Source organism: Electrona antarctica (assembly GCF_951216825.1).
Source record: "Electrona antarctica genome assembly, chromosome: 5".
NCBI classification, from domain to species: Eukaryota; Metazoa; Chordata; class Actinopteri; order Myctophiformes; family Myctophidae; genus Electrona; species Electrona antarctica.
Window position 1 is genome coordinate 44,514,276 of NC_136810.1, and position 72,089 is coordinate 44,586,364.

The following is a 72,089-nucleotide window of genomic DNA, read 5'->3' on the forward strand; positions in this document are numbered from 1 at the left end:
TCACCTTATATTATTTATCATCTTATTTATCCGTGTTTTTACAAGATGTCATGTCAGTAGTATTTCTAATACCTGCCCAATAGCCCACATCTTGGCTGCTGATGTGGGGATAGGTTAGCCTGCTATTTCAGACTATTATAGTTGATTGTTATGTTGAGTTTTAAAGTCTAATATAAATATAAATCAATATAATTAAATATTGTGCCCATTTAAAGAACCACTCGGATTCACAATCAGAACTCTTTATGTTGTTATGCTCATTTGGAAAACAAAATTCTACTTCAAAAGTTGTGGATAGCATTAACAATAAGTTGAAGGGAAACTTCAACGTATTGCTTCAACCTATTGCTTCAACCTATTGCTTCAACCTATTGCTTCAACTTATTGCTTCAACCTATTGCTTCAACCTATTGCTTCAACTTATTGCTTCAACTTATTGCTTCAACCTATTGCTTCAACCTATTGCTTCAACTTATTGCTTCAACCTATTGCTTCAATTTATTGCTTCAACCTATTGCCGGCCTTGCCTGGCCGTGGCAGGCGTAAAGAGTGTCCCTTATTTCAAGATCTCAAAGGTGGCAACCCTAGTAGTGGCTCACGAAAATATTAGGAAAAATTAATAAAAAATAAACTAAAATAGGCCACTAATGTGCCTGAAGCCACGGGGCGCCGTTGTCAGAGTAGTGTCAAAATAGGCGATCTACAAGCTCACAACGCGTGGTGGAAGCGATGCGTTGTGAGCTTGCAGATCGGCTATTTTTTGACCCGGGCCAACCCAGGCTGGGCTGAACTCGACGTCACACAGTTTCAACCAATAGGAACGCGGCTTGCTTGAAAGAGAGAGGAGTACAGGGTTGCCAGGTCTGCTCATTATAAGCGACTTTGGGCTTGTTTTTTCTGTAAAGTTGCTTGTATTGGTAGTAAATATTTGGGTTTGTTTCTAAAATGTATGTAGATGCTTATTTGGGGCTTTTTTGTTAATTAAGGGGGGGGGGGGGGGGCAAATTAATAGGCCTATGTATTTGTCTGCGCACTCCCATCTGAAAATATTTTATGCCAGGGACCCCATACAATATTTTTTTAAATGATTTAAAAAAATGTTCCACTTTCTTTCTTTTTTTTCAAGATTTATTTAGAAAATAGCAAATCTACAAACGTTGATTGCTTGTAGTTCTGCTATTTTCAAATTAGCGATGCTAATAGGATTAAAGCAGTGGTTTTCACCCCTTTTCATATGAAGGTCCATTCAGCATTTGAACCACGGACCACCATTTGATGAGATTTAGCCTCTCAGACCCAAGAATTTGAATATTTTGTTATCATTGGATAACATTGTGTCCACAGTTCCATACTGTAGACCCAAGAATTTGAATATTTTGTTATCGTTGGATAACATTGTGTGTGTGATGATGGTACCATAGGAGAGATAACAGGCAAACGACCTAGGATTCCATGCGTGGACAAAATAAGCTGTCTCTTCCATGGAAGTTCAGGTGTGCCCAGGCTGTCAGTCTGTCTCTCATACAGCTTGGGCACACCTGAACTTCCATGCGCGGCCAAAAGAAGCTGTCTGCCGGCGTCTCTTCTGGGTTTTTAGACAGCTGGTGGATGGAAATGAAGCTCCACCCACGCGGCAGAATGCCGCTGGGGAAAGCTTTTCCGGGAATCTGGCCGAGGCGGCAATCTGCTGGAAGAGACGCCGGCAGACAGCTTTTTTTGGCCGTGCATGGAATCTTAGTATCGTATAGGTGTGCTACTGAGAGGAGGGCTGTGGGCAGTTCAGAAAGCCGTCCACCAGTGAAATCATCGTTAGGCAGATTTTTAAACAAGTAAAAAATATATTTTTAGATTTTTATTATCGTGAGAATGATGGCTTCCATTAAATTGTAGGAAGGAATAGAAAGCCTGCAGTTTCTATTAGCTTGGATTCCCCATCGATGATGTCAATGGTGGACGAGTTTCTAATCTGAACTGCCCACAGCCCTCCTATGAGACACCGAGTGGAATAGTAAGAGAGTGACTCCCATTGTAACAATGGAGAAGTGCTCATTCTATCTCAATGGGATTGGGATAGTTCCAATGTTTGGAACTATAGCCCATAAGCACCCGCTAGATCAAAGCTGGTCGCAACTCTCTTACTATTCCACTCGGATGAGACACAGACCAAGTAGGAAAAAATAGTGGCATTTTATCATGAACATTAGTGAGGACCAATTATATGAAGAAAGGTTGAAAAGTGGTCCTTTAAGAGTTAAAGATCTATAAGGGTCCATTTGGTAACCAACTCTCCATAAGAGTTAAAGATCTATAAGGGTCCATTTGGTAACCAACTCTCCATCATTTAGCTAGGTCGGACCACTAGTTGAAAACCACTGATTTAAAAAGTGCTTGTCTTCATAGACCCACGTCGCTTGTTTCTCTCACAACCCCTGGCAACACTGGAGGAGTAGTACATTTGGAATTGCATTTTTTGGGGGTAGAATGAAATGCTAGGCTCGCTGGTGGAGCATTCCTCTCGTACCAATGCTTCGATAAACACGCGTAATTAGCCACCTAGCTCAGCCCTAAAAATACCCATTTGTTTAGGTCATTTTTTAAAATTTTACACTACACGACAACGGTACGTCTTTTTTGGGGGGAGGTGAAGAAGGCTACTGTTCCACATACATCGTTTTTAACCCACGGACAGGACCAGGCAGGGTGGGTGGTGACCGACACACAACACGGTACAACAATGATCGAGCGACCAGAGACCACAGTTCCGGGCATCGCTGTAAGTTCTATCCCTCGTCTCATCATCGTGTGGTATTTATTTATATGCCTGATTAGGCTAATAATGACGAATGATTCATCTAACGAACCCCTGCCGGCAGCAAGCCAAGAGAGGTGCGTTCAAGAAACATTTTTTAGTAGCAATAAACTATTTTCAACGTTTAGGAGGAACCCAAATTGGTTCGGTTAATTCAATATCACAGACTTGAGCTGTCATCCATTTCTGACCATGGATTGGAAACTCCTACCTCTATGTTTAATATTAACTCGTTTCAAAGCATTGTTTTATTTCCTCTCCTCAAATGCACGCAAACACAATGTTAATTGCCGTTGTTGAACGCACCTCAGAAATAGCTGTGTGGATGTGGTTACGGTATATACAAATCCTGCGTTGCTGCTATGATCTGTCTGTCTGTCATTAAGACAAAGAAATGGTTGTCAAAACCCTCCTGTATTCTTAATTCAAATCCCTCTCTGATACTCTTGTGAGCATCCTTCTGTTGGATGTCCGGCTCTGTCTAGTGTCTACCTGCTTTGTTCAGGGCCTGTGTTTTGATGTACGTCTCTAACGTCTGTGTACCTCTCTCTCACACTCACTCACTCACTCACACTCACTGTTCAGGAATGAGTCTCAGGCTGCTCAGCAGTCTCAGTCAGTCTCTCAACAATTCAATTCAAAAGAGATCTGAGAAAACATACTATGCCAAAGCAAGTGTCAAAATTTAATAAAACTGTTGAAAATGTGGAAAGTATATACAGTTGGAATGGGTACAGCTGCTACAGCATTGTGTACTGTAAACGGAGCTATGTCACACATTGCGTCGTTATATACATGACATGTTATTTTGGATATAAAGCTTTTTTTTAAAACAAATGACACCAATCTTTTGCAATCACTTTGGGACAAATGGCAGCATTTTTTCTCAAGACTATAAATGGTATACAAAAAAAAGGACTCAGATTTAAGATGTGTTTAAATTCACACAATCTTGTTTCTCTTTCTCTCCTGGCTGGGCCACATTATTATGCATGTCCACTATCTATCTGTCTCCGGACCGGGCTCAGATTCAATCTCCAGCTGACTGGTTCCGTTCTGAACAGCCATTGATTGCTGCTGCTGCTGCTGCTGCCAATTCATTTGATCTGCCAAAATACTGAAAATAGAGAGCAAGAGGGATAGAAAGAGACTAGAGAGACTGACTGTCTGAATGGGATGGACGCAACAACTCCTCAAGTGCCAAATATAACAGCAATTCCATCCTGTACTACCAGTTTATTTCACTGCTGATCCTTGATTGACCCCAGCCCTCTCTGTCTCTCTCTCTCTCTCTCTCTCTCTCTCTCTCTCTCTCTCTCTCTCTCTCTAGACTCACACTCATTTTCAAAGTGTGTGTGTGTGTGTGTGTGTGTGTGCTTTGGCAATGTAAACGTATGTTTTCTCATGCCAATGAAGTCCTTTGAATTGAATTGAAAATTATGTGTGAGTCTGTGAGAGAGTGTATTCGAAAACGAGGACAGTTAAAAGCATGGTGTGGTGCCAGGATGCCATGCAGTGACAGTGAAGTAGAGTGTCAGAGGGATGGGAATGCAGATGATGTCAGTCAGTGAGTCCACTGGATGGGCTGGGGGGATGGGTTCCACATGAATGCTATGGATGGACTGATACTGATTAGCCTCTTTCTCTCTCTCTTTCTCGCATCATTCTAAACAATCTCCAACCCTCCCCCTGTTTTTCACTCTGCATGTTTTTCAGGTCTGTGCCTAAAGCCTGACATCATTGTGCATCAGTGCTGTGTGCTGAAAATAGCAGATCTACAAGGTGCTGTGAGCTTGTAGAACTGCTATTTCCAGTCAAGCATGAACTTCTTTTGTCTTCACTTTCTAATGTGATGTAAAACATTAAAAACATAGTTGAAATATCCTCGCAGACACTCTAAGTGAGTGACTCCCTCATGATGTGCATATTTCTGTCACACACTCATCCCCTGAATGATTCACTCTGAGACTGTGCTTTCAAGCCACATTTCCTTCACTCTTCATTCCAGGTGAAGGTAGGTAGGTACATGAATTCACTCCTTGTCTCATCATATCCTGCTCGACATATCTGCTGCATGTGCTGCCCTAGGTGACCTACTGGCAGTTGTAGTAGTTTCAGAGCTGGAGCCTTATGTAACGCACGCACTCGTGCACACAAGTCACTGGATTCCAATAGAGAAATGATGGAAAGTGCTTCAGGCTTTTTTAGAACACCACTGCTATGCCTGATGCTGTAGTCAACAGTCGGACAGCTCGGACTCCATATTGGTTTAATTTATCATCCCATTCTCTGCCTTTCTGTTCGGCTAATGCTTGTGCATGTCATATATCCATCACTTACTGTATGTTTGTGTGCAACTAACAATCCTAGAGTTAATGACCTTTGTGAGCATATTGACCTGCATCGATGCGTGTCATTCACAACCATTCAGCTTCGGCCTACATAAACATATATCATTTTCCCCTTTCCTTTGTAGTCCATATGTATTTTCTCCAGTTATTAATCAAATCATGTATCAAACTTAAGGCACCTTTACATTTGAATTTAATTTGTAGATCAAACTTTTCTTCATGAGCTTGTCAATCCACAATCTAAAATTAATTAAAGGGCAACGTATGTGAGATTACATCAGGAAAGTTTCAAGCCACTGCATGTTGGTTTTCATATCGCAACAAATGAAACGAACAGAATCCAATGGCTTCTGCAAAATCAAACTAACCACAGTATGCTTTGGAAAATGGTCGTCAGTAATGTCAAGTATACTCATATAATGAGTTTTCAATGGGCTCAACATGCCATACCACCAGTATGGTAATTTAATCATCACTGAGGAGATGGCTCGTCATTAGTGGAAACAACTTATGTCAGAAATTGGATCCACACATTATGATGATGCACTAATGTAATCTGATGTTAAGAGACCCCTGCTCTGCTGTATTCACTGATATAGTTTATACTCTCTAGTGTATATATAGGAGAGTAACTAGTATATGTAGTAGTATCGATGATGTCACTGGAAGATGTGTTTCTGAACTGCCCAGAGCCCTCTTATGACTCTGAGACACAGACAAAGTAGAAAGAAATTGTGCCATTGTATCCTGAACCTGTATCACCGAAAGACTGCCGCTTTGACAACGCCCATCCCATAAACTGCTGCCGTGGGGAGGGCTTTCAGTCTGAATAATGAAGTGAAACGAGATGAAAATTCAGACTGATTGTCAAGCTAGTGAGGACCAAAAGATAGGTTGAAAAGTGGCGAAGTCGTTCTTTTCATAGAAAATGTAAATGTTTAGAGAAATGTATAGCTGTTTAAATGGATAAATAAGGTAATCTGTCATGTTATGACCTTGATGTATATAACTGTGATAGTGAGTTGGTTTACTCCATAGCACTGATTGGAGTGATGCAAAGTCACTTAGAATTTAAACTTGATAGTGATGAAGCAGCGGGATGATACCAGCTCAAGCCTGACTATAGTACCTCAAGCAAACATCAATATGGACTTCCATGTTGGAAAAAAGTGTGGCAAAGCTCTGCAAGAATTTTCATTTATTTTTCTTTTAGGTTTTATAACCTAAATTACACCCACACAACCTGAACTTTGAACATTCAGTGGATTTCTCTGTGTGTTCTGATGCCTTTTGAGCTGCAATGAAACGGGCAAACAGGTGACAGTTGGGTTAGGGTTAGTGACATCTGCTGGCAAATCGATGTCATATATGGGATTTGTGGACTGTTACATCACAGTCCATAGGAAAATCGGAGCACTTGTTTGAGCCAGAAAACCACAGAAAATCTACTGAATGTTAAAAGTTCAGGGTTTTTTTGGGTGCAATTGAGCTCAGAAAACCTAAACAAAATAAATAAGAAACTTTTTTTTAATGTCACGATCCCTTTTAAAGCAAACTATTTTAAAGCTACATAAACAATCTACATAAACAATTTCAGCTGTTTGCACACAGTTGACCCTCTGGAAGATACAGTAGGCACTGCACTTCCTCTGGATGTTTCATGAGCAGTGAGTGCTCGGCCACAGGAAAGACTACTTGACTAGTTAGGTGAACGGAACACCAAAATAAGAGAATGCTCAGTCATTCTTTATTGTTTGAGTTTCTGCACCAGCCTTCCTCAAAAAGCAAAAAGAAGTTGGCCTAACTCAGAGCAAAAAGAAGTCTTGACCCTCCTTGTTGTAGAATCTAGAAGGAAGTTGTGGTTTGTACTGACTTGCTCTCAAACAGAGACATTATTAATGCCTGAAATTAGCTCAGAACTTTCTTTCCTTTGTCTCTTTGTTACTTTTTTCTTTTTTCAAAACTTTGACACTTTAAAAATATTTCACCCACTCTTTTTAATTTTTGAATGAGTGAGACTGTCTACTATTGTCTCCAAACATCAGTGGTAAATGTTGATGTCCCGGATCCTGTTTTAGTGCATTTTTCAATTTAAACCATATGTGCAGACACACGGCTGACTGGTACCAGTATAAGGCTAGTCTCACATAGACAGAGCATTATCTGGTGACATCTAAAATGTAGCGACAAGAACAGTAGCACGAAACCTATGATATCACCTTCCCAATGTGATGGTCAGGACCACACTAAAGACTTCAAAGTGGTTATGCAATCCACTTTTCTTTTTCTTAAAAAAAAATCTCATTAAATTAATTTAGGTCAGTGTATCGGTAGGCAGAGAGATCCGATCATCTTGCGTGAGATAAAACTTCTTTATTTTCTACAAATTCACCATGACTCAAAGATTCAGCCATAGGTGTAAATTGGTCACCAGGTTGTGTCAATAATGTCTTTGAACCTGGCCTAAACAAAGACAAAAGACAAAGCCCAGCTCCAGCTTAATGCTCTGTGAGGGACCCTAGTCGCTCCCCCCTTCTAAACTGTCTGCGGTTTTCCATTGGACCACCATTGACATAGGTGGAGAGCCAGGCTGACCAGAAATCAAAGTATTTGCCTTGTGTAGAGTACAGGTCAGAACAACATGCAGTTGACCACTGACTGGGGGGGGGGGGGGGGGGGGGAGACATCAATTAATTACCAGCTGCCTTATTATATCTGCAGAATTGTGCTATGAAATGTAAATATCTGTATCTATGTGTATTTGTGTGTGTGTGTGGAAACAAATTGAAGCACTGTACAAAGCCAAAAGTCCTGCTAAAAGCATAGTAAACCTGATTCCAACACCAAATTAATCTGTCTCTGCCATGGTGTGTGTGCAGCTCACAACTCTGTGATATTGTGTGCTCACTATCATCCACGTAGCCCTGTCCATTTGAAACTATAAATCTTTATATTTCCCAGCCTGTTTGTGTGAAACAATTGGGGGAGGAGGGGGACTCACGCACCGCGCCAGCGAGGGCTAGTCAGATACCGTCCAGAAACGACTTAATTTCGGCTCTAAAATAGCAGTATGAATCGGCCCTTACTGTTTATTTTGCAACGAGGAGCCATGTGTGTCTGTGTGCGTCGCCTCGGCTAAAGACAAAGTGAAGCCTGACTTATCAGCTACTTTCAGCATGCAACACGTCGTACGACGAAGTACGACGTGTTGCATGCTGAAAGTAGCTGATCTGCAAGCTCAGAACTCGTCGGCTCCACAACAGGTTGTGAGCTTGCGGATCGGCTATTTCCAGCACGCGGAAAGATGCAGGCACTGAAATACTATCCCATTGGCAGAGAAGTCGGCTAGAGGCAAAAAGTGTGCGGTTGCCTAGAGACGAGGCAGCCAATGAGAGAGAAAAACGGAATGTGACTATTTGATTGGCTGAGCAGCACGGAATGTGATGATGTTGTATGTTGATAGGAGCGGCCCTCACTTACGAGTGTATTTTTATTTTTGAGTGGTGCAAACCACTCCAACAACTGGCTTTGTACCCGTGTACACGTGTTCGTACCAAAAAAACGAGCATGGTTGCTATGGTTAGTATGTGACGTATGTGACGTAGTTGCACCACTCAGTTCACACGGGTGTGATTTTTATATATATCAATGAATGAACGTGATTTAAGAAAATAAATTAAAATTATTGTATCATTTTCCATAAAAATAAAATAAGCGCACTTCAATTATTCAAAATGCTAATCGATAGAATAATCACTAAACCTATGATGGATAATTGCAGCCCTAGAGGTTACTTATCTATGCTGTAGCAGTTGTGAGATAGGATGCTGGGGAGATGAAACCTTGTTTTCCTGCTATCCTCTTTTCTTGGCTTTCTTTAAAGTTATGCTTTGGTTGTGCATACTTGCTTATTGGACTTTACCCAGGATTCCTAAGCTGTCGATTCCACTGTTTCCTCCTTAATTTGACATTTTGGAAACGGGTGTGTTTGTACAGCCTGGAGTGGAGTCGTGGTCTATTGAAAGATTCCTCTCTCTTCTCACCTCTCTCCTAAAAGAGCACATCTTTACTCTTGTATTTATCCCAGCTGCTCTTCACATCAAAGGGGATCTGTCACTGCAAGACAGAGCAATGCTAATTGCAGGTTCACAAAAAGCAAGGTTTTTGCCTGTGGGGGTTTGTGTGTGTCTGCGCGCGACACGCCCGTGTGTGTGTGTGTGTGTAAAATGTGGTGTTGCTTTGAATGTCTGAGCAGAGATGTTTGTGTGTGTGTGTGGCTGTATGATATGCATGTGAAGGCTTTTCTCTTGAGTGGAGATCTGATGTAGAGAACTGTTTGTGTGTGTGTTTGTGTGCGCACGTGCACTTTGCCCTACTGCTGAATGCTGATATAAGTGTATATTGCTGAGTGTACGTGTACTGTCCAACTTTTCACAGTGCTATTTAAGATATTTGTATATCTATCCCACTACACACTGTGTTCACAACATGATACAAGATTCCAGGGTAACCAAGCATTTGGCTGGTGTGTATCTGTGTGTTTATGGCTCCGACGGTGCTGAGGTCTCCTTTCCATTAACAGTCTTTCTCTCCGTGTGTCTTTTCCTAGCAGAGGAATCTGGAGGGCTATGTGGGCTTCGCCAACCTCCCCAACCAAGTCTACAGGAAGTCTGTCAAGCGAGGATTTGAGTTCACGCTCATGGTGGTTGGTGAGTTGCAAAACATCTAGTTCCACCTGTAGTGAATCAGTGTCTGTGTGGATGTGTTTTTGACATGCCACATTTTGGGACACATTTTGGACATCGAATCAGTGAATTGGGGACAAAACTGTTGTCCACAAAATGGGAGCTTATTGAAAGCGGATACACTCAGCGTACACATGTGACATGACTGTGCAATGACGTGCAACAGTTATTCAAACTAAGTGGTTTATCGATTATAAAATAATTTTAACATTTTAAATAACTCAGGGAAAAAATGCTAAGAAGATAATTGATAGTTGCAGCCCTAGTATGTACACCTGTCCATGTGCTTGTGCCCACTTGTCAGGCAGTTTGTTTTTGATGGCTCATTAGGACGGGTTGAATGAAGGTAAAGCATGCACGGCATCCAGAGCTTAGTGGTGGAAAAAGTACTCGTGTGTTTTACTTAAGTAACAATTAAGTATCAATACTGCAATATAGTAATACTCTGTTACAAGTAAAAGTCCCGAAATTCAAAATGTACTGTAAAAAAATGTAAAAAGCAAAAAAAAATTGGCATAAAAATGTACTTGCAGTGCCAAAAGTAGAAAGTACTCATTGTGCAGAATGTCCTGTTTCAAGTTCTCAAATGTATGTCTTTTGAAAATGGCATTGCGACACATTGTGAACTTGTAGATCGGCTATTTTCAATTGGCAGAAATGTATATAGGACTGAAGTGGTTAATAATAATTAACCACTTCTGTAATAATAATCTAAATCTACAAAATTACAAAAAAAGTGGAGTAAAAAGTACAATATTTGGATCAGAGGTGTAGTGGGGTAGAAGTGAAAGTATTGGAAATGCTAATACAAACGCCTCAAAATTGTACTTAAGTACAGTACTTTACAGCACCTTTCTGTGTAGGATGAGCATGACCACACACAATCCGAAAAAGTCTTTAAATAGTTTTCCATTTAGGTTTCTCAGGGAAAACGGTCTTTGTAGTTTGTGACACACAATGACATGTCTGTTATATGTAGACGATTTAATTTGCGTACAGACAGAGTGTGTCAGTGAAGCACACGATGTACACTGTTGGAATACAGTATATGAATGAACCTGGTTGTAAATGTGGCTAACAGGATTATGGAGGGAAAGAACCGAACACGGGAATGAAATGGAGGAAGGGTTGTTTTGGTTGGCGAGTCTAGACACACATGTGTGCAGAGAAAAGGTCAAGAGTGTTGCACTTGACTAGCACATCGATGGCACTCTTTAATAGCTCCCCCAAATTAATGTTGGTGTAAGTGTTGGACAACGGAGATGGATAGATATAATCAATCACCATTATCTTTCCCACTGAATTGCAATTACATTTAAATGGTTCTTCTGTCTAAAATAGTACAGGTGTGCCAGCTATTTAATCCTGTGGTTTTAGAATATGTTGACACCCCCCCCCCCCCCCCCCACACACACACACACACACACACACACACACACACACACACACACACACAAGATACTGCATGATGTCACTAAAAGCCTGAGAACGTTTTTTGGCTACCAGATAATGTAGAGTTGTAGACTGCCATTTACACGTACAACCTTGAAGATAGAACAGCGTAAGGTTTAGATGGACAGACAGTCTGAGGCATTCACTGTCAACTAGATGATCCTGGTGCAGCCCTTTTCACATATGGGCCCCCTCTCACTCTCTTCCTTTCTTTCTTTCTTGGCTCTCAGCCCCGCATACCCCAGCTCAGCCAAACTTCACACATAGCGTTGAATGTGAGGGATAGAACTGTTCATAACTCAACGCAGCAGAAATATAATGTAAGGACAAAAGATGAGCGACGGGCTGTTCAGCAGATGGGGTTTGCTTTTGCAGAGAGCTTTCCAACACATACATAGTTTCAGACACTTATCAATGAATTATGAAAGCCTCGATGTCTTTAAAAAATGCTTTTGAAGGTGGTTACTAATGTAAATAGTAATCTTACACAACTGGTTTGCACTAGGATATAACGTCCCCCGGGTGTGAGAGAGATTTGCATTAATAATGTAGTTGTGCGTCACTTCAGAGAACATTGAAATGTGTTATTTTGGTTATTGGTTATTGTTGTAAGTCTTTATTTGGCTTTCTCATTACTTTATAAATGTAAATGCAACAAGAAGCAAGCCTATATGAATAACATCATTATTTTATACGGCCAGGCCAGTACAATAGCTATATTAGGCCCCTTGACTTGGTACTAATGGTGAAAAGAGTCACATAACCTACTGTAAGTGTGATATAAGAAAGATGATTCATGGATGATGTTTAGTGCATTGGGACAGTGCAGGACAATTTACCATATTCACATGATTGTCACCCCCTCAGGGTGGGGTGCCCTATATACACTACAGTAGATGCACACACACACACACACACACACACACACACACACACACACACAAATAGCTGATCTACAAGCTCGCAACGCCATGTTACATGTAAGTTTATACATTTTTGCTGTTTTGCGTGGCACTATTAAAATAGTAAGCGATGCTAAGAAAATAATCAATACTTGCAGCCCTAATGCAGTGAGGATGCAGTAGGTTGTAAGAGCCTAATTCTGAGAGTGGGGAAAGAGAGAGAGAGACAAGAATGAGAGTCGCTGGAATTGGTGGCCACGCTGTGAACGTGAAGACTGGCTTCAATAGTAATAGTGTAAAAGCCTCAGGCTGACTGACTAAGCAGTACAATGAGCAAGAAACCAGCAATGTTTAGTACATGAGTACTGTTTTGTTTCATTATTACCGGTACTATGTTCAACTTTATGAGTGGTGCAACCAGACAGCTATGTGTGTCCCTGGGTCCGTCCCTGCCTCCTGGCTGGCTGGCTGTGTCCGAACTTCCGGGGACCCCCCGGGGACCCCCACACGGAGTTGCACCACTCACTTCACACGGGTGTGATTTTCTTATTCATTTGAGATTAGAACCTTGTGTAAGCAATAAGCCCCAAATATATAACGATATCGCAGATATTTTTATTTGATTAAATACAGTATACAATGCTTATGATTTTAAGAAACCCAATGTTGTTCTCCATAGAGGAAAAAGGTCCGTGAACCAGGGAATGAACGAGTGAACGAGTTCTGTGCTCTATTTGGTAGCAAATGTGCTGTAGTTGTCTGGCCAAAAATTTGCATTTGAGACTAATTCAATTTAGATATATCTTGGCGACACAAAATCTATGTGTGTCCAAAGCAAAGTTGCCATTGAGTGAAATTTGTAAAACGTTGGGGGTGAAATGGTGAAGCTGGGATGAGGATAACGGCTGAAGCGTAATGAAAGACCTGTGCATTAAAAAAAGAAAAGAAAAAGGTCTGAGTGGCTGTAATATGAGCCCTAGTGTGTCTCTGCTTGTCTTCTCAGATTGACAGTTTGTAATGGCTGGCAGCTGGACCAGAGTTTAGACATAATGTGTAGGTGTGCGACTGTGTGTGGGTCATGCGTGTGTGTGTGTGTCGCTCGCACAAGCGTGTGTCTGTGTGTTTGTGGGGGTTTTTTTGTATGCAAGTGTGCCTGTGAGTTTTGGGGTCGAGAATAGTGAAAACCAGTCCTCCCCGCTCACACGTCGTTGAAGCTCCCGATTCACAGGGAAACGGTTGAGCTGTTCCGCCGTCTGTCTGTCACTCCCTGAAATGGAACGCAGTGGAACACCACCAGAGTCCGTTCCCAGAATCCTTTTTTTGCACTCTCCCTCTCTCTCTCTCTCTCTCTCTTGCAATTCTTCCCTTTGCGAGGGGAAAAGCTGCTTCCTGTCCCCTTTTTTTTTTGTCCAGCTGGCAGCTCGTGTAGAAAAAGCCCTGGAAAGATTTGAGAGATGCCGCGCTAGTGTGCAGAACAGTGCAGCACAGAGCGGAGTGTGAATGAAGTGAGACGAGATGAGATGCGAGGGGGAACCGATGCACGTTTCACACATCCAGTGTTGATTTCGTCGACCAAAACTATGACGAAAAAATGTTCGACTACCTTTTTTCACGGACGAAAACGAAATAAAACGCTTTAAAAAGCTATGATGACTAAAACTATGACTAAATATACTGACAATTTCGTCAACAAATTAAAACTATACTAAAATGTTAGGGAGTGGAGAAGAAGATCTTCTGTTTTCAGCATGCAAGTTACCAAGTGTAAAATCTGCCATTTATATCGAGGCCTGCCAAAAAAAAAATTGGCGACTAAATCAACTAGATTTTGTCGACTGAAACCAGCGAAAACCTTTCAGATGACTAATATATGACTAAAACTAAATGAAATTTTATTTAAAAGAATTGTACTGTCAAAATCAACACCGTTTCACACTGGCCCCGATGTGTACCCACCACCAGGCCAGTAGCTCGACAAACGACCCCGCTTTCCCAAACTGCATCTTTAGGATGCCAACAGGCAGCGGCCTATAGAACTGAACATAATGATGCACACCCACCCTGCAGAACACTAGCTTGCAAAGCAGTTGCCATTTCAGAATGCCACATAGACGCCACCTCTCCCAGGGATTTATTTTCAATACTATTTTTATCGATTTTTACATTTTATGACAAAGATGGAACAGAAAAAGACATAGCTCATCTCAGACACGTAGCAGAACAAAGGGCACAGATATACACATACCTACACCGAACCATGCGATAAAATAATATTAGAGTTGTTCTGATAGACTAATACCGATACCGGTATCAGCTACTCGGGCCGATACCACCCTCAAGTACTCTTACTCGGTACTGGCCCCGATACTTTGACCTGACAGATATACACATACACACCCCCCCCACCCCCACACACACCCATAAACATATTCCATTTTCAACCTCGGTTGAAAATGTGTGCTAATGTGCCCCCCCCCACAGTTTCAACGTGGGTTGAAAGCACGTGCCTCCAGGGCTGTAAGAATGTAAGAGCTACACACTTCTGCAGTCTCCCTGGGGTGACTGCTTCAACAGCTGGAATGTTACCAGAGAACATAGTTGGTACCATCATCCGGTATTCATGTGTCTGTTACTTAAGCAATTCTGAACTCGTGTTGCCGCCTTGCCGGTCATCTGGCTACGCAAGAGCAAGACTGTACTATCGTACTACTTATGTACGTGCTTGCAGACTAGGAGGAGGAGGGTTTAACAGACTGGTCATCTAGACACTCATCATATCCCTACTGGCTTATCCTTTACACTCGCCTATCCTCTATCCTGTTTGTGGTGTTTGTATTTGTGTGAGCTCTGTGTTTGTTTTGTGTGTGACAGTGTGTGTGTCTCCTGATTAAACCGTCTGACAGGCTTAGGGATGACCGCCTTGCCTACTGACCTTGCATGGAGGGGGAAGTGAAGGAAAGCTTTGGTCTGGTTAATCTGTTGGCTTAACCACACACAGACACGCACGCACGCACAGTCGCGCACACTATCTTAGTCTTCCTTCCACTGACTAGCTAGCTTACTGCTCGCATTCTTGATACCATCTACTTTCACTTTTGAAGATTTTGCAGATCATCACAATGTTCTTATCCACCGCTGAAGTGCCCTTGAGCAAGGCATTGAACCACTACCATGAAATGTTCTATGAGCAGGGCCTGGCTGTAAACAAGTATCTGATGCTTAGTCCAGTTACCCTGGGTAAATATAGTAACTTTGCTTTGCTTTGCTTTACCAAAACCCTTTGACTCCATCAAAGTGATTGAAAATGGTTTTGGCAGCCTTTGCACCCGTGTGAATACCCTGGTGTGCCATTTAATTCTGCCTTCAAGTTTGACAAGCAGGTAAATGCAGTAGTAAAAGCCATTTGTTCCAGCTGCGTACCGTTGCCAAAATCAAGCAGTTTCTCTCTTTCCAAAACCTTCCAAGACCTTAATCTCAAGATCAGATGCGTAAGAGGAACCATATGACCCTATCCTGGCCTCTGCCCGCTGGCTGTCATGGTTTAGAATCGATTTGAAGATTCTATTCTAAGTTTGTCTATGAAGCTCTAAATGAGGTTTCCCCCACCGACTTCTGTCGCAGCACTGTTTTTATAGGAAGTAAATATCCAGTTTTGTTTTTGTGCCTTTCCGACAAAAAAAATAATTATTACCTGAAGTAGGCAATTTCTTATTTGTATGTGTATGTATGTATGTATGTATGTATGTGTGTGTATATATATATATATATATATATATATATATATATATATATATATATATATATATATATATATATATATATTGGGAATAGCATTGCTTCCACAGACTGGTTTGGTTTATGCTTAGTTGAATAACCAGGAAATCTTAAGTGGACTTTTGTCATTGAAGAAACATACCACCTGCATTGATTAAAACAGTTTATTTAAATGTGATTTTTACTAGGCCCTCTTCATACCAAGGGTGGCTGTTCTAGTAGGCTGTAAGGCTACATCTACAGTCCAACTACTGTGTGCCGAAGTGTCCCTGAGCAAGACGCTTAACCCCAAACTGCTCCCCAGGAGCATTAATTGCGCCCATCGCTTCCAATAAATACAGAGGACAAACGTCACGTTTGTGCAAATGTACAGTGACAAAAGAAAACGAGTATAATTATTACTCACAGACAGTGCAGGACAGGCCTTGTCATTAAAGAAAAGGAGCCTGTTTACACACCTAGTTTACAATGCTTACACGCGCAGTCGCGCACGCACCCGTGCAGTGTGTGTGTGTGTGTGTGTGTGTGTGTGTGTGTGTGTGTGTGTGTGTGCGCGCAATAGCATGTGCTCACTGCTCATGTGCTCACTGCTCATGCATGTTTCTACATGCTCACTCAGTCTTATCACGCAAGTTGAATAATGTTGATCTCTCCTTTACCCCAACTGTCCTTTTCTTTAGGGCTTTAACTATCAATAATTTTCTTGACGATTATTCTATCGATTTCTCAATCGCATAAAGCACACAAACCCAAAAAACCTGAACTTTGAACATTCAGTGGATTTCTGTGGTCTGGAGTTTTCTCTGGGGGTTGGAAGCCTCAAAAGGCTGCACTGAAAACAGGCAAAACAGTGACATCTGCTGGCAAATCCCATTGACATATATGGGATTTGCTTGCTCTTACATCACAAACGGCATGAAAATCAGAGCACTTGTTTGAGCCAGAAAACCCCAGACCACAGAAAATCTACTGAATGTTAAAAGTTGAAGTTTTTTGGGTGCAATTGAGCTCAGAAAACCAAAAAAAATAATAAGAAAAATTACAAAAACTTTTTTTTAATGTCACAATCCCTTTAACTGTTGCAGCCCCACTGTTTTTAATATCCTCGCATCCGTTCCCCCTTTCTCTGTAGAGTTGTTGTGGTGCACATGTCTGATGATCATTAGTCATCATGTGGCATATGTAACATTTCAGCTTTTAGCCTTAGTTATTCACAGTGGAATCATCTTCTCTGTTTCCTAATAAAAACCTGAGGAAACTGGGCTGCTTCCATCTAAGACTAAGGCTATTTCAAGTCGAGGCTCCCGTAGCTTTTCCATCTGGACAATGAATGTGAGACTGGCTGTCATGTGAACTGATTACTGACTTAATCTATTTTGGATTCCTACATCTCGCATGGTTTGTGGAGTGGGGAGTTGCCTTTTAAATGTGTGTGTTTTAAACCGCACGATCCTTGCTCAAATTTAGAAACGACATTGCCTAGGTGTCTGAATCTAGATCGCAATCGATTAATCGTCCATCACTAAGTACGTACAGTAGGTTATGTACGAATGGCATTTGTAATGACAAATTGCTTGTTTCTACCTCGACAAATTGCTTTTGAACTAGCCATAAGTATAGTATACCAATGCAAACGTGTGAGAGAGAGACTGGGAGGGACAATTGCAGATCTTTATCACTGTGACCTTTGCCCCCTGTTGCTGCTGCGATCCCCTCCACACTGAACAATGGAGCTTATCTTTCTAACGATCTCAGCAAATACGCATGTCTCTGTCTCTCTCCAACACATTCTCTTCATTCTGTGTGTATGTAACTCAGATGTGTAATTAATTGTACTTGTCTGATTCATTCAAGGCCTACATATCTCATACTGTGTAGAGAAGCTCAGCTGGCAGGAAGTCAGTCAAGTACACACTATAACACACAGGCACATGGAGACACTATAACACACAGGCACATGGAGAGGACCAGTGTTTATTTCATCGACTGAAACTATGGCGAAAAATGTTCGTCGACTACCTTTTTTCACTGATGCAAACGAAATAAAAACGTAACTAAAAACTAAGCTATGAGGGCTAAAACTACGACTATGTATTGGTACTGACAATTTTGTCAACAAATAACTAAAATGTTAGGGAGGGACTAGTGGAGAAGAAGAGAGCAATTAGAACTAGAAGACAAGTCATTTTATGCGTGGTTGCAGATAGCAGATCTACAAGCTCACTTGTAGATCGGCTATTTTCAGCATACAGCCAAGTGTAAAACCAGCCATTACGATGCCATCAAGGCCTAAATCAACGATATTTAGTCGACTAACACTAAAACTGTTCAGATGACTAAAATGAGTAAAACTAAATGGGAATGTTTGCAGCGTATCATTAAACGAAATAAAAAATGTCTGTCAAAATCAACACTGAAGAGAGCATATTCATTGAGATGAAAGGTGAGGTGTTTCTCTCTCTCTCTCTCTCTCTCTCTTTCTCTTTCTCTCTCTCTCTCTCTCTCTCTCTCGCTCTCTCTGTATCATTAGCTAGTCTCTCTCTCTCTGTATCATTAGCTAGTCATCAGGATGTGAGGGGGGGCAGCCACACTGCCCCCAGGGCTCATTCTGACCATTACCACACTGACAGGAAGAAAGGACAGAGAGATACTGAATGATGGAGAGAGAGAGAGAAGGAAAGAATGTGAGGAATCTCATCACGGGAAAACCCAGTCTGACTATTTGTGCTTGTCTGTGTGTCTCCTCGTCTTTCAACCTGACCTACTGTTATAGTACTACAGGCAGTACTTCTGTTTTGAAAGTTGAAACGACTACCATTGAAATAATCACATTTTCTTCCATCCACTTCTAGCTATAAACAGAATTTGTGTTATTTGTCTTTTCCCTTTAAGAACAGGAACCCATATTTGCTGTAACTATACCTTTCAAGATAGGAACCCATTTGTGCTATGTACTGACAATTTTGTCAACAAATAACTAAAATGTTAGGGAGTGACTAGAGTAGAAGAAGGGAATAGCAACATTTATGTTTTGTAAAAAAAGAAAAAAGGCTTGTGTGCAGAGCCTCCCTTTATTTTTTTCATATCTAAACTTTGTGACTCCAGACCAGCACCAGATCTCAGTCTATTGGCAGATGAGCGGTTTTTCACGTTTTTGTCTGAATAAATATTTGAAGTTTTTCAGAGAACTTGGGTCAGGATTTTTGACTAGAATCGGCCTCGGGACTAAATGGGTTAATAAAGACTTAAAATAGGTGCCCAACAAAGTGCGGTAATGCACACGTGTGGTATCCACGCTATAGGACAATGGTGGACTTGGTGCCTGGCGGGAACTCCACTTTGAGGTCTTCACCTCTGCTCTGTCCACCAGATTTAAAAATGTGTTGAATTTAATTGAATTACATTTATTTTTCCTCAGCAACTAACGATCCACCTTGGTAGGCCGTTCGATGTAGTTGTGGGGTTTTCTCTTCACTGTGTTTATAAGCCCTTGCCATAACCCAAGCCCTAAAAATAATTATCCCAAAATATGGATGATAAACCGATGGACCATTTTGAAATAAAAATGGTTCCATGGTACTGCGAGAGACTGATTGACGGGTTGCTAATGAGAGGAAGTCAGAGATAGAAAGGTCAGAGACTTGTACACCATTAGTCTATTTGTAGTGTCGTGAGCTGCACCGCGATCCACATGTCACGCTGAACCAATATTTAATTAAAGCCGAGCCGAGGGAGGCTAAATGGGACAGACCTGCCCTCGGGAGGTGCTAACCAACTATTGACAGATAAGAACTCTAGAGAGATGTGGGATTTGGATGCGGTCACCTTAGGACTTAGGAGCCATGGAAGCTGCTTTTTAGTGTGCCATGCTCTATGAAATGAATGATAAGCGGGTGAAAGATGTGATGGATTTTGATGCATTTCAGACACTTTGCGGGTCTTCTTTACTGCTGTGTTTAAAGCCTTAAAGGACAACTTTAGGTTTTTTTCAACCAAGGTTCATGTTTTAGGTCTTTGACCAGCGCAACAAGATCTACCCACCATTGCTGAAAATTGTTTAAAAGTGTACCTGAGGGGGCTTTAGAATAGCAGTGCTGGCATTACATATAAGACAAAGGCACTTGGAATGGGAAATAGAGGGGGAGAAATGGAATAGTTAGGGTTATTTAACTTATTTGTTTTCTTTTTGTAATGCTACCGGCATTTGTGCACAGAAACACTCTTGAAAGCAAAATATTGCATTGTGGGTTTGAGCTGACAGGCTCTTTTTGATGTCAATCAAGAGTCACCTTAATTCAAGTGGCAGATGCCACATTTTTTATATATTTAAATTAAATATTCTTTAGGAGCATGTCATGTGATCTACCTGCACAGCCTTTGTGATCTACTGGTATATCGCGATATACCTTTTGGGCACCCCTGGACTACAGTAAATAAAATAATAATAAAGAAATTGCTATCAAATGTAAAAATACACATTTAGCCACTTGTTCGAATGCCCCACCCCCTGTCAAAAATAGTTAAAACGAAAGAAAGCGGCAAATGAAACAAAATTTACTTTTACTTTCTCTTATAAGAACCTAAAGCATGAACCTTGGTTGAAAAAACCCCCCAAAGCTGTCCTTTAAACGTGATGGTGTTTGCAGTGTCTGTTTGGTTAGGACACCCAGTGTGATGTTTGGTAGAGGTCCAGTGAGATGTTTGGTCACGGCCCACTGGGATGTTTAAGCGGCACCCTGTCCAATGTTTGTTCAGGACGTATGCCTCTGTGGACGGGTAGTTAAGGCTCTTTGAACAGCTGGCTGCTAGGCTGTTGGGAGGACTGTGGCAAGTCATGTATTGCATTTGTTTGAGCACTGGCTGGATAGGTAGGTGGCTGGGGCTCGCTACACAGGATAGACTGGTTCCCAAACACTGGGTCGTGGACTCAATGTTATGGGGTCTCCTTATTTTATGTTTCCTATATTTTGTTTTTAATTTCAAAAATACATTGCCAAAAATAGAAAACATTTTCGTGAATTTTAAAACAGTAATTTTGCGAAGAAATAAACGGAAAAAAACAAATAAATTCCATACATTAGAAATCAAATGGCGTTGTCTAGATTGGATCGGGTGATCGGAAATCGTTCTATACTATAAATACCGGATCGGGAAAAATCGGTATCGGCAGATACTCAAAATCAAATGATCGGAATCGGATCGGGAGCAAAGAAACGTGATCGGGACATCCCTAAAATCAAATGTGAAAATATCCAATCTGCAAGTTCGCAGCGCGGAGGGATGCGTTGTTGTGCGTTTGTAGTTCTGCTATTTTCACTAGTTTGTGTCCCTGGCAGACGTCACCTTTCTCTTTTGGGTCACGGCGCGGCGGGCTAAAAGGTTTGGGAACCACTGGGATGGATAATGCACTCTGTCATGGCAGACCGTCACTAATTCTCATTTGGCCAAATGGCGTGCATGTTCCTGTCCAGTGTTGATTTAGTCAACTAATACTATTGACGAAAAATGTTCGTCGACTACCTTTTTTCACTGATGAAAACTAAATGAAAACTAAGCTATGATGGAAAAAAACTAAGGCTAAATATTATATTGACAATTTCGTCAAACAAATAAAAACTAGACGAAAATGTTAGGAAGGGACTAGTTCGAACCCGGGCTCACCCAGAGTTAGTGTCGAAGTGTCCTTGAGCAAGACACTGAACCCCTAATTGCTCCTGATGTGCTGGTTGGTGCCTTGCATGGTTTCCGCCGCCATCGGTGTATGAATGGGTGAATGTAATGCACAATCTATGTAAAGCGCCTTGGATAAAGGCGCTATATAAATGGACCTTTACCAATTAACTATGACTAAAACTAAAATCAAAATGTGCTGTCAAAATCAACTGTCACGATAGCAGCCGGCTTGTTAATAGTGCAGCCAGCTTTGTCACCCAACAACGCATTACACTAAAAGCAGCTTCATTCACAAACATGGCAACATCACGTTCAACTCTAAAGATTGGATAAGGGAGACCATGATGCCACTTGTTTACCCTTCCTCTCTGTAATGCACGTACATCTTTTAACTCTTCTCCACGCATGCACGTGCGCACACACACACACACACACGCACACGCACACCATGTTTAGATAACCCTCTCTCCCCTGTGGGTCAGCGGGGAGTGTTCATTTACCCAGACGTCAGTGGGAGGGCTTCGTATATACGTCTGTGCCAACCCCTCGTGAAATAGCCTGTGTGTGTGTGCGTGCGCGTGTGTGTGTTTGCGTGCCTCTCCATCAATGCTGATGTGTGTATGCGAGCATGTGTGTGACCCTTGACCCCAAATAGTCCATCAAACAGGGGGTTGGGGGGGGGGGGGGAGCTGTCGTCTGGCTATGGCGGCTGCGAGGGACAAACGGTGTGGTCATAACTCACACAGACATGACATTATTCATAACACTCACACACACACACACAACAGAGAGGATCCCTGTGTAGATCACAACTAGTTGACTGATGTGACCACACTGACTTGGACTGACAGTTCAAACGTTGTGTCAACTGTGATCATTACCAGGAGGTGATTAACAAAGGGGACAGTGTCCTCATTATCAGACCATTGTTTGCGTTTATTTATGTATTTATTTAGCGATTTGTTTATTAATGTATTCGTATTTTAAACTTGTGTTCAAGTTTAAAAGTTTCTGGTCCTACTAGGCAGGGGAAATATTTGAAAATGTATGGTCTGGTGAAATTAGGATATTTGATAAGGAGTGTGATCGGTGTACTGGGGGAGGCTGCAGAGGTCTTTCTAGGACAAGCAGCCATTCTTCCATCCCTGCCTCCTCCTTGCATCCCCTCGTCCACTGGCTTCACAAGCCAGACGTTAACTCATTAGGCATAGTTTACTGCAATTCTGTAAACAAGATGCTGTCTCAGGATATTATAATATCCACAATACCAGATGATATCCAGTCTCGTATCACAATATCTACATTATGTAGTATTTTCCAGTCCTATCTTAACACAACTTGTGCCCAAGACGTCCACAGACGTCCTGGGAAAACCCGCTATGTAGTGCCAAAGACGCTTGTGGACGTCTTAGCAAAAAAGAAGAAAAAAAAAGATTTTACTATACTATTTTGAAAGTGTTGTGTGGGCACACAATGTGTTAATTCTTAAAGGTGAATGTGTTCTTTGTTAAGTGTGCGTGCGCGTGTGGCGTGTGCGGGATGGACTAGTGGAGAAGAGATCCAATACTACTAAGACGATCAATTTTATGCTTTGCTGTGCTCAGGTGTCGAGCTCTGAAAATAGCTGATCTACAAGCTTACAACAGATTGGCTGTTTTCAGCACGCAGCTGAATATAAATCGGGTATTTTGACGTCAATGCCCGTCAAATAATTTCTAGTCTACTAAATCAACCGTAGAATTAGTCTACTAAAATCTTATGATATTTAGTCGTCTAGTTTTAACTAGATTAACATTTCAGATGACTAAAATATGACAAAAACTAAATGAAATTTTATTCAAAAAAGCCTGACAAAAACCGAATTCCTATATATAAAACAATGCTGTCAAAATGTACAGTGAGTGCGCTTGTATTGTGCACAAAATGACTGCCCAGGGAAGCCAGCGGGACAGAGGAAGAGAATGATTAGGAGGGGGAGCGGAAAGCTGTTCTTCCTGGTGGATGAGCTCCTGACCTTTTCATTCGCAGATAATGAATCTACTTTTATTTCCTTTGCTTCTGCCCTTTCCCTTAAGACTCTGTGTATGCGTAATCTGTATGCGCACGTGCTTGCGTCTCACTGTGCATAATAAGCGTATGCGTGTGGTTAACTGTGCCTGTCATCGTGCACATAAAATGTAACCATCGGTTTGTCCTAAGTTTTAAAATGGCATTTGCTGTTACATAGTTTTTACTACAGTTTGAACATGGATGAATGGACGTTAGTTTTATCGCTGCAGCAAAATTATGGATATTTATTGTCTTAACCTATTCAGGACAGGAACCCCTTTTTGTGTTTTAAGCATTATGTTATACTTTAGCTATTGAAAAATAGCTAATGTCATGTGGTCCTTGACATGAGATAGTTTGAGAACCACTGATATAGAAACAATCATGTTTCTATATCACAAACTGTCATGATTTAGAAGACATTTGTAGAATCCGTTCTCAGGTCTCTAAATGGTCTTAATTTGTGTGTCTTTTTTCCTGAACCACAGGTGAGTCCGGTCTGGGCAAATCCACCCTCATCAACTCTCTGTTCCTGACCGACCTCTACTCCAAGGACTACCCTGGCCCTTCCCAACGCATCAAGAAGACTGTTCAGGTGAAACGACACACACAGGACCAACTATCTACCATGCCAGCATGCAGCTATTACACTGTCCAATTTTTGTAACCCATTTTCTCACCCGGTGCCAATAGGCCTATCTCACAGCCCCCTTTCCACGCCCCCTTCCAGTAGCTAGTGGTGTCATTTAACATTAGCATTTACACGTTTTTTTCTCTGGAGAATCTAAGTACATTTCCTAATGTAAAAATGTGACAGACCAATATTATTATGAAGCAAACAAGATGGTAAATCAGCTCGAACAGATAGAACAAACCTTGAGAAAACAAAAGTTGTAGACTTCTTAAATGACCTCTGGTAACATGTAGTGTCTATGGAGTGACGTCACGCTATCACCACTAGCTCCGAAAGGGGGTGTGGAAAGGGGGCGGGGAAATTCTGTGAGATAGGCCTATTGCCCTAAACTGTAATCCTGGGCGCTATACTCTCCCTCTGCCAACCTGGGGAGAGCCGAACTGAGCTCATGCTTCCTTCACTTCAATGCATTAGGAGTGAGAAGGCCGCTTCCTATCACCTGAGGGGGGGTAATTTCCCCGGTAGGACGTAGCGTGTGGAAGGAACACGTTTTTCCGACCAGTTCCTTTCCCCTCCCATCAGGTGCCTCACTTTCACTTGAAAGTTTTAAAATATAAAAAATTGCAAAAATAGCAGATCTGCTATTTGCGCTACTTTTAGTAGTAGTAGTAGAGGTGAGTTTTCAGACTACAGTTGAAGATTGGGAGTGAAAGTGCAGTTCACAGAGAAGATTGTGTGCACATCTCGATGCCTATATTCAGGCCAGGTGCTGGATGTCAAGCATCAAGGCAAACATCAAAGAAGAGGAAGAACATCCGCACACCAGTTTGTAGAGCTTTTGCAACGTTTCGACCGACTAGGTCTTCATCAATTTGCCTGATGAAGTCGGTCGAAACGTTGCAAAATTGTGAAAAGTAAGTCTCGGAGTTCTACAAACTGGTGTGCGGATGTTCTTCCTCTTCAGTGAAAGTGCAGTTCCCATTGCAATCAGAACTGCAGATGTGGTGTTCTTGCTTACTGTAAGTAAGAGCATCTGCTAAATGCCTAAATTGTAGTTGGGCATCCATTTTTGAGGCAGAGAAAAACACATAAAAGGTTGATCTAAGAACACGGAAACTATTTACATTTACTCTCAGACTTACAACTGGATAAATGAGCGATACGCTGGTGATTTTACTGTGCTGTACATGCATTGGACTTGGACTGCACATATTAATAATGGTTGATTGTTATCCATTGTGTTCCACATGTTGTCTCTTCCCCTGCTTTGAGTTTCTCTTTGTTGTCGAGATGAAAACACTGAAATCAAGGTTCATCAGTGTGCAGATGCAGGCATTTATGACCAGCCTTACATTCTCCGTTTGTCATCTCTCTCTCTGTCCCGCTCTTCCGTCGCTCTTTTATGTCTCTTCCCGACATCCCCCACATTGTCATTCCCATGCCATATGTTTGACTGTTTGACACGCGGAGGCCTCGGGAGACCTCCGTACACAGCAATCAGAACCTAAACAAACAAACCTGCAAAATAAACCACTGAGCCGGGGTTGTCGGAGGGTAACAGCCAGGCCAGAGAGTCGGCGGCGAGCGAGCACAGAGCAGAGGGAAAAATGGAAGGAGGGAGGGAAAGAACCAGAGAGAGGCACGGAGATGGAGGAGAGAGAGAGAAGGAGAGAGAGGGGGAGAGCAAGGGCCAAAAGGCCTCTATGGTTTTGTCCTTTTATGGTCATGACAAACAGAGCAGGGACAGAAGAGGAGGGAGGTTGAATCTGAAAGCAGTGGGTTGAAGAGGCGGATAGAGGGAGGGAGGAGAGAGAGAGGGAGGGAGATAGAGGCTAGTAACCCCGTTAATGTCCAAGAGACATGGCTTTAGGGAAGTGGCAGGACGATACTAAAAGAAAGAAGGGGAAGTAAGAAGTCTGCGGGTGGACAGGGCAAATGAGTGAGATGGGGAGGGCCCTCCGTCTCTCACCCCCCCGGAGAGAGACGGAGGAGCGTGTGTGTACGGAACGGGGAGAAGGATGGGTGAAGCTGAAGAGCAACGTGGGATTAACCTCGCGTCACCAGGCTTTCTTTCCACCTCGGATTCTTTCCAAAATCGCCGTGTGAACCGGTCTGGAGCGGACGGTAATTTATGTTGTTGTCACTGATTTGTAGTCATCGGGCAGGAAACCACAAGGCAGAATAAGAAGTTCCCATTCATAGTACTGATTCCGCCTTGTGGTTTCCTGCCGGGTGACTACAAATCATTGACTACAACATGACGAAAGTTACCATCCGGCATCCGCTCCTGACCGGATCATAAACCCGAAATTGAATGCTGCCCAGGCTAACGTGGGATGGATAAGAGGAGGATATGTGCACGCGTGAGGTGGATGACAAGTGTGGGGTAGAGGGAACAACACAGTGTGCTATATCTTCAATCACCCCTTCTCTGTAAACGTGTTGTTATTAAAACATTTTTGAATAGTTAAAATAGCCAATCTACAAGCTCACAACGTGTCGATGTAGATTGGCTATTTTAAAGATGGAGTGCCGTAATTCTTTTCCACCCTAAAACATGATCATCAGGTCTTATTGTTATATAAGGAGGTATCATTCTTTCAAAAAAGTAAAGTAAAATGTTGTTTTTATGTGGGCACACCCACCAGTTCATTAAGTTTGCGTGATGGGTGGTGATCCACCTGAACTGAAGCCGCACCAACAGCTGTAGTTGGATGATAAAGGGGGAGGGGTTAGGGGAGGGGCTGATAGTGTGATGTCACTGTCAAGGGTTCAGCCTCCAGGAAGAAACCCTAAATACAAAGTTAATACACCATTGCACATAAAAACAACTCCAGGGTGTCTAATGAAGTAAGTCACCTCATAGAAAAACTGGAAAAATACCAAAATTGTGGCACTCCATCTTTAACTATTCAAAAATGTTTAGGGATAAGGGGTTTAGCATGGACAAAAATAGAGCCCTATCGGCCGATTTTTATCAGTGCTAAACCCCTTATCCCTAAACATCTTTGCCTTTTTTTTAAACTATTTTGAAAAACATATCAAAATTGTTAAACTAGCCGATCTACATCAACAGGTTGTGAGTTTGTAGATCGGCTATTTGAACTATTCAACTATTAGTTAAAATAGCCGATCTGCAAGCTCACAACATGTCAATGTAGATCGACTATTTGAATTATGTTAAAATGTTTTTCAAAATGGTAACAAAACAACAAAGAAGTTTAGAGATAAGGGGTTAGGCACTGGCAAAGATAGGGCCCTGAAAGTGCTCCTTACAACCAGACCAGCGACGCCCCGAGGCCTTCCTGCTTCTTACAGCGACCCCCTGAGGCCTTCCTGCTCCTTACAACCAGACCAAAGTGCTTTGAACCGACCAACATGGCCATCTCTATTAGGACAGGAAACCACTTTATTAATCCCCCAGGGAGGAATTCAGGGTGTTACAGCAGCAAAAGACAATAAATATGGCAATAACTACATTACTAAACCATTGTAGTGAGATAGTCCGTGATCCAGGCCACCATGTCCTGATCTAGCTTCCGCAGGGTTTAGATTCTGATTGCTGTGTACGGAGGTCTCCCGAGGCCTCCCCGTGTCAAACAGTCAAACATGTGGCATGGGAATGACAATGTGGGGGATGTCCGGGGATGTCCGGTCATAAATGCCCCACAAATATGGAGGTATGTGCATCGGTGTGAGATCTGCACACTGATGAACCTTGATTTCAATGTTTTTATCTCGACAACAAAGAGAAACTCAAAGAGAATCCAATGTGGAACACATGGATAACTAAACAAACATGCATTATTAATATGCGCAGTCCAATGCGTGTAAATGGATGCCCTCGCATTTGACCACCCGGGGACCCCCACACGGTAACTATGTCATTTTTCGACCGTTTCGGATGCGGGCAGCTCGCCGGAACCGGGCCGCCCCCCCTGGGCGTGTTCCTGTGGGTCTGGAAGTTCCGGGGACCCCCACACGGAGTTGCACCACTCACTCACCAGTTCACACGGGTGTGATTTTAAAGCAGAAACACTGTGGAAATATTGGCTTACAGGTGGCGCTAACGGAAAGGCCATGGAGTCCCAAACACAAGTAGCGTTTAACCTACATGTTTAGATTATGAGATACCTTGTGCAAAGTTGACATTTTGGCCTGAGGGAGAAACTAAATGAAAGGTCATGTATGTCACTCAAATTGTTAGGTTTACGTGGGCGGCCCATGAACGAACTAGACAAGTTTTGTGGCAATCCAGCTAGCCAATTTTGAGATATCCAGCTTGGGACCAAAGCAGTAGATATATATGGGCCAAACAACATCGCAATCCCTAGAGAGGGGCGGGGTTCCAGAGCAAGGCATGCTGGGGTGAACACTGGGGGAGGTTTGTGTGGGGTGTGGGAGGACGGTTTAGAGGAGGGACATCCATTTGACGCAAAATCGGTACTCGCGGTAGAGAAGAAGTGTAGAAGAACGTGTGGAGCAAATGGAAAGACAGACCAAATGTGGTGGTGGTGGTGGTGTGGGGGGGGGGGGGGGGTGTTGGGGTCAGAGTAGTAAAGGTCCCCGTTTTCCCCCCAAGGCTCTGAAGGGGTCAGTAGGAGGGTAAGAATGTTCTCATGAAACATAACACGTTCCCAGCATACAGAAGCAGACACGCATCATGAATGACACGCTGACTTTATTAACACTATTCCCACATAGATCGATCACACCATTTAGTGAGAGACCATCCTATAGTTCATGCTTCTAATACTACTTATTCACATGTTTACTTCTTCGACACAGGTTATAGTACTGTTTTTCTCTATTTCCATATATAAACGAGTTGGGGGTCAGGGGTGGGGTGGGAGAAGGGGAGCAAGCTAACTGTACCTGTATGTGTATGTCCTGTGTATTTGTACTGTATGTCATGTTGTGTCTTTAGTACTGCATGTACTTGCACTGCTGTAACGTTGTATTTTGTATGTATAGGACCCCCTCTAAAACGAGATGCCACATCTCAAGTGGCCATCCTCTCAATAAAGTTCAAAGTTTAGTATGTGAAACTTAAAAATCCAGTCAATTCCAGTCAAAGGAATATAACTAAGTAACCGTATGAAATGTCACAGCACGGTTTCTACCAAAATAACGTGGTGTACTATATTTCACAGTATTAATCATGCTAAATGTAATATAGCTCATCAACACCAAACGGGTATTTTGTGCACACGCCTACGCCATCTTCTTTAGACACATTTAATGGATTGGCTGGTGCATTTAGCTCTCAACTGGCCAGGAGGACTGATGAGGTGATGTGGGCTGGTTGTTATGGTAACCAACAGTGACAGAATTTCTACTGAACTAAAATGACCATTGCCTATTTCTTTTATTTGTTTTGTTTGTCTGGAACATATCAATGCATATTTAATTTCTGTTCGTATACACATTCACTGTCTCCCAGACTGCACAATCCATCGGTTTCATATGACCGCGTGGTTTTTGTGCCACTGAGGGGCCCCCAGAAGAGAAGCTTTGTGTTAAAGATAAAAATTAAGCATGAAATTAATGTTTTCTATTTTTTGTTGTTCAACGTTTATTTCTCTGTAAAACATACTATAGGGAGAGCTCATTTGGACTAATTTGGACTAATAATTGTGACAGGCCTATTTGATGGAGGCTTTTTCCTGAATTGTGGTTTAGAGGTGTAAAATTAACTGATTTTTCAGACAGTATGTGAGCTCCGTACTTGCTATTAATATATGTGTCACACAAGGTGAAATCAATTTAGGCCACAGCCTAAAAGCAGTTGTTTTTAAGTAGCTCCAATGCACCATGGTCCCCTGATCAGGTTACCTCTGCTAATCTTACGATGGGCATCCATCCTTTCAAGCAATTGATTGTCTTTGTATATTTGTGCAAGAGAATCGTGATTTAGCTATAGGCTGTGCGTGTGTGCAAATTGTTGCTTTCAGATGGAAGCCTATTTTGTCAAACGGTAACTTTTTATTATTTTAACCTATTGACGTATATATACGCGTTTTAACCCATTCTGGGTGGGAACCCCTTTTGGTGTTTTACCCCCCTAAATATTTGAAGTTTTTCAGAAAACTTAGGTCAGGATTTAGAGGCGTTTTTAGAATCTGCCTCAGACCTAAATGGGTTAATAGCCATCTGTTGTCTGTGATTGACATGTGTTTTATATCGCTTTATATGGATCTGAAACAGCACTGCTAAAATAATAACTTTTTGTGATTTTATATCGCATCGCTCCCGACATGTTAACGTTTCTGGCGAAAGATAAACATCGTGAGCTTCTGCTAACATTAGCCTTTTCTTACAATGGACGTCTGCTAGCGAGCTGCGAGCGGCAAAACGGAAGTACTTGAGTATTAATCTCCCGGCCTTGGCAAGCTATTTCCACTTGTGTGTTAAAGTGTTAAAAATACTGAAAATAATGGCAGATCTGAACTTGTAGTAGAAAATGGCAGACCTGAACTTGTAGATCGGCTATTTTCACTCCTTTTTGTGTGTCACTCTGGTTACTGGTATGACGAGGTAGGGCGTTCATCTGCGAAAAGAAAAGCATAAAGTATCATCTGGAGATAGCAGGTTTCTGTCCGACAGAGGCGCTATGCTGTGGTCGCTGTAGACTGAGAGGGGAAGAGATGGGGTGGCGAGAGTTATTTATATTCCAGAGGCAATCTCTGATATTTTGTCGTACAAACACATTCTCCCATCTTAGATTTCCTTTAAATGATGGTGCGGCGGCTGAAGACATTTTTGAGGTTTTCTCCCAATCTGTTTTTCTTTCGCCGAAACTGGTTCAAATGGCAAATATGGTTTTGCGCAGGGACGTGACACACACGCGGATGCACGCACACACACACACACACACACACATGCACACTGTTAAATTCATACATTTGAAATGACTGCTGCATGATATATATCCCTCACTGTAAAGCAAAACAGATTAAGCGAAGGCTTGTGGAAGCTGAAGAATGTTTTTAGAGAGAGAGAGAGAAGAGAGTCTGTATTTTTTTTTGTGTGAAAGGGGGATCCTAAAATAACTGAGCCGGCCTTGTGAAAGTATGCAGTAGAGCAAGGGAACAGCAGCAGCGCTAACTTTAGGAAATGATGGATCCGTCTCCAGTACACAGGAATCAACCCAGCCGTATGTTTAACCCATTAAGACCTGAGGCCCAATTCTACAAATGCCTTCGTCTACATTGGTAGTTCTCAAAGGTTTTGGTGTGACGAACCGCAGACCGCGCCCCATCTGAAAATGGTTTTGTGCCAGGGAGGGACCCCCAGAAGAGAAGATTTGTGTTAAAAAAAAGATAAAAATGATTAAGCATGAACGTGATGTTTTCTATTTTTTGTTGTTCAACGTGTATTTTTTTTGTAAGACATACTATAGGGAGAGCTCATTTGGACTGAACGGGGCTACAAATGGGGCACAAAGGATTTTCTGACTGTGGCGGTTCTTATGGATATTTATACCGTATATTTCCAAATAGTAGCCCTTCCCTTACTCAAATAGGTATAATAGGCCGGTGCAAAAATAAATAAAAGCCTACTGCAAATAGACGTCTAGTTCCTTTTAAACGCAATCCAAATCGATTTAGCATATTAAACGCCCGGGCTACTATTTGGAAAAATACGGGGTATGATATTTTCTAATACTAAGAATACTGAGATTTTATGCCAAAATCACGTTAAACACAAAATATGAGGAATGGGATTGGTCTGTAATTTTTGTCTTAAATATCATAACCTCAAAATTGCATGCGTAGTAACACATACATATTGTCAGTGATTTTGTTTGCGTGTTTGAGTCTGAGAAATGACCTGGGGGTTATAATTCCATTAAGCACACATGTACAATACGCTGTGATGATGTCTCTTCAGACAGGCCATCTCATTGTGTGTGTGTGTGTGTGTGTGTGGGCTCAAACCATGGGATTACATTAGAGCATGTGGGTGTACACACTCCTCTGAGGGAGAGTGGGTTCATTTATGTCATGTATTCATCGCCTGTCTCTGTCTGTCTGTCTGTCTGTCTGTCTGTCTGTCTGTCTGTCTGTCTGTCTGTCTGACTCTCTAGGTGGAGCAGTCCAAAGTGCTGATAAAGGAAGGAGGTGTCCAGCTCACACTTACAATTGTTGATACACCAGGGTTCGGTGATGCAGTAGACAATAGCAATTGGTGAGGAACTACATTGTGTGTTGGCGTGTGTGTGGGCATGTGTGTGTGGGCATGCGTGCGTGTGTGTGTGGGCGGGCGGGCATGTGTGTGTGTGTGTGTGTGTGTGGGCATGTGTGTGCGGGCATGTTTGTACAAAAATACCAGAACGTTAGCCTCAAAACACAGTCACCTCAGGTGTACAGCCGGTGGAACTGCTCAGCTTGGTATTCCTAAACTCGGTAAACTCTGCCTAAACGGTCAAACCGAACCCTATTCATAACCGTAACCGCAGTAACACGGTGCCAAAAGCTATCCCTATTCCTAAACTTAACCCCAGTAAAACTATGCCTAACCCTAAACTTACTTCAAATTTATTCTCAGTAAAACAAATGCAAGAATACAAGAACCGCCCCACCAAGTGGTCGGCGTGAGGTCGGCGTAAAGAAATGAGGCAAGCGTGTTTTTAAGGCGAGCATTCCGGTTACCGTGTACAAGCATGTGTGTGAGCAAGAGAGACAGAAAAATAGAGAGTTAGTCTGTGTGTTGGCTGATATAATTTGGAGGTTTACCACATAATTATATGCTTCCTTAAATGTTGTGAAGAGTGTTTTCTTTTTTTGTTTGTTTTGTTTTTTTCTTTTTCTTCCTCTCGGTTCTTATTCCCTCTTTTTGTTTTTCATCAACACATCACTTCCTCCTTTGTCCTGCTTACTAATCCATCTTTTTCTCCATCATCTCCTTGTCCCCCTTTGTCCTCCGCTCCTCTCCTCTCCTCTCCTCTCCTCCCCTCCACAACCCCACTCCCTAAACTGCAGTTGGCAGCCAGTCATCAACTACATAGACAGCAAGTGTGAAGACTTCCTGAACGCTGAGTCCAGGGTGAACCGCAGACTGATGCCAGACAACAGGGTCCACTGCTGCCTCTATTTCATCGCCCCCTCTGGACACGGGTAGGTACTGCATACGTATGAGGGAATGTTTGAAAAGAAGGCACACGTGTCCCGGCCGGCCATGTAGAAAGAGTGATCCCATGAGGCAAGACAACTCTGGAGAATTGTTCCCCATGAACAGAAAAGCATACATTTATTGTATTTATTATTTTCTTTGCTATACCTTCACCTCTTAAACCGTCTAGACTTAGTAAACTGCAACTGAGTTAACGTTGTACTTGGACCACCCTTAAACATGTTTGTTGTAAAAACATTATCTAGACCATTACTCCAAGGGGTGTAAGTAGCAGCATGATGGAGTGAGGCCACCACATTGTGATTCCAGCTAAAAGCATTACTAAGCATCTCATAAGTTTAACTCTATATGGGTGGAAAATGCATCAACTGTCCTCGCTTGACATTGCTTGGTCTAAAGAAAACCCAAGTTTTCTAATCTAGGCTATTCCCCTTGCATGGTTTGCACTCTACTGTATTTTTGGCTGTACTGCGACAGCAGGGCCAGCCCTATAAACTCAAATGTCTGACTGAGTCACTGAGTGACGAAGACATACCATTGGTCAAACTAGCCATTGTAGCCAACTGCAGAGCAAGTGTCCCCCCAGGCCATGGGGTGCAATCTCTCCTAACATTTTCTTACATGCATACCATAGCACAGGGCTCTGCAGTGCTAGTATTTCACTCGCATTTCCTTGAAAACTAGACGTGTAGAGGCGTTTTAGAGAATCCTCTAATGTGGGAGTGGACGGGAGCTGTGTTTTTTGCGACCACCAAACGCTGCCCATTTGTGTGGACTTAAATTAGGAGAAGTTTGTGAAGGCGAGTGTTTCTCTGGCACATCTCCATAGAAAACTAGTATGCGTGGGCTCTGCCCAGCCCAGGAACGTGGGCATGATGTGTACCATGCATAGAGCAAGAGATGAGGAGGCTGCCAATGCTTGTGACAAAGGTTATATAACACCCACAATTCTGCTCATGCTCAGTGGAGTTCTGCTCTCCATCACTGAGTCATCCAATGAGAACTCTGCTCACTGAGGGGCACTCATCTCCCTCACACAAATGCATACACACACACTACACACACACACACACACACTACACACACACACACACACTCACACGCTGTCCTCCCTCATCTCATAGTCTCTCGGATGCTTCATGTTCATTCTGCCTCACCAGAATATTCCGTCTTAATATAACCACTGCAGCAGATAAGACCCATATTAACAAGTTATTTTACCTCAAGGCCCCCCATCCCTCGTGATCTGATTTTGCAGTACTCTGGCTCAAGTGAAAATGTTAAGATGTATTCTCTCTAGTAGGTATATGTTGAAAATAATCTATGGTGTTAAGAGAACCAATTAACAAAATAAAAATGAACTGACAGCTCCTATGACAACTTCCAAATTTCTATTATCTACGTTGGTCTAGAGTCTAGACCAACGTAGATAATAGAAATTCTAGACGTTCTGATTGGGACCTAAATGATAAATAGTGCATTTCTATAGTGCTTTTATCCAAACGCTTTACATATAGATTGTGCATTACATACACCCAATCACACACACATTCATACACCGATGGTGGAAGAAACCATGCAAGGCACCAACCTGCTCATCGGGAGCAATTAGGGGTTCAGCGTCTTGCTCAAGGACACTTCGACACTAACTCTGGGGGAGCCTGGGATCGAACTGGGAACCTTGCGATTCCTTTCCGGCCATTCTACTGGCCACTCTACCCCTGAACCACTGCTGCCCCAAAATACGGTATCTCCCCCTGGTACCCAAATTCATAAAAGTACATACAGAACATCCAATTAGACATCAATACTGTGGAATAACATTGAATTGAAATGCCCATAGTTATAGAAATGTATTCATGAATTCACATTTACTGGCACAATTGTTTTTAAAGGGGGCCATGCACATTAGACGGATATGTCTTTGACTGACTGAGTGATCAAGTTACAGCATTGGTCGGCCGGTTGGCCTAACGACAGACTAGCCAATTGCAGAGCAGTCATCTCTCCAGGGCATGGGATGTAGTCTCAACCTTGGTTGGCCTAACTAAACAAACATTAAAGTCCATAGACTTGGCTGGCAAACGATTTACGTCATAAGTGCTCTAAACAAACATTGTCATTCCACTATGTCCTGTGCTTTTGACTGTCATAGTCCTACCTACAGTTGGGTGTCCCTTATCATTTGACCCATTTAGGCCTGACCTCAACATTTTAAAAAATCCTTCTAAATCCTCCAGTTTTCGAAATAAATATTTTCACGATTTTTCAAAAATAGCAGACCTACAAGCTCGTAGCGCGCCACTCGGTGGCGCGCTATGAGCTTGTAGATCTGCTATTTTTCAATAGCTAAATTATAACAATGTTTAAAACACCAAAAGGGGTTCCCGCCCAAAATGGGTTAACTGTCCTTTTGCGCAGATCACGCAAACCTCAGCAAAAATAAAAGGACAATATCGATGGCCTCCAACTGTATACAACTAAGAGAAATGTTCAGCTCTTTCTCTCCGTCTCTCTCTCTGGATTTGTGCGTCTCGTCTCTCTCCCCCCACTTTGCACAGTCCTTCTGTCCAGTGAACAGCTGTTTCGTGGCTCTCGTCTCGTTATAGTATATCTACATTCCTGGAATAGGTAGTCCTGTCGCTACCCCCCTCCAAACACTCACACACTGTCACACTTACTCATTCATACAATGGAAGAACATGTTTTTCCATCATTAATATTTTGGTACACTCTACACATTATACATGTAAATGCACAATTAACGTGCACACGATATATTTCTATCCCTTGATAAAAGTACGAACATATGTTTATATATTAAGAGAACTCCACCAGTGGATCTCCCTCATCCCACATTCACTAACGCATGGCTGGTCGGACAGCGCATGCTGTCTGTAACCATGCAGCCGAACAAGAGCTGCGTTTGTCCTAGACGGAGATGAAGAGAGCTAGTGGGAGCTTTACAAAGACAATGCCTCATCAACCCACCATGACATAATGATCTGTGTGTGTGAACACCACAGAAATACAAAGACAATGCCTTATCAACTCACCATGACATAATGATCTGTGGACGCCACAGAAATACACACAAGAAAGACAACAACACATTCGTCATCATGCCTCTGAGCTCTTTGATTGTTTGCTCTGGTCCTACAAACATGCAGTGAGGTTGTTTGGCCTTTGAGCCCCCTTCTGGTGACCCTGTCAATTACATCAGTCCTGCCAGTGAGAATGCCCTCAGCTAGTATCAGGACTTAAATGATTTCCTTTGAGGTCTGTGCCAGAGTTTGTCTGTTAATTTGGCTCAGTTGAAAGTATGAATATGTTGTTCAATGTCGTTCAACCACTGCACAAAATATGTTCTGAATGGGGAAAATAAAGTACTTGTGTGATTTGATTTGTGGCCTTTAAGTTTCCATCCTAGTATCGAGACTGTTTCCATGTACTAAAATATGTGCTTTGTTGTCTGTGCCAATTCATAACACTTGGGCCTCAAATCTGATTAGTAGTCTAGACGTGGTATCAAGTAAAAGGAAAAGCAAAATAGCAATGACATGGACCCTTCCAATTCCTTGTTTGCTTGGAAGGATGCTAAATGACTACAAACGGAAGATAATGTGACATTCAGTGTAACAACTATATTCTAACGATTACTACGATTAATTATATAATCGGGAAGTACATTTTATTCGGTTGTTTTCTTATTCAAATGCATTATTTATAATAATCTATTTAACGGTTGCATTACAGTGAAGACTGTACTGTGTTGTGATTCCTGACATCTGTCTATGTGCCTCTCCTCCTCCAGTCTGTAGCTGCTGGACATTGAGGTCTGAATATGTTGTAATTGTTGACGTCTGTCTGTCTGTGTCTCCAGTCTGTAGCTGCTGGACATTGAGGTCTGAATATGTTGTAATTGTTGACGTCTGTCTGTCTGTGTCTCCAGTCTGAAGCCTCTGGACATTGAGTTCATGAAGAGACTCCATGACAAAGTCAACGTCATCCCTCTCATCGCCAAGGCTGACACGCTGACCCCTGAGGAGTGTCAGCTGTTTAAGAAACAGGTGTGTAGGCGGCATGCATGTGGGGGCGGCAGTGGCTCGGGGGTAGAGTGGACCGGAGCGGCCGGATGGGAACCACAAGGTTCCCGGTTCGATCCCGGGCTCCCCCAGAGTTGGTGTCGAGTGTCCTTGAGCAAGACTCTGAACCCCTAATTGCTCCCGATGTGCAGGTTGGTGCCTTGCATGGTTTCCTCCGCCATCTGTGTGAGAATAGGTGAATGTAATGCACAATCTAGGTAAAGCATCTTGGATAAAAGAGCTATATCTAAGCTCTTGGGCTTAGATCTATATGGGCATAAAAGGGACACAGACATAATATCTGAGTGGGGCATGCATTTACAACTTGCATCGTTCCAAGTAGGCCAGTGCCCAACGAGGACCGCTGTAGAGGCTCCAATGGGCACCGCTCTAGTACTGTAAATGCACCATTTACCATCTGGTGTGTGTGTGTGTGCGTGTGTATGAATTTATTTATGACGCGTTTCATTCCAAAGCATGTGTATGCTTTACTGTGTTCCTTCTGTTCCTTAGATCATGAAGGAGATTCAGGAACACAAGATAAAGATTTACGAGTTCCCAGACACGGAGGACGATGAAGACAGCAAGCTCATACGCAAGATCAAGGTAATAACTAACTGGAGCAGAAAGAGATGAAAAAGAATGAAAATTGAGTCGATGGAGGGAACTGCCGAACTCATTTCACGGAGTCCATTGTTTTCCAATATCAGCACCTTGTTGGGGGTTAAAGACAAGTTTACATAAAGAGTGAATTAGGCTTGTACCAAGAGACACAAACAGCCTAAAGTCAGTCAATCTACTGTCAATATCCAGCCCTACCCCTCTGTTCCCATTATCCAACTGGACATCAATATTAGATAAAGACCCAATTGAATGAATCCGCCCTTAGCAACAGTCACTGATGGTTACTGATGGTAACTACAAAGAAACATTTGCCCTCAATAACTAAAGCCTGATTTGTACTTGGTTGCGTGACACATGCGCACAACTAAATGTAACTCAGGCTTAAAGGGTTAGTTCAGACTTTTGGGCTTGAAATACTTGCCATTAAAGGTATTAATTGATTGAGTCCCGTGGTGGGAGTTCAGGTCGTGTTTTGGTGAATATTAAGTCATTCCGGTCATTTGGTGAGGGGCACAAATAAATGAATCCACAAAACTAGCAACATTTGTATTGTTGACAATACATTTTCTTTCAACTTTGACCCCTCTGTCACATGTAACTATGTTTTTGTGTGTGCCAAACAATATGTGTGTGCACATAATGTGAACTTCGTCCTCTGCATTTACCCATCCTATGACAATGGCAGCAGATGTTGAACAGTGTGTGAACAGTGGTGTGTTTGGTGTCGTGCTACAGGAGAAGATGCCCCTGGCCGTGGTGGGCAGCAACGTGGTGATCGAGGTCAACGGCAGGAAGGTCCGAGGGCGCCAGTACCCATGGGGCGTGGCAGAAGGTAAGTTTGCCCAGGCCAAGGTCAAGTTGCTGAGACAATACTTTCCTTATGTGGCCTATGTCAACCACTCAATGGTGGCCCATGAGTCAGTGATTCATAAATCATGGAGCTTCAAGCACATGGCTTTGAAGGGTAGCAGATCTACAAGCTCTCAACATATCATGCTGCAATGCATTGTGAGCTTGTAGATCAGCTATTACATTTTTTTGTTTTTTTTATGTTCGAATTTCGTGCCATCGGACGAAGCTTCAAATATTCAAATTCTTTCCCTAGATCTATGAGCTCACAGGGAAGAAAAACAATATACCCTTTCTTTTTTTGTGTTTTTGTTTTGCTGCTGTTGTCAAGTTGAAAGTGGTTAATCATCCCTTGGTATATCACAGAGCGATTCGATTCAGCCATTGATACCCAGGGGGCAAACCACCCTTTTTTTAGGAAACCTGCATTTGTCATAACATACAAAGTTGTCCACCAGAAATAATATCTATGACCCCATAGGATCACAACCTATATGGACAACTCGGTAAATTTTGTTGCGAAAGTCCAATATGGCCACCCACAATATTAGCCCCTATTAGTTATAATGGGGGGTGAATAGGGCAACATTTTAAACTGAGAGATATTTCCACGAAACTTCTCAGGTTGATCAATGATATGGATACGAAAAAAAATTGTATTGCAAGGTTCCATTAAATCCAATATGGCCGCCACAATATGGCCGCCACAATATTAGCACCAAGAAAATAGGTTTTGGCTCTAACTTCTGAACCAGATGAGCTAGAAATGCAAACTCGGTGTCTATTTCATGGTTTCTGACCATGAGAGACTCAATGGAATACCTATTTTTATTATTGGGTGTGTCTGGACCCTTATTGTGCATATTTACAAGATGGTGGCTACCCGAAATAGTGCTTTACCATGATTTCTACCATGATTGTTGACTGTTTTGGCAAACACAAGCAATATTAATCCATTGGCTAAGATTCATGGCACAGAAGGAACATATTTTCTTGAGCTTGCATATTGTCAAAATGGCTGCAAACATGACAAAGAAAAGAGATTACATTTCCTGTCAGATCCTATTACCCAGGGGGGCAAACCACCCCTTTTTGGATACCTGCATTTGCCATAACATCAAAGGTTGTCCACCAGAAATATCTATGACCCAATAGAATCACAACCTATATGGACACACCGGTCAATTTCTTTGCTGGAAATCCAATATGGCCACCACAATATTAGCCCCCATTAGCCTATAATGCGGATGAATAGGGCAACATTTTTAACTGAGGGATATTTCCACGAAACTTCACAGGTTGATCAATGATATGAATACCATAATGGTTTGTATTGGAAGTTTCCATGATATCCAATATGGCCACCACAATACTAGCACCCAGAAAATAGGTTTGGCTCTAAATTCTGAACCAGATGAGCTATAAATACAAACTCATGGTTTCTAACCACGAGAGATATATACTGTAATTATTTTAGCCATAATTTCCCTCTATTAAGTATTATTGTTCTGGGGTGTTTCTTTGCAGAAAGACATCCCTCTGGCTGTATTTTGGTTTTGTTCTACTGTTTCTGTTGGCATTTCCTCTGTTTATGTTGACAATCATCCCTGGCAGGGACGTGCATCGCCACGCCGGACATTCCTTCACTGAGTATGGATGGTCTCTCAGTGATGGTCCCTTGTCCATCTAGAGCCAGCCTGGCCTATGCCAGAAAATCTGTTCATGTGCCATGAGACAAGATGCAGCAGGAGCTTCACTCCATTCCTGACTGGGGATGCATCACCATTATCTTGGACTCTGGCTGGCATCCTGTCATGAAAGGACGCGATGAGAGAGATCAATGTCCCTGGACAGCCAAACTTGCCAGGGATCTGCACAGGCCCTCACGGTTGACTGTGTGAAAGGCCTTGGTGAGGTCGACAAACACCATATAGAGACCCTTCTGCACTTTTCTTGCAGCTGGCAAATGGAAAAGATCATGTTACAGGTACCTCTGCCTCCGTGGAAACCACATTGGGATCCAGGGACAACATTCTCAGCATGGCTGATTAGCCGGTTGAGGATGATTCTTGCTAAGATCTTTACTGTGATGTTCAGGACTCAGGAGGGCTATACCATGATGGTTATCGCAGTATGCCCTGTCCCGTTTCCTCTTGTAAACATGCACTAAGTCTTGAGGGACTTCCCCCTATCCAGATTACCTGGTACAGGTGCCATGCCTCCATTCTTGTAGATGTCTGCGGGCAACCCATCACCTCCTAGTGCCTTTCCAGAAGTGGGTTGTTGGAGTGCTTTCACTGTCTCTGCACTGGTGGGGGGGGGGGTCAGCCAGATCAGCTTTGATTGGTAGCTGGGGTATCGTGGCAATATCCTCTTCGGAAATTGAGGACTCTATGTTTAAGACCTCACTGAAGTGCTCTTCCCAGTGTGCTAGGATGTCACTCTTGTCAGTGAGCAGGACACTTGTCAGAGGAGCGGACTGGAGTTGAGCCAGTGGTTTTGGGCCCATAAAGAGCACACAGAATGATGCATGCATCTGAGACATTCCCAGTCAGGAATGGAGTGAAGCTCCTGCTGCATCTTGTCTCCAGTCCCTGGCACATGAACAGATTTTCTGGCAGCCTTTGATACAGCTACATGATATTGTCTTGTTCATTGACATAGGCCAGGCTGGCTCTGTAGATGGACAGGGGACTGCATTCCCGTCACTGAGAGACCATCCATACTCAGTGAAGAAAGGGATGTCCGGCTTGGCGATGCACGTCCCTGCCAGGGATGATTGTCAACATAAACAGAGGAAATGCCAACAAACAGTAGAACAAAACCAAAATACAGCCAGAGGGATGTCTTTCTGCAAAGAAACACCCCAGAACAATAATATATTTCGTGGTTAGAAACCATGAGTTTGTATTTATAGCTCATCTGGTTCAGAATTTAGAGCCAAACCTATTTTCTGGGTGCTAGTATTGTGGTGGCCATATTGGATATCATGGAAACTTCCAATACAAACCATTATGGTATTCATATCATTGATCAACCTGTGAAGTTTCGTGGAAATATCCCTCAGTTAAAAATGTTGCCCTATTCACCCGCATTATAGGCTAATGGGGGCTAATATTGTGGTGGCCATGTTGGATTTCCAGCAAAGAAATTGACCGGTGTGTACATATAGGTTGTGATTCTATTGGGTCATAGATATTTCTGGTGGACAACCTTTGATGTTATGGCAAATGCAGGTATCCAAAAAGGGGTGGTTTGCCCCCCTGGGTAATAGGATCTGACAGGAAATGTAATCTCTTTTCTTTGTCATGTTTGCAGCCATTTTGACAATATGCAAGCTCAAGAAAATATGTTCCTTCTGTGCCATGAATCTTAGCCAATGGATTAATATTGCTTGTGTTTGCCAAAACAGTCAACAATCATGGTAGAAATCATGGTAAAGCACTATTTCGGGTAGCCACCATCTTGTAAATATGCACAATAAGGGTCCAAACACACCCAATAATAAAAATAGGTATTCCATTGAGTCTCTCATGGTCAGAAACCATGAAATAGACACCGAGTTTGCATTTCTAGCTCATCTGGTTCAGAAGTTAGAGCCAAAACCTACTTTCTTGGTGCTAATATTGTGGCGGCCATATTGTGGCGGCCATATTGGATTTAATGGAAACTTGCAATACAATTTATTTTCGTATTCATATCATTGATCAACCTGAGAAGTTTCGTGGAAATATCTCTCAGTTTAAAATGTTGCCCTATTCACCCCCCATTATAACTTATAGGGGCTAATATTGGGGGCGGCCATATTGGACTTTCGCAACAAAATTGACCGAGTTGTCCATATAGGTTGTGATCTTATGGGGTCATAGATATTATTTCTGGTGGACAACTTTGTATGTTATGACAAATGCAGGTCAACCCCCTTTGCCCCCTGGGTATGAAAGGTTTTTTTGGGGAGATTGTGTTCAGACTATGTATGTTTTACCTTGGCAACATATTGACAGTTGTGAGAAGCAGTTGTTCTTGTTTTGTAAGTTACTGCTATTGAGAGTGTCGGTGAACATTCACTGTTAATATTTCTCCATCAATGCATGGAGTACGGAGTGGGAAACTATAGTGCTGCATGTTCTCAAAGAAGACCACACGCGCACACACACAGCCACACACATGCACGCACACACACGCACATGCACACATTCAGGGAGTGTGGACCTGGATCAAAGGCAATTATGGGAAATGTTGTTCCTATATGGCAGCAAGCACTGACTCATGCCAGTGATGTCATGAGAGAGAGAGAGAGAAAGACAGTGTCACTTTTTTTTCACCATTAGCCACAATTAATTGTTGTCTGTTACTGTACGTGGGTCTCTGTGTTTTTTACCATTAGCCCTGCCGCAGTGAATAGTTGTTTGTGACATTCCACTGTGTTTTCATTTGTTTTTCCTAGATAAGCTATATATATATATTATATATCTTCATAGTTGTATACATTTTTTATTATTTCAAAGCGTTTCTCTGTGGTTGACCCGTTTTATCAGTCTTATCACTTTTTCATTATTCTTTCTTTTTTTCTCTTTTTCCCCCTCTTTTTTTTCTGTCTATTCGTTTCCATGACTGACAGAGGGCATTGTTGGTAAACAAAACCATCTTTCACTTTTTTAAATCCATGGCCCACCTACTCCCCTCAGGGGTCTCACTCTTTCGCAGAGCTTTCGCCCAGGTGGGCGTGGTTTTGAGGTTATCATTCTGTGAGGTTAGGTCTAGGCATTATAACCACGCCCATCAGGTAGAATGCTCTGCGAAATAGGCAGTCCTACTCCCTCCGGCCATCCTCCACAGTTCCTCAATCACCTCTCCGTCCCTCCATCCCTCTCTGCTCCGCTCCTCTGTCTGCTGCGTCTCATCAATTAGGCTGATGGTCAAACCAATGCTCTGATCAGACCTGGGTTAAAAGAAGATTTAGCAATGCTTTATGTGGCCTCAACACAAATATATACAAATATATGACCATCCAAAAAAAAAAGGCTTCTAAGTCCTAACAGTTTTCTGAAAGCCCTGTTTCTATGTCAGTGGTGCTCAACCCTTTTCATGTCAAGGACCCCCGGAATTATCTGAATTTGGCCGCGGACCCCCATCTGAAAATATGTTGTTCCAGGCACCCCCCAGAAGCAAAGATTTGAGTTAGATTTGAGTCACCGTGAAAGAACATATATTCAAAGATTTGCGCCACATTTTCAAGATTTTTCAAAAATTGCAGATCTATACAAGCTTGTAGATCTGCTGTTTTTCAATAGCTAAAGTATAACACAATGCTTAAAACACCAAGAGGGATTCCCGTTAAATTATTACTGCATAGCCTGGGGTTCCAGGGAGATTCAAAAACGAGAATAAATTCCGTAATTTGAACCCTTTTCCTTGTGTATATATATTATATATATGTATTTTTTTTGTCCCAGGTCTGATTGCCGTAACTAGTCATGGGTAGAATTAGAGGCTGGTTGGTGCTGCATAGAAACGTATCACTCTAACTGTGTGGTGGTTCTCCTCCTGGTTCCTCTGTAGTGTGGTGCCTTGCAGTTCTGTCTCGGCTGTCTCAACAATTATCGCAATTATCGTCAATCATTTCCACATTGAAAAATGTCCGTACATTTTTTTTTAATTGCAGAAATGGCAGATCAGCAGCTAAGCTGATCTGCCAAGAAAAGTTAATACAAATATTAAAAGTGTCAGTGACTTCTTTGTATATTTAAGTTATTTGTCATATCTGCCCTGTACAATTTGTGATTACGTAGCCTAAAAAGGCAAATTCTAACGTTCCAATGTTCAATGCAACAAAAAACAAAACACAGTAAAATTGTTAATCGCAATTATTCGTCAGCTTAAATTTGTGATGGTGACAGCCCTAGACCCCAGCTTTGGCCACGCAGGATTCAACTGAATCAGTCTCCTGGGACTGAGTTGAATTGAGTCCGGTGTGTGTTACTGCAGGGTAAGAACCAAGGCTGTGCAGGAAGCCTTAGCACTATCCACTGGACCGAGGAATGGGATCTGCTCTTCTAACTCATTGCTTCTAGGTTCATGAGCAACCTCTGACCAATGCATCATCTCGCTTAGGTTGTCCTTAAGGACGGTCACCACTACTGGGCTTTTCCATATGAGCTCTCCTCACTCACAGCATTCATGGATTCTTAGTGGATTGTCATATCCAATATAGCATATTATTATTCATGTCTGTAAACAAACCCTCATACACACAGTTGTGCATGTTTCAAACGAACAGCTCTGCGTTCTGATTCTGAATTCACACAATAAAGATGAATGCCGTTCATATAGGCATACAAATATAAACATTACTGGTAGCTTAAAAATAATTGGGCTCAAAACACCTGATGAACTAAGTTGGTGTGACATCATTATTTCCCCATCAACAGCCATTTGGCATGGGTTAACAAGTCGCGAGCCACTATTAAAGTAACAATTTTGAGATTTGATAAAACATCAGGTGTTTTCTGCCATCCCATTAGAGTTTGTTGCAACCCTTGATGTGTTTCCTATGATCTTTTCTACCCCTTAGACCCCTACGTTTTGCCCTTTTATTAAGACTAGCGTCCCCAACTACTCATAGAAACCTCATATAACCCACCGCCCCGCTCCCTTACAAATCCACTTCTACTATCTAGTTGGCACACGTGCAGATATATATGGTGTTGATCCAGGACAGGTCTGGGCCGAGTGTGGGCCGATTCTGGGTCAGAACCAGGCCTACTTGCTCCAGACCCAGATTTCGTCCCCGCTGGGCGTGACGGTAACTAAAAAAACAGTGGTGGAAAAAGTACTCAGGCTTTTTACTTAAATGAAAGTATCAATTCTGCAATGTAGAAATACACTAGAATAAGTCCGGAATTCAAAATTGAGTAAAAGTACAAAAGTATTGGCATCAAAATGTACTTAAAAGTACCAAAAGTAAAAGTACTTATTATGCAGAATGTCCCATTTCAAGTTTTCAAATGTTTTAACATCTTTTGAAAATAGCAGATCTACAAGCTCTGAGCTTGTAGATGTGCTATTTTCAAATGGCTGAAATGTACAGTATATAGGGCTGAAGTGGTTACTGTATGTTTTGTAATAATAATCAAAATCTACAAAGTAACTAGTTAACTAAAGTTGTCAAATAAATGTAGTGGACTAAAAGTACAATATTGGATCTGAGATGTAGTGTCGTAGAAATAAAAGTATTTGAAATTGGAAGTAAAGTCCAAATACCTCAAAATTGTACTTAAGTGCAATACTTAAGTAAATGTACTTAGTTACTTTCCACCACTGCGCACCCCTCCCCTCCATCAGAGCTCCCTCAGCTAGAAGAAGCGGCAGGTCATTGGCTGGCTTGGGAGGTCACGGGGCGGCACAACTTAAGTTTCATCAATGGTAAGGTTAGAGAGCTCTTCATAGGTCAAAATAAATAAGGTCCCGAACCTGAAATTTGATCCGATTCCGACCGGAAAATGAAACCCGGGTGGACCCATGATCATTTCGTCTGGGACCGATTATTTCCTAGATTCGATTATTTCCGAGATTCGATTTTGAGAGACCCGACGAGTAATCAATGATTGTACGCCGGTGTTTTCAATTCAAATGAGCCTGGTGCATGGCACTCGCATGCATGCATTAGCGTAGCTCAACTGTTTTCTGTTGCGCTGCAGTAATCTTATCCTAAACCAGCCTAAAACATTGCACAAGTTAAACAACTCTCGCGTTTCTCTTTCACACAGTAGTGCGCCGCACACACAGTAGTACGGGTCTTCTCTTTCACACAGTAGTGCGCCGCACACACAGTAGTACGGGTCTTCTTGGATCCACTCCTATCCACACATAACGATAGACAGACCTGCGTTCCGTGGGACATACGTCCGATACCGACCCGGCTCCGAGTGATTATGAGAAAACACGGATCCGACCCGTGCGGGTCTTGGGTGGTCCTCTCGGGCATTTTCGGAATCGGGGGGGCCCGTGAAGAGCTCTAGTCTACATCCTTATTCGCTCCCACTGATGTTGATTGACAGTGAACGAGACGGAGGCCAGCCAGTACGGAGCAGCGTTGTTTGTTGATGAGGATCACAATCGCTGTGACCTCCACATAAGACCTCCTCGGTAGCAGGCCTCCCACTGCAGCCACCCCAGTTTACCTGCATGCCTTTCCACACAATGGGCTTTGCACCATAGAGTTATAAATAATAAAGAAGGCACCGGAATTTCCCCTCCCATCCACTTGCATGGAGTTGCTCACCCAGCGCATACTCCCTTTTCACCCCTTCTTCCGGGTTGGAACACTAGTGGGCTCCGCCCATTTTGCCCCTATCTACGTCATAGAATTGCATTCATGAGCGTGCCGGGCCGAAAGCATGAACGAGGGCCGCCGCTGTCGAGTACGAGGTTCAACGGAGCAATTCTATGACGTAGAGAGGACCCAGTTCCGCTCGAGCTGCAGTAGGGCAGTAGGGCCAGCCAGGGCTTGCTATGCATGCGATAATACTAATTAAGGCTCTGTTCCATTTAGTGTGCAGAGGTTCTCAAACTTTTTAATTTCAAGGACCCCATAACTCTGAGTGTACAAATGGTTCCATTTGTACACTTAGAGTTACACACCCGTACAGGGCCATTTGGATCTGGGTCTCAAGGACGCTTTGAGACCCACTGGTGTAGCAGTGTTTCCAGTGAGCCAACACGCACAATAGCAGCACCCTGACTCTGTTTGACCAGAATGGAACAGAGCCTTCATTAGTATCATCGGTAACACCTGTGAAGGAAGTAGGAAAGGGCCCCAAGTTCTTTCCAAAATGGCGTGTGACGTGCATAGAGCTCATTCCATCTTAACTTCTAACCATGTCTTTGATATGCAAATAAACTATTGTATGAACTGCTTGCCTCTTAACTGTCTGGCTTTTATGGGGTTTTAAATCTTCAGTGCGTGTGTTTCACTGTCCTACTTACTGTACTAGTATTGCATTAGTATTACTACATGGCACTTGTCCCTCTGGTTGTTGCGGTGTGTGCAGCGCGTGTGTAACGGTAGCTTTCCACATACAGCTTTTTTTTTGTGTGTGACGTCTTCTTAGTTTGATGTGATAACTCTGAAATCGAACATAACTTTGTCTTGGTCGCTCATCAAAAAAACATTAACCTATGTTCGACTATCTCTATGTGATTAAGCAGATGTACCACTCAGTAGCCGCCAATTAACCCCAACTCCGCTTCAATCCCTTCTGTGTCGTGAATTAGACCCTGCAGTCAAATCTACCCGTAGCCTCTAGGCTAGCTATCTGTGTAACCCAGAGCGTCACTGCGTGGAGTTGTTTATGACATTGATTCAGCTTGTAATATTGAGGGAAAATCACGTGAGATGAGAAAAGTGTTGTATGATATTAATCAAATATCTCTCTGTCTCTGTCTCTCTCTCCTTTGTGGTTCAGTGGAGAACGGGGAGCATTGTGACTTCACCGTGCTGCGGAACATGCTCATCAGGTGAAGTACAACTGCGATTGTTTCAGTGTTTATATAAAACCATGACTGGCTAAGACTAAATTAAATCTTATTCAAAAGACTAAAACTAAATCAAAATGTCAACACGGTCTCCCATACCTCCGTAGAACCCACATGCAGGACCTGAAGGATGTGACCAACAACGTCCACTATGAGAACTACCGCAGCAGGAAGCTGGCAGCGGTCACCTGCAACGGGGTGGACAACTCCAAGAGCAGGACAGCAGGACAGCTCTGCAGGTACCACAAATTTACTTAAGTAGAACTACTCTGTAGTTCCAAAGGTACTTGAATAAAAGTATTGGCATAAAATATACTTTTAAGTGCCAAAAGTAGAAAGTACTCATTATGCAGAGTGTCTCATTTCAAGTTTTCAAATTTATAAAATCTTTTGAAAATAGCAGCTCTACAAGCTCTCATTGTGAGCTTGTAGATCTGCTATTTTTCATAGGGCTGAAGTGGTTAATGTTTTGTAGAAATAATCAAAATCAGTGACTAAAGTTGTCAAATAATTGTAGTCGAGTAAAAAGTACAAATGTAGTGGAGTAGTAAAGGTATTGTAAACTTGAAATACTCAAGTAAAGTACAAATGTCTCAAAATTGTACTTTAGTACAGTACTTTAGTACATGTACCTAGTTACTCTCCAGCGCTGGTCACCAGCTTCTAAACTGGTGACGTTGGAGTTTGGAAGCGCTCGTTGAAAAGCACTCAACAGCCCTGCGTACCACCCGTTTCTAAATTGCACATAATGCAGGTGGCAGCAGGACGTTGCGTTATTGAAAAAGAGATAGAAAGAGGATAATTCAAGTACAGTACAGCTGCAATGTCCAGAATGTAGTTTCTTTTGCCACTCGGTAGGTGTTCCCGCATAACTTCCTTCTGGGTACAATGATGTCATACGCATAACCTCTATAAATGGTTTTATTAGTTTAATTGGCAGCATACTGGGTCAGTTTTAATGGATGTCCCTCCCTGTCCAACAGGAGTCCCCTGGCCCAAATGGAGGAAGAGCGGAAGGATCACGTGATGAAGATGAAGAAGATGGAGACGGAGATGGAGCAGGTCTTTGAGATGAAGGTCAAGGAGAAGAAACAGAAACTGAAGGACTCTGAGGCTGAGGTGGGCTTGAGAACTGTGTGTGTGTGTGTGTGTGTGTGTGTGTGTGTGTGTGTGTGTGTGTGTGTGTGTGTGTGTGTGTGTGTGTGTGTGTGTGTGTGTGTGTGTGTGTGTGTGTGTGTGTGTGTGTGTGTGTGTGTGTGTGTGTGTGTGTGTGTGTGTGTGTGTGTGTGTGTGTGTGTGTGGGGACAAATTAATCTGCACAACAACTCATTTGGAGAGAAAAAGGGGGTAAAAAAAATAATTGGCTACTTAAAATGTAGCCTTATTGAAGCTTTTGTGGTGGCCCAACACCTTACTAAGACAATCTATGTCGGTTTGTCCTTTTTTAGTCATCACACATTTGTATATGTATTGTGCATACATACTTATTTATTAAGACATTTGTAGAATCTGGTCTCGGGTCTAAATGGGTTAATATGACTTGACACCTGGTCTCTCCTCCACCCTCAGCTGGAGCGCCGTCACGAGCAGATGAAGAAGAACCTGGAGGCCCAGTACAAGGAGCTGGAGGAGAAGAGGCGTGTGTACGAGGATGAGAAGGCCAACTGGGAGACGCAGCAGAGGATCCTGGAGCAGCAGAAACTGGACGCCTCCAAGTCAGTAACCCAAACTACACTGGGGCGACTGTGGCTCAAGAGGTAGAGCAGGTCGTCCAATGATCCATGGGTCGGCGGTTCGAATCCCAGCTCCTCCTGTCTACATGTCGAAGTGTCCTTGGGCAAGACACTGAACCCCAAATTGCTCCCGATGTGCTGGTTGGTACCTTGCATGGCTTCCGCCGCAATCGGTGTATGAATGTGTGTGTGAATGGGTGAATGTAATGCACAATCTATGTAAAGCGCCTTGGATAAAGGCGCTATATAAATGCACCATTTACCATTTACCAAACTACACGCTTTGCATTGATTGATTTAAAGCAGTGGTTTTCAACCGGTGGACCTGGGACCTACACCACCATTTGGTTTCATTTTACGCTCTCAAGAGTTACATTAATGTTAAACATCTGCATTGCTTAATTTATGAGAAGTCTACTCAATTAGAGAATGTAGAATAATTGTTATTTTGATCAACGTTTGCCAACAGTATTGTGTGTCAATTGTGTGTCAATTGACACACACTAGTGACTATATAGTAGTGTCTATCTGTACGTCTCTAAATGTTTTGATGAATTGAACATGGTGGACCCTCTTGTAAACAAGTGTAATGCTTAATTGGGTCGTCCACTCACAGTTAACAGTCTTTGTATTGAGTTTGTGCTTGAAATGTACTGTAATTCTGCAAACTGTTAATAAATATTTCAATCAATCAATCAAAAGTCAACGACGATAACAGAATATTCTTTATTTTGGGTCTGAGAGGCTAAATCTCATCAAATGGTGGTCCATTTAGCCTGATAACAGACTGTGGACTGAAAGCTTCCGTCTGACATTGCGTCCCCTCTAAGCCGCTGTTTCCCAAACAGTGTTGGGGGCCAATTTGTGGGTCGCGGACACATTTTTATGGGTCCCACATTTTGTTTTTTAATTATTATTATTTCAAAACATTTTCAAAAAACATCCCCAAAGAAATGCAAAAATGTCCATGAATTCAAAACAAATTCAATTTGGTTTTTTTCAGTAGAAAGAAAAAAAATGTAAGAAATTCTATAAATTAGAAAACAAATGTTTAAGAATTAGTGAAAATCGCAAAGTGACGCTTGTAGATTGTCTATTTTGGCTAGTTTGGGTCCCACGCAAACATCTAATTTCTTTTTTGGGCCTTTTTGGGCGATTTGATTGGCCAATCACTAGAGCTCAACGTATCCGTCATCTCGGTAAACTGTGTAGTTTGTCAATTAAATAAACACGTGGCACATTTCGAGTGTGCAACACGAGTGCCTGGAGTCCATAGATTCCATAGCCCAAGGGGACGGGTGTGATGTGAACAACCCCTCTGCGTTTCAGTTCAGTGAGTGACTTCCCGATGCAGGCGGACGTCCAGCCAAGCACTGAACTGAACAGCTGAACAAATCATTTGATGGGAACTTTTTAGCAGTGTTGCATTGGGGATGTTATCTCTGCTGGGTCGCTATTAATCTACTGCCAGAATTGTTTCAGTCCGTGTCCCTTCCCTGCAGACTGGTCTTTTCAGACGATTATCTCATTTTGGAGACCCAACAACTCATTGGCCTAGAACCGGAAGTAAAATTGGCTAAGCTACGTTAGCCGCGATCTTTTTATAAGTCACCCAAAACGTACATTTCGTAACCGCGGTCCGCGACCAGCAACGCTATAGCTATGAGCCGTGAACAACTGAACATCGCTGTTTTGATCCAAAACTCAATCTGGTAAAAAGAATCGGAGATAAAGGTTTTTTAAGTGTGTGTGGCTTGTGAGAATGTTTTAATGCAAACAAACGTGTCCTGCTTTTACATTTTACTCCTAATGTAAAGTACAGTGCTTTGTGGCCAGACATTGTTTAATGTCTTTTTATAATTTCTTAATTTTTCTCTTCCCTCTTGCAGGACAATGGAAAAGAACAAAAAGAAAGGAAAAATATTTTAAGAGACGAAAGCCATCCCATCAGATTTAAGAAACCATAAACTCATTTTTTTTCCAACCCTCTGAAGTTATCTGTGACCCTCCAAACACATCCAGCAACTCGAGGGTACATGCACACTTGACACCTACAAACGTGCGCACACACACACACGCACACATACACACACACACATACACGTGGGCGTGCAACATATAGGCATTATACCAATACATTAAACAAGAATATTCCATGTGCAAGTTTCCCTTACATGTAGCATGTGGGGCAAATTGCACGTTTACACACGCGTATACAAAACACTCTTCATGGGGTTTGATTCGTCTGCCACAACAAGCATTGGATTTTCATTTGGAATGCATGCGTGTTTATAAAAGTCAATATCTTCAGAATTCTTTGACAACGAGGAAAACTGGGTTCCTCTGAACAGTGGAGTCACACATGGCAGGCACCATGCATAGCCCTTTTCTTTATGCCTAGTATTCATATGTTCTCTTAAATGTTTTCCAAATCATTATTACTCACTCTTTCTTTCACGGTTCTTAAAAACACCACAGTGGCGGAGAACACCAAACAAGAAATGATGACATAGTCATATTTGTCAGGTGAAACAAGCGCTGTCTCCATTACAAATGCAATAAAACACCTCAAATACCCCGTGTGAAGGATTGCACACGAAGTAGAATTATTTACAGTGAGTGTTATATTGAATAAAACCTCCTGCTCGTCCTAAGCAGGCTCAGTGTCTCGCTCGAGGAAGCACACTTTAAAACAATGCTAGAAAGTTGAATGAATACGGTACTGTACGTTGAGATAGTGTGGGAGGAGAGAGGGTTATATGTACTATATACTCTGGAGCCGTTTGACCACGTGAACCCCAAGCATCGTTATCCTGGATCCAACATTCTCTGAAAATAGCTCACTGTCTGTCACATTGTGGATTCTAGAGCAGCTATTTTCGGCAGAAAGATTTGGTGTTGAGGTGAAAAAAAGATTGAACCCAAGTACAGAGGCAACTCAGGTAAAAAAACAAATAGATAAGAGGGTTTAATTAAATCACCTGCACGTTTTCATGAACATCAAGAGATCAAAGATTTCTCGTGTGTGTGTGTGTGTGTGTGTGTGTGTGTGTGTGTGTGTGTGTGTGTGTGTGTGTGTGTGTGTGTGTGTGTGTGTGTGTGTGTGTGTGTGTGTGTGTGTGTGTGTGTGTGTGTGTGTGTGTGTGTGTGTGTGTGTGTGTGTGTGTGTGTGTGTGTGTGTGTGTGTGTGTGTGTGTGTGTGTGTGTGTGTGTGTGTGTGTGTGTGCGCGTGCGCGCACGCGTACGCCTACAGTATGACAAGTGAGTGCAGCCGATGTTTGAGGTCATAGATATTGGAGTTTTTTTTTTTACAAAAATAAAAAAATAAAAAAGGCAGGCACAGAGGATATACCGTGTAACCGTACCCATAACACGGTCCGTTTCATTGCAACGTGTTTTGTTCCTGGACACTAAAGCAAAGCAATCACTTTCCTCCTTGAATAGATGATGGTTATGCAAAAGCTGCATGGATGTCTATAACAGTGCTTACGTTTCATATTGTGATGAAAGTGGTGGGTGTCGTCCCAAAGCCCCGAATCTAAGACCCCTTAGCCTTCTTCTCCCTGTACCCCAATTATCTCTCAGTAGAGAGACGTTAGCAGCCGCGATCATCACGGCTCTGTCTCAGAGCTGAATACAAAGAAGTACTATTCTAAAAAAAAACAACAACTTCCAAATGCCTTTCGGTGATGCATTAATGTCTCCACATGGAACGGTGATAAGTAAATAACTCCCAGAATAGATTCAAAACGTTAGCTTTCCGTTTTCTCCTGTGACGCATAAAAAGGAGCTATATGGAATATATTTTGTCTTGGGTCTGATTTTGATCTGGGAGTCAGTGAGCACATTGTGTGAAACCGCTGAGTCTTTAGTGTACCTATCTGAGAATGGCCATGTTTTATTAAACCGCTGAGTCTTTAGTGTACCTATCTGAGAATGGCCATGTTTTATTTTGATACAGTGGTGATAAATAAGTGTACGGAAAAATAACTATGACCCTTAAACTCCCATAGTTTGTGAAATGGTTCATAGGTCAATCCATTCTTTCTTAGTATAGAATTAGTTTTACAAACTTTGCATATAGTCTTTAAATTGCATTTTTTGTTTTAAGCAAAATATAAAAGGGACTAAGTAATACATGCATATGTTTCTCACGTGATATGCACATAATTCCTGTTTGGGTTTTGTTTGTGGTAGACTTAAAATCTATAGCCTTTGGATTGCAGAATGTCACAAATGAACGTGAGCAATGAAACATGGCAGCCTGTAGGACTGTGTGACAGTGCCCTCTGGTGGACAGATTTGTACACAGCGTAATACATTACACAGGGAGACACGTTGCAAATCTTAAGTACATAAACAGTACTCTACTACTCACCCTTCATGCAGCTCAGCAAATAAGATCAATACATTTTATTCAATGCCCACACCTTGTCAAAGACATCGATGGACACACACACACATCACACACACACACACATCACAAACAACATGCCAAGGGGTATACTTTCTCAGGACTAATCTCAAACGTATGGGACCCAATTCAAGCCATACACAAAAATTAACCAATCTACAAGCTCACGGATGCAACACAGATTGTGATCTTGTAGATCGGCTGTTTTTGACACACCGTCGGATGACGCTGCATAAATTAGGCGTTGTGAGTTATTCTATGGTCCAAACAGTCTTAAAAAGTCTCGGTCGAGTAAAAAATAACAGACTTCCACTGCTCTTGAACCACTCCCCCTTAAGAGTCCCTGATTAAGCTAGACTTGAGTTTAGGATGTTTTTCTTCGTTTTTTTGTTTTTTCTTCTTTTTTTAATGTAAACTGTATTCTGCTTCTCTTGTTTTATTATCGACTGTTCTATATCTATAACTGTACATTATTAATATTAAAGATGAGAAGGTAATGCTTACATTCCTATGGTGTGCTGTTTTGTCAGGACTCGTGTCGCATATTTTCTTGACGTCTTATGCTGCGTAGCACTTAAAGATTTGTGTGATATATAACGTATTATTATATGCCATGACAAGCATACAGCAAATGTCTCGAACATACAAGAACAGACAGTAGCAGTGGCGTGCAGCATTTTGAGGGGCAGGTGCTCCAGTGAAAAGGGGCACCTTGTGTGGTGTGTGGGCTGCTGTAATAGTGTGTGAGTTATAGATTTTGAGGCATAAATAATATATTAGCAGCTTTTAATCCAGAATTGTTCGATGTTACCATGTGCCACATACTGTACAGTCGGTACACTGTACAAAAAAAATCTTTCAAAAGGGCACATTACTGTCCAGAGGGCAAAAGGGAAGGTGCTCTAGCACTACCTCATGTCTATCTGTGCATGCCCCTGGACAATGGCCTACTTAAATGCTAAAATAGATCACTAAATAACTTGCAAGGTCTGTTCGAATAAGATGGCTTATACAGTATGCTAATAAATGTTTATTAGCATATGAATATGAAGAGACCCAAAGTCTCCATGCCTATTCCCTATTCTAGGCATGTTGATAACATGCCTATGCAGGCAATAGAAGATTAACTTAGGCTATTTTCATCAAGGAAGTTTGCCAGAGAGGAGGGGGAAAACGGTGGTACAAGCATAGAGCCCTGAGGGACGCCAGTTAACTCGACATATAAAACAATGTTTGATCTTAAAAAGATATAAACTGTTATCTCCTTATCTATTATCATCTGGACAAAAGGGGCTCTGCTGCATGGCTTCATCACAGTTTCACAAATGTAACATACATGTAAAAATCCAAATTAAAGGGTTCAAAAATATGTCAAATTGAGTACCGGTATATATTTAATTATTACACAGTAAAGTATTAATTTGTTCATTTGTCAGATGAGATTGATGGTGTACAAATGCAACCAAATGGACCCTTGCATGTCCACTCTAAGTATACATTTGTACACTAAAAGTAAAACTAATACTGAGGGGTGTGTGTGGTGTCTGAGTGTTTTTCTATCAACCATTGCATCATGGAACATTCTGCTTTGCTTGACTTTACAGTCCTTTTAGCGTAAGACAGTAGCCATAACATACAGAGTGCATCCACTATTCAGGCAGCACCCAAAACAGTATTAGTCAAGTCAAGTCAATTTTATTTATATAGCACATTTAAAAACAACAGCAGTTGACCCAAAGTGCTTTCCAGAACAGGTAGACCGTAGTCTATCACAGTGCAATAATAAAACATCTATTATACATTTGAAAAGGTGTCCCCAAGACAGGAACAAGGAACAAAAGGCACCAGCTACTACGTCACTGACACGATGGGTGCCGAAGCAGGAGCAACACACACTGCAACAACACACTAACACGTCACAGACTTACCCTCCGCGTCGTTCGTTCCCTATCTCCTCATGTCGCGCCGCACGGCCACACTCAACAACACCCGCGTAAACATTGTCATCGCACTGCCACTAAAGCCGGCTCCCGTCCACACTCGCAAACAATATCAATATCAATAATAAACACAAACACGCCACAAGCACCGACACCCCCGCCTAATTTGTTGCCACGTCTATGAACACAAGCACAGAAAAAATGCCATTCAACACGCTACTTACAACTCGCTTACAATTCGCAGACCTGGCAACACTGCATCCCGTGCTTCCACTCTTTTCATTGGCTGCGCCGCCAACATTGTCAAACGTTGTTGCCACGTCTATGTAAACAAGGCCGCAAACCCTGACTTCCTACAGCCTACAGCCTATACTTTCACACACTACCACTCGCTTACAATACGTGGACCTGGCAACACTACATCACCCCTTCCCAATGGCTCAAAACCCCACCACGTGACCCACGTGTGTTTCGTGTTACCTTTCACACTTCCGGAAACACTACCGGAAGTTACACGGCACACACACACACACACGCACACACACACACGTGCGCGCGCGCGCACACACACACACACACACACACACACACACACACACACACAGTGTACAGCCTGCCGGAAACCAAAAGTAGAAGAAGAAGAAGAACAACAACACAGGTTCTACACTGATTCTAACTTCGATGGAGAGCGCCGCGATTACATACACAGTTACAATCATGCAAACACGACCGCGTCGACACCTGGCGTGGTACAATCGGGACGAACAACAACACTACACGCACACGCTGCAACAACGCGCTGCAACACAAAACGTAAGTCACGTATGTAACTATGGTTCTATGAATCATGGATGACTGCTTAACACTGGATGATTGGCGTCCAGTGTTAGGATGAAATAGAACAGCTGTGTACAACGCAGTGTCACTGCAGACACGTGTGTGTGGTGTGTGCGTGCGTGCGCGGGGGGGGGGGGGGATTTTGGATCGCCTCGCGATGCAGCTGAAATGGCACGCACACACACACACACGCCACAAAACGCTAATAATAATAATAATACAAAATCATAACACTACACTAATCATAACAACAGTACAGAACAGTACAGTACACATGAGTACAGTACAGAAAGAAAGCTCACATCAGAATATTACTCCATGTCATAATAATAATAATAAAAAATAATAACACAACACTAATAACTATAATATCAACAGTACAGAGAACAGTACAGTACATCAGAATATTAATCCATGTAATAATAATAATAACAATAAATAAGAACACAACACTAATAACAGTACAGAGAACAGTACAGTACACATGAGTACAGTACAGTACAGTATACTGTTCCTGCGCCTTGCCATGCTCTCTTTCAATCATAATAATAATAATAAATAACAACACTACACTAATAACAACAATAATATCAACAATACAGCGAACACTACAGTACACATGAGTACAGTACAGTACAGAAAGAAAGCTCACATCAGAATATTAATCCATGTAATAATAATAATAAATAATAACACAACACTACTAACTATAATATCAACAGTACAGAGAACAGTACAGTACAGTACATCAGAATATTAATCCATGTAATAATAATAATAATAAAAAATAACACTAATACAACAGTACAGAGAACAGTACAGTACAGTACACATGAGTACAGTACAGTACAAAGACTTACAGTACAGTACAGTACAGTACAGTATACTGTTCCTGCGCCTTGCCATGCTCGCTTTCATACGCACATACACAAAACCAAACAGGGCCACTCAGCCAGCTTGGCAACTTTGCGCTTTCCAAGCAAATGCATAAATGGAAACATCATGGCTTGCCATTGCCTTCTTCCCATTTGCGACGCATCGCATGGCGTTAGGATGAGCGGGCCGAAGGCCCGCGAAATTCTAGTATAATACAATTGAAAAAAACAGGCCAAAGAAAAATAACAAAAAAACAAAACAATGAACAACAATAAACACTAAAATCCACACTGTATTAAAAGCCAGACTGAAAAGGTGTGTTTTCAGGTTAGATTTAAAAATCTCCAGGGTGGGGCTAACCTTGATGTGGATTGGAAGATTATTCCAAAGTGTGGAACCAGCTACAGAGAAAGCCCGATCACCTTTGGTTTTCAGATTTGAAGGGGGGACTGCAATGAGTTTGAGAGTGGAGGATCTGAGTGTCCTGGTGGTAGGCGGAGCTGTTATTAGATCAGAAATGTAGGAAGGGGCAAGGCCGTTTAGGGATTTAAATACAAAGAGGAGTGATTTGAATTGAATGCAGAATTTAACAGGTAGCCAGTGTAGTTTTGCCACACTAGTTTTTTGGTGATATGATCTCGTTTTTTCGTTCCAGTTATCAGTCTGGCAGCAGCATTTTGGACCCTCTGTAGGCGGGAGATGGCGGAGTGGGGCAGACCCAAATATAGAGAGTTGCAGTGGTCTAACCGGGAGGTGATAAATGCATGAGTGACTGTGATTAGGTCTGCATGGGTTAGAATGGGTTTTAGTTTGGCTATGGTTCTGAGCTGGTCGTAAACTGCCTTTTACGACATTACTGATTTGTTTGTTAAAATGTTGTGCTGTGTCAAAAAAGACTCCCAGGTTTTTAACGGAGCTTTTGGAGTTTGACTGCAGGGGGCCGAGTGAGTGGGATAGACCGGCGGTTGAGGTTTTTGGGCCAAAGATGATTACCTCTGTTTTATTTTTATTTAACTGTAGGAAATGTAGTGCCATCCAGCTTTTGATGTCTTCCAAACCGGTAAGAAGGTTGGTTATGGAGCTGCTACTGTTGTGTGTGGCTGGTATATAGAATTGTGTGTCGTCGGCATAACAGTGATAGGTGATGTTATGTTTTTGGAGAATGGCGCCAAGGGGGAGCATGTACAGGGAGAAGCAAAGGCCCTAAAATTGATCCTTGGGGGACACCACATGTGATAGGGGCTGAGGATGAGGAGCAGTCCCCGATCTGCACATTAAAACTCCTGTTTTACAAGTAGGAGGCAAACCATTTTAAAACTAAGCCTTTGAAACCAACTTCATCCTCTAGGCGTTTTAAAAGAGTGGCGTGATCAATAGTGTCAAAAGCTGCACTGAGGTCCAGGAGAACTAATATTGCACAATATCCCGAGTCGACTGTTAAAAGAAGGTCATTATGTACTTTTAGCAGGGCAGTTTCAGTGCTGTGTTGTGTTCTAAAACCTGATTGGAATTTGTCCAGGATGGAGAATGAGTTTAGGTAGGATGAAACCTGTGAGAAAACAACTTTTTCTAAGATTTTTGAGAGGAAGGGTAATTTTGAAATGGGTCGAAAGTTGTTGTGATCATTGGGGTCAAGGCCTGTTTTTTTAGTAATTGCTGAATGGTGGCATGCTTAAAATTGGAGGGGACAATTCCTGTTTCCAAACTACTGGTGATAATGTCAAAAATGAGGGGGGAGATGGTTGTGAATACATCTTTAAAGAGGCGAGAGGGAATAGTGTCAGAGGGGCAAAAGGTGGGTTTTAAATGAGAGACCACCTCGGACAGGTGGGAGGATGATGTAGGTGAAAAATGTGTAAAGTGGCTTGCTGCAAAATGAGTTACTGCGTGGTATGAGGCAGGGGGTAGGATGAGTGCTCTGATATTAGAGATTTTGTCTGTAATGAAGTTCCTAAAATTCTCACATGTAGCTATGTCCGGGGTGGGAGTAGTGGCAGCGGAGACGGCAGGGTTTAGAATGGTGTTTATGGTTTTAAAGAGTATTAGGGGTCGGTTACAATTTGTGTTAATTAGATTGGCAAAGTAATCTGACTTGGCTGTCTTTACTGAGGATTGGTAGGATCTCAGACAGTCGTGGAGGATTTCATAGGAAATCTGCAGTTTGTCATTTTTCCACTTCCTTTCAGCCTGCCTACAGGCCTGTCTTAGAGTGCGAGTGGTCTCATTCAGCCATGGCGTGGCACCAGTGGTGGCACTAGTATCAGACTTATGTTTACGTAATTTTAATGGGGCGACAGTGTCCAGAGTGAGTAAGCTAATGGAGTGGAAAAGCGAAACTAGGTTTTCCGTGTCTGTAGCGGAAATAGGGGAGTCAGAGATACGAGATGAATAAGTGTGCATGAATGCGTTGGAGAATTTCGTGGCTGTTGTTGGGTTAATAGAGCGGGTGAGATGGTGTGATTGAGGGGGAGTTTGAGGAGGACAGGGAAACATACAATCAAAAACAATCATTCGGTGGTCAGAGACACCGATCTTGAACGTTTCTGTGTTTGAAATAGACAGACCAGAGGAGAGAACAAGGTCTAGTGTGTGGCCCTTGTCGTGCGTTGGGCCAGAAACATGTTGGGTGAGATTAAAAGAGTCTAAGGTATTAGGCTACATCAATGCAGTGCACTGCAGTGTTTTATTCTTCCTAAACCTCCAAACTTGTAGCCTGGGCAGCATTCCTTTTCGGGTTTATGATCCGGTTGGGAGCTGATGATATTGCTACGTCATGTTGTAGAATTCTTTATTTACAATATTACAAAATCTTTATTTCCATACTTTCTTACAGGATATCGAGCCAAAACATGGAATAGGGGGGAAGGCCTTAAGCCAGGGGTGTCCAAAGTGCAGCCCACGGGCCAAATGTAGTATTTTTTATTAACCTGGGCATTTCCCAGAGTATAATTTGTCAGGATTCCTTGTTCCTTGTTGTCTCAATGACCCCCTTTCCACCGGTTGGCTCCCAATGGGAACTGGTTCAGTTCTTTTTGGTTCTTAGTCCATGAGCCAGAGCTCCAACATTGGAATGTTAATTATGAATTGAGTGGGGAAAACTATACCTATATTAAATTGTTTATAGGATCAATATAAGTAAATTAATATATGATAACCCTTCCACAGTATAGTAGCATTTTCATATTTATTTATTTTGCATATTTTCCTATATAATGCCTCATTTGCATATTTAAATGTGTAATACAATATATCATTGTCTTCGTGTAAGTAATCAACTGGGGAACTTTCATGGTGATAACAATCTAATATAGGTATGGTTTTGGAGCTCTGGCTCATGGACTAAGAACTGAACCTGGTTCCCATTGGGAACCAACCGGTGGAAAAGGGGTCATTGTGAAGGGGTATAAAAGGCTATTTTATTACATCTTTTACCTTGCATTTGGTAATGTGAAATGAGGCTGGAAATTGATATTAAATATTGATGATGATGGTTACTTAAAATCGTTTAAATGAGATGCATATGTATGTGACTTAGTTATAGTCCGAAGGCACATTATGTCAGTCGAGACGTAGAGCCCTAGAGTTTTTTAATATGTTTTTGAAATATAGTTTGGACACACCTGCCTTTATGTGAGATATGCACACTGCACACACAGTGCACAGCCTCATTCATGTCTTTATGTGAGATATGCACACTGCACACACAGTGTACAGCCTCATTCATGTCTTTATGTGAGATATGCACACTGCACACACACAGTGTACAGCCTCATTCATGCCTTTATGTGAGATATGCACACTGCACACACAGTGTACAGCCTCATTCATGCCTTTATGTGAGATATGCACACTGCACACACACAGTGTACAGCCTCATTCATGCCTTTATGTGAGATATGCACACTGCACACACACAGTGTACAGCCTCATTCATGCCTTTATGTGAGATATGCACACTGCACACACACAGTGTACAGCCTCATTCATGCCTTTATGTGAGATATGCACACTGCACACACACAGTGTACAGCCTCATTCATGTCTTTATGTGAGATATGCACACTGCACACACACAGTGTACAGCCTCATTCATGGGGTGTTACGAGTAATGCTACAAACACTTTCATGCTCGCAGGAGGATGTCATGCACGCTCCACTCCTCAGTCCTTGACCTTTGACTGTCCTATTTAGGTTTTGGACTTGTGTTGTTGTTTCTGTCATTCAGTATGTTCTGTACTTTACTTACTTACTACTTACGTGGTGCCTACCTACGTCTAACACCTTCAAGCCAACACCTCCAGCTGTCCTGTCCCCAAGTGAGGCCCATTTTCTTGGCATTTGCCTCCAAGACTCTGCGCCAGGTGTTTCGTGGCCGACCTCTCTTTCTTTTCCCTTGGGGGTTCCACTTGAGGGACTTGTGGTGTCTGAGGATGGTTTATGGAGAGCATGGCCTATCCTTCTCCAACGCCATGTAAGGATCTCTTCCTCTGCTGGGTTTTGTTTGGTGCGTTGGGGGGGGGGGGGGGGTCTATGTTCTGTATCTGTCACGTATTTCTGGTTTTCTGTTACTCTGATGTTGCCTTGGTTTTGTGTATCTTATTTTTTACTATATTGTTCCTTGTGCTTCCTGTCTGCCTAGTTACGGCTTACCTGCCTGGTCTAACTCCTCTTAGTACCCTACATACTACATACTGTGAATAAAATTGTCAATCAATCAATCAGACCCGAAGACGCAGTCTACGAATGATGCATATAGCTGATCCAAATGATCGGCTACTCCCATTCGTCTTTGCGTTTTGCGTTTGCCCATGTGCGTGAACGCACAGTTACGTCTTCAATTAATGCACTAAACAAAGACTTGGCTGGCTCTAAAGTGCTTTAAACAAACATTGTAAATATCCTCAAAGTGCTCTGCAGACTGCAACTGCAGCAATGCCCCAACACTATTGTTTCTCGCTCCTAGTTAGTGTTCTGAAGTACTTGTAATCAATGACACTTAGTTCAGTCAGTCACGTGAACTCATGTTTTGGGCCATCTCCCCTTGAGATCCTACTATGGCACATTGTGTTTCTGTCCATTAAGCACATACAAATAGTTCCTTGTTTTCAGTGTTCTGTTCATATTCATCCTTTATTCAACATAGGCCTAAAGCGTACAGTAGTATGCACAAGACCAGTATTCACCAAGAAGCTGACAGGAAACAAAGGGATCTTACTGTATCTCCAGTGCACTCTGGCCATTAGCAAAGGGTTCTTCTGAGACTCAGTCATGCATCTTAAGCATAATTTGTCATTTGTCATATGACGATGTTGCTTGCTAATGAGCTGAACATTTATTTTTGTCAAGCAACACTGTTGCATGACAAATGATGAATAAGCAAACAAATACCAAGGAGAACCTTGCAAGTAAAAATACAGAATGATTGTAAATAGTCATAGCAAACATAATGATGTAAATCACACAGAGAAAAGATTGTAAAAGCACCCAGGTGGAGCTTACTGCCAACAAGTGGCCATACATGTCTACATAGCAGCACATACCCATACATATGTGTACATAGCAGCACATGTTTTCAGCATACAGCTGCATACTGTAAAACAGCACGGTGTATGTGCATGCACACTAGCACATGCACACACATGCTCACGCATGCACACACACACGCACACATGCACACACAGGCACATAGGTACACAGACAGACATACACACACACATCGGTAAGATGCACACGCTTAAAAAGCCTTTATTTTCAACACTTGTAAGTACACATCCTCTCATGTTTCCTTTCAACATACACTGTATGTAAGACACTCTATAGCAAATGTTATTAACATGTTACGGTGGCGTCATAAATGCATTGTGTTGAACGAGTTGAGAATGTGTTGAGAGAACAACGTTTCCTTTTTGTGTGGAAAGTGTGGAAATTCAAAGCGAGGCATTCCTCTCCTCGCCTCTCCAAAAAAATCAGGCCAAACAGCTGCAGTGTAAACATTCTTGTCTAGACCAGGAGTCTTCAACAAGAGGGGGTCCGGGGGAGGGGTCCCCAGAGTTACTACAGGATGGTTTTGTGATAAGAATACAGTATATATATTTATTTTATGTAAATGTCTGAAAATACACGAATAACATGAATTATTAGCAATTATCTGGAAACAAGCAAAAACATTTAATTTAAACGATAGCGCTGTCAGATTCATTGGCAGATAAAAGAAAAACCTGTGCGGTACTTCCAAGTTGGTCTCAAATCTCTCAAAATCAAGTTACATGGAAGGCATTCTCAAAAACAAAACAACAATACAATTTTATACAATATGTAGTGGGGGTCTCTGCTTTATCTCTCTCAGCTATGGGGTCCTTGGCCTGAAAAACAAGTTGAAAACCCCCTGGTCTAGACTACAGCAATCGAACAATAACAAAATAAGCTACTGTATCAGCATGATTGTGTTAGTTTTTCACCCCAGATTGATAGATGGTGCTAGTAAGATCATTTCCAACTCTTAAATTATCTCATCTCTTCACACAAGATCAACCAAAACTCTAACAGGGTAGGCCCAAATAGAGTCCCGCCCCTTTCATGACGACGACAGGCCCAGGAAATAATTCCCCATGCATTTTCCCCACAAACATTTCAAAAATAATTTATTTAAAGATCTGTAAGCCCCGAACAAAGCCAACTCGGATCGTGATGAATCATGATAACAAACACATTTTTGTGGATTTTCGGTCCAAAATATTGTGTATGTTGTCATGATTTGTCACGATCCGAGTTGGCTTTGTCCGAGGCTTTAAAGGTGTTTAAATAAATACTTTTTAAAATGTCTATGGGGAAAATGCATGGGGAATTATTATTTCTGGACTGCGGCGCTCTATATCTAGCTAGTGTTTGACCGTGGTCTCTGTGGCTGCATTCAAATATACAAATACCATGCTGTAGAGCAGTGGTGCTTCATACCATGCTGTAGAGCAGTGGTGCTTCATACCATGCTGTAGAGCAGTGGTTCATACCAAACCTTTTCAAGACCCAAAAAAGAAAGCAGATGTTTGCCCGGGACCCAAACTAGTGAAAATAGCAGATCTACAAGCTCATAACGCGCTGCGCAGCATTGTGAGCTTGTACAGTATATCTGCTATTTTTACTACTTTTCTAATTTATTATTTTATTTTCTTTGATTTCTTCATGAAATTACAAAAAAACATAGAATTCGTTTTTAATTATTTTTGGTATGTTTTGAAATAATAATACAAATAAAAAATAAAATGTAGGAAACCCAAAAATAAAGCGACCGCGACCCACAATTGGGAACCAGTGCTGTATAGAGGAGCAGATCGTAGAAGATGTACTTACAAGTGTTGTGCATGTTCTTTTTCCTGTGACGCAGACAGCAGGAGCAGTGTGTACTTCAATGTACAGGCCTGTGAGGTGAACGTGAATATGAATATATACTTTTTGGGGGTGTGCACGTATGTGTTTATGTGTTCCTTCCGTACCTTTGTACGCACAACACACGCGTGTGCGTGCGCTCGCACACTGCCCCAGCTGTATGTTTCTGTATCATTATTCTACTATGCAACGTGTCGACATTATACTGTATGCTGGATGTGTGGAGTTAATCACAGCAGGGGTCAGGGTTGGCATCTCACATGCAGAAATGTTGCATTGATGTTAGTTCATCAGGGGGGCATACATGTTATAGTCCCCGGGCATTCAGACGCAAACAAGCAGAGACCATCCCCCTATTTCAGCTGGAAGTAAGTAAGTAGCCTTGGGAACCATCTATGTGGCCCATCTATGGCCACATACATCTATGTGGCCCATAGATGTACCCTATATATGGGTCACATCTGAGCGATGTGGCCCATAAGGTAGGAGCATAGCTCCTGTTTCTTTAGCGTGATGCGGCTTGATGTATATCAAGTGACAAGTACATCCCCCAGCCATGATGTACGAGCACACCCCCTGGACATGATGTACAAGTACATCCCCCAGCCATGATGTACGAGCACACCTCCTGGACATGACGCGACTTCAGCTGCACTGTACTGTGTAAACTGGTACCCTTTTCCATCACACAATATTACTCTGCCACCCCCAATGTCAGCACATATGGCTTTGGCTGGTCCCTCCAGTCGACAGTCGTGTCAAATCCATTCCATTTCCTCATGTTTAACCAATCAACACACAATGTCATAAAGACAGTAAGCATACTACATCTAAAAAATATCATTTTCTCCAGTCGAGTCGATCGTTTTTTTTTGTGTTTTCTTCTTCTCCATACCTCTGTTTATTAACGTACCATAAAGTATTAAACAGGCATTTTAAACTCCCTAGAAAAAATGGTGCAGTAGACCATACAAATTGTATTATTATATATATATCTTTTTTTAAATATTTTTTAGAAAGACTTTTAGAAAAAAAGACACTTCAGTTTAGGTTCCTGTAACAAGAGATGGGAGTACTACGGCGACGCGACTGACAGCTGAACAGACCAATGAATGGCCTTTTTAGACAGGAACACTATAGAAGGACATGGAGAGCGAGCGTAGTGAGTCTAGAGAGGCTGTATACCTCTCGCTCACTCTCTCTCTACTCATAGTGTTAAAAGAGCAAGGATCCCACCCGTCCCTGAAGGTATAAAACATAAAAGATCGAATGTACAGACAGTAGAAGTGAAACTGATCCGATAAAAGGAGCGTGTGTGTGTGTGAGTGCGTGTGCGTGTGCGTGTGTGTGTGTGTGTGTGTGTGTGTAAATAAGCTACATGACATAATTCACTGGAAAGAGTGCTGAACAAAGGTCTCCCGTGGATTCCGTTCAACTGAGAGCATTAATCGTGTTCACGGTGAGAAGAGCAGAGATGAGAGTCACTGTGGTGTGTTCCTCAGACCAAGAGATTTAGAGGAGTTTGTGTGTTTTCTCTCTCTCTGTGTCTGTGTGTGTGTGTGTGTGTGTGTGTGTGTGTGTGTGTGTGTGCGCGCGTGCGTGCGTGCATGTGTGCATGTACAGTATGTGTGTGTGTGTGTGTGTGTGTGTGTCCAGCTCTCTGTCTGTCTGTCTCCCAGGGCCATGAATGTCTCTCTGTCCAGGTCATATAGCATGCTAACAGGGACCGCCTGGTCGACCGATTGCATCAGACCCAGCTGTTTCTCTGCTGTTTTCAAATGCAGCCATTGATCTCTATCGGTATCCATCCATTCGTCCGTCTGTCCGCCCATCGGTCCATCCATCCACCCATCCATCCATAGTACATCCCTCCCCACTTTTCCATAGTCTTTCCCGTTCAAGCAGAATTCTTCCATTATCATCTCCCTTTTTTTTTGTCTCTTCCTGTTTTTTTTTGTTATTTGTGTACTTGGTCCTCCGTGGCAGTTTGAAGGTGTGCATGTTGGCCCCCCTCTAAGGCTCCTCCTCCCCTGTGGAAACGGCCAATCGCACGGCAACAGACAGGTGATCAGTGAGGCCGGCCAGTTGGGTCACAAAGCTGTACTCCTCGATGTCCTGCGGGAGGAGAGAGGGCTGTCAATCATTCTGATGACCAGTGGTGTAAAGCAGTGGTTCTCAAAGTGGGGTCCGGGGACCCCCAGGGGTCCTTGACGGAGTTCCAGGGGGTCCCCAGCTAAATGATAGTTGGGAACCAAATGGACCCTTATGGGTCTGTAACTCAGAGAGTAACGGGTCCATTTGGTTCCATTTGTACACTCTCAGAGTAAAATTTACATTGGTAAATACATTGGGTCTCAGAGATAGAAATGCCATTAAATGGGGGTCCGTAGACTAATGCATGTCAAACTGGGGGTCCTTGAAATTAAACGGGTTGAGAATCTCTGCTAGAACCGTAAAAATCTTCTCTTATGGGGGTCCGTGGCATATCTTTTCAAATGTGGGTCCGGTTGATAATTAGTGTCAATTTGGGGGTCCTTGACATGAAAAAGTTTGGGAACCACTGTAGGCCTACTAAAGTACAATTCTGAGGTGCTTTTACTTTACTAAAGTATTTCCAATTTTCACTTTTTGTTTTACTTTTACTCCACAAACCTTATAGTTACTATAGTTACTTTGTAGATTTTGATTATTATTACATTAACCACTTCAGCCCTATATGCATTTTGGCCATTTGAAAATAGACGATCTACAAGCTCACAATATGCGTCATGATGCGACGCATTGTGAGCTTGTAGATCTGGTTTAAAAAAAAGATACATTTGAAAAGTTGTGAAATGGGACATTCTGCATGAGTACATTCTACTTTTGGTATTTGGTAAGTACATTTTCATACCAATACTTTGCTCAATAAGTTTGCGCAAAGCTAAAGTAAATGGTTTCCCCTGTATGGCCTCATGTGCTTTCTCACATCAGATATTGACAGGCTTTTGCTACAAAACTGTACACGTAGCTTTTACCACAAACAGTACAAGTAAAGGTTTTTCCCTTATGGAACTGCATAAATGCATTTGATTAATTTTACAACGTGATACTTCCACTGCATCTGATCTGGATATTTCACCTGTCTTAGGCAGGAGGAATCACTATGCAGTAACAACATGCTGCCATAAGGTGGCAGTATAATGCTACTATTTTCAGAAAGAGAAGAGAGATGAGGAACTGAAGGAAAGAGAGAGAGAGAGGAGGGGAGGGGGATTGTCCATGTAAATAAAGTGATTTGGTTTTCCAATCCCTTTAATCCCTCCCATTCACAGAGGGAAATAGTTTTGCTCACATTGCATTTTGGTAGATTCATACACAATCTGCTGTGTCCTCAAAATCTCCCATGGCTGGTGTAACGTCAAATCCAGTGTATTAAACGATGTTGTTGTAGGGCACCTACAATTGTTTCTAACGCAGTCATTGTGTGTGCAGTTGTGGCAAACTGCAAAAGCCTCGGTGTCATTTCAAATGGTTAATCTGCTTTACCCTTGTGTTGTTCAAACCACTCATGAATAAAACAGGGTATTGCTGACCACAGGGCTTCTCCTCTTTGTTATTTGAGCTAAACGAATCATCCACATGTTGAGCATGCCAGAATGCTGGTTTTAAAGCCTTGATATATGTGGTAAGTTGTAACAAGTTGTAAACACTTAACAACACTCCTCTGAAACGGGTTGATGACTACAAGTATTTGGGAGAATCGGTTGGACCCGCCTTCTAATGAGAGCGCAAAATCTTGGAAGAGCCACCCATTGACTAATCTAATATACGGCAACCTTCCCCGTGTTTCTTTACTGGTCCGATCCAGAAGAGCGCAGTTTACCTGCCACTGCTACAGAGCTGACAATGAGGTTATATCTTCCCTTCTTCTCTGGAGTCCTGCCTCAGGGCGGACCAGAGGTAGAAAGCTGTCGTTCCCTGATGTCATCGCTAGGGACACATGCTTCCCGTCCGGGCAGATCATGGATTTCACAATGCCACGCCAGACTTCCCGGTCCTTCATTGCCATCCCCAGTTCCTGCCTACTGATGCATGTGTCCCTAGCGATGACATCAGGGAACGACAGTTTTCTACCTCTTGATCAGCTCTGTAGCAGTGGCCGGCAAACTGTGTTCTTCTGGATCGGACTAGTGAAACACGGGGAAGGTTACAAAGAGAAGTCGATGGGTGGCTCTTCCAAGAGAGATTTTGCGCTCACAGGTTTGCAGGGCCCAGTTACACCGGCGCCTCGCTGAACAGGGCGCTGTTCTTATCAACCCTACTTGGCAGCTATCCCAGCCCTTACCCCAGCCCTTATAGATCTATAGATCTATAGATCTATAAGGGTCCATTTGGTTCCATTTTACGCTCTCAAGAGTTACATTATTGTTAAGCTTCTCCATTACTTATATTTAGAAGAAGTCTACACAATTAGAGAATGTAGAAGAATTAATATTTTGTCTGAGAGATGCCAAATCTCCAAAATGGTGGTGCGTGGCTCAAATTCCGAATAAATAATTGATGTGAAAAGGGTTGAAAACCATTGGTCTAAAACTTTTTCATGTGAAGGACCCCAAAATTGACACGTCATGCCAATTTGAAAAGATATGCCAGGGACTCCCGATAAGAGAATATTTGTACTGCTCTAGCAGTGACTTTTATATTGTAAAATCAATGCTAATTTAACTCTGAGAGTGTACAAAACTACAAATGGAACCATGGCCATCTGCCTCCATTTGAACACAGAGCCATTTGTACACATCCATTTGTACACAGACCCATAAGGGCCAATTTGTTTGTTTGACTGGTCTAAAGTGTTGTGGACATTGTGTGCTGGTCAGTACCAGCTTCCAGTCGGGCTGCATGCCCTCGTCGCTGTAGAGGATGTAGTCGATGCGCCGTCCGTTGCCCTTCAGCGGGATCTTCCTCCCCTTCTGGATACTGCCGTGACACTGACCCTTACTGGGAGGAAACACCAGGTACTCCTTCCTGCCCTCCTCGTTCTCCATCACTCTGAGAGAGAGAGAGAGAGAGAGAGAGAGAGAGAGAGAAAGACAGAGAGAGAGAGAGAGAGAGAGAGAGACACAGAGAGCGAGAGAGAGAGAGACAGAGAGAGAGAGAGAGAGAGAGAGGGATTAACAGTATAGTCTTGGTTGTGTCTGTACTAGTAGGGAGAGAGACACGTGACTAATAAAACAAACAAATAGTCAGACAGCTGATGAGGATATCAGTTTAGTTTAGAACCGATTCAAAATATCTCTGTACTTGTACATTTAAACTAAGGGCCGGGAAAGAGTATCGATAGTACTTGATATAACTTCAAACCAAACGCAGCTGAAATAGCGCAGCGCAGCCAATGCAAAGCCACAACAAAACCATAATTTTTGTCATTGAACCACGCGCAGAACGTCGGAAACGAACGCAAACAACGGCCGCAAGGCGCAAGGTTGTGACACTGACACACAAACATACACGTTACTAAAATAATAATCAGACTGACTAATTTGGGGGGGAGAACACAACGGAGACAGCGCTTCTTTCACCTGACAAATATCACTATGTGATAATTTCTTGTTTTTAATTGGATTGATCCTACACTGTCAAGTGTGTGTGTGTGTGTGTGTGCGTGCGTGCGTGCGTGCGTGCGTGCGTGCGTGCGTGCGTGCGTGCCTGCACATTAAACTTACTTTTGTAAACTTTCAGGAGAGTTGACTTCGTCGTCATAAAGGCCGCTGGGATCCAGTAGCGTACCTGTTGAGTGATGTCACAGTCACTTCAATGTGACACAGAAGTATACAATAACACAAATGTTCTATTCAAAAGCAATATCCCTCGCCGTAAACGCACAGACGGGGTTCATTGTCATTCGTCTAAATATAACAGACCTCCGTAATGACAGCTTGTCTGCCTTCTGTGTGTTATACACAGAAAAATCCTGGGTTCTAATTTATCTCTGAGAATGCACCAGTCGGGGTAAATGTTTACGCTCACACGGGTAAAGTAACACGAATGATTTTCCCGTGTAACCACCCACCCACACGGGCACCTCTATGGCCTCCGCCGCATTCCAAGACGAGTGCGATGTGACAGCCATGTGAAGAGCACTCAGAGATAACAAGGATGTGAGGTAGCGGGCCTGCTAATAGCTCTCTGCTCTCTCCCACTGTCTGTGAGGTAGCAGGCCTGCTAATAGCTCTCTGCTCTCTCCCACTGTCTGTGAGGTAGCGGGCCTGCTAATAGCTCTCTGCTCTCTCCCACTGTCTGTG

At 42.4% G+C, this 72,089-nt stretch overlaps 2 protein-coding genes across 7 annotated transcripts in view; one reads left to right on the plus strand and one right to left on the minus strand.

Annotated features, from left to right (window-relative positions):
* The first annotated feature begins 2,435 nt into the window (after positions 1-2,435).
* On the plus strand, positions 2,436-55,271 carry LOC306924133 (septin-7-like). 4 transcript variants are annotated; one of them, XR_013790125.1, is made up of 14 exons: positions 2,436-2,773; positions 9,770-9,869; positions 24,244-24,350; positions 32,479-32,579; positions 33,374-33,508; positions 37,477-37,594; positions 38,123-38,215; positions 38,969-39,065; positions 48,550-48,601; positions 48,727-48,858; positions 49,603-49,738; positions 50,189-50,334; positions 52,242-53,441; positions 53,606-55,271. XR_013790125.1 is itself a non-coding variant. In XM_079502497.1 (13 exons), the coding sequence occupies exons 1-13, from the start codon at positions 2,735-2,737 to the stop codon at positions 52,279-52,281; spliced, it is 1,296 nt and encodes a 431-aa protein (XP_079358623.1). In that variant the 5' UTR covers positions 2,436-2,734; the 3' UTR covers positions 52,282-55,271. The 4 variants fall into 4 exon arrangements, 2 of the variants coding, with proteins under 2 accessions (XP_079358623.1, XP_079358624.1); XR_013790126.1 differs by having other exon boundaries at positions 52,242-53,425; XM_079502497.1 differs by having other exon boundaries at positions 52,242-55,271.
* A 10,355-nt stretch (positions 55,272-65,626) lies between these two features.
* smpd3 (sphingomyelin phosphodiesterase 3) overlaps positions 65,627-72,089 on the minus strand; it is an 85,631-nt gene continuing 79,168 nt past the window's right edge. For all 3 annotated transcript variants that reach the window (XM_079501070.1, XM_079501069.1, XM_079501068.1), the window contains exons 8-10: positions 71,511-71,574; positions 70,668-70,836; positions 65,627-67,917 (exon numbers count right to left, since the gene is read on the minus strand). In XM_079501070.1, coding sequence (XP_079357196.1) covers positions 67,816-67,917; positions 70,668-70,836; positions 71,511-71,574 — 335 coding nt within the window. In that variant the 3' untranslated portion in view covers positions 65,627-67,815. The remainder of the gene's footprint in view (positions 67,918-70,667; positions 70,837-71,510; positions 71,575-72,089) is intronic.

Bases quoted from the DNA above. Each gene is read 5' to 3' on its own strand.
- LOC306924133 (XM_079502497.1), top strand. From the start codon at position 2,735: ATGATCGAGCGACCAGAGACCACAGTTCCGGGCATCGCT. The intron at 38,216-38,968 runs GTAATAACTAAC...GTCGTGCTACAG, and splicing joins AGCTCATACGCAAGATCAAG to GAGAAGATGCCCCTGGCCGT. The intron at 48,859-49,602 runs GTACCACAAATT...CCTGTCCAACAG, and splicing joins ACAGCAGGACAGCTCTGCAG to GAGTCCCCTGGCCCAAATGG.